Raw genomic sequence first — 55571 nt, 5'->3', positions numbered from 1 at the left:
GATGCCATTTCACTTGTCGCTTGTCTGTCACTTCCTTCCTAAAAGCCCTGGCTGATGTGTCATAATCCCTTACTACTATGCAAGTCCTCATTTCACTCTTTGGCTGATCAACAGAAAATGCTGTAGCTGTTTCTCACCACGTGTTGGGAGAAGACACTCCCCTCTCCCATCCCACCCCCATTTGTATGCATTTCACACCTGACTTTTTAAATAAGGAATTACTGTAACTGCATTTTCCTGTAGCAGGAAAATAATATTTTGATAATTTAAAATTTTTGTAGCTCTACCTCTTATTTTAGATGACAGGCATTCTGTACAAAAAAAAACAATGACAGAAATGTCAAAGTTTGGATTTTTTTTTTCAGCATGGGATTTTAATATTAATATTATCTTTAGTGTATCTCCTGTCTATTTAGGGTACCTCCTGAACAAAATATTGAGTCAGAAATGTATTATTAACACGGAGGACAATGCTTGAGATATGAAAATAATATATTGTTATATATAGCTGTTCTTAACATTTTAGTAATACTTAATCATATTGTTTATGCTTAGTTTTATAATATTAAATATAATACAATTATTACAGTATTATGATGTATATTGTATCCCTTTACAAGTGATTACATATGTTAAAAAATGCTAAAGGTTCTAAAATAGTCTAATAACTAAAGATACTCTCTAATGTAAAGATCCACTCTTTAATTGTTTGCATTTTGCACTATGGTTACATTAATTGCATGTTTTATTCATACTGTAGATATCTGCAGTAACACCTGGTTATATCACAGCCCTTAATATCTTCCTTTCTTCCTCTTGGAAGTGTTTATCCTACACAAATGACCTAAGTGACTTAACCAAGGCTTGCAATAATACATGAAACACTCTAAAGTTATTTAGCGGTGTTAACACAGTGCCGTTCAATACACTTTTCTATTCATGTGCATTATTTGAGTGTTTTCTAGTTATCTATTGGTCATCATACTTCTAAATTACTCACAAGCTTTAAACATTTTGGAACTCCACACTTTTTGAGCGGAACACTTTTCATGTGAGAATGTAATACATTTTCATCTGATTCAACACGTGAAACCAACACTGGAACCCAGGATGATTGTAGAATTGGAAGAGATTTCACAGTTGCACTGTCCAGACGTAGCTGCCATCTTCTGTGGCCTGTGTGTCCGAACCTTCATTCTTGTACCTGTTTTAACATTTATATATGAATGAATTTGTAACTTATATTTTGAGGAATTACATAGTGTAAACTGATGAAGAATTCTACAGAGGGCATGTTAGAAAAAATTCACATTGTTTAAATGAAGATTATATTAATAGTAGTGTGTTTTAAACTGATAACATTTTAAATCACAATTTTGTGACTTAAGAGCACACAGCTGAAGTGATTTTAGAATTTATATTTTTCAAAAGATATGAATATTAAAAAATAAACTGAATTTATTGCATTCTGTCTGCATTTCTTTAAAATTGTTCATCCAAAAATAGCCTCAGAATGAGCTAGTAATGAACCATAGGTTTTGTTTTCCGTAATAGGTTTACTATTGAAAAATCAACTCATCATGATTCGTTGTGATTCACTTTCACTGTTGCAGGATCAGTAAATGTATTTTTATGAAAAATAAAGATCAAAATATATACTAGAAGAGTCTTCTAATATGGTTAATAATGCTCTTAGATGAATATGAGCTTTGACAGTTTATAAGCACTATGCGAAAGGGCACCTGTTTCTTTACTATGTTTAATTACACATACATATGCATAAGAGTGTAAACAAAACCAGCTTGATAAATGGTGAGTCCATAATAAATCACAGTTCTTACAACTGAGTCAGTTCTTACAACTGAGATCAGGAGCTGATCGTGGATTGCAGCAAGAAGCAGGAGCGGCTCTACCAACCTGTGAGGATCAGTGGAACCACGGTGGAGAGAGTAGATCGTTTCAGGTACCTTGGTGTTCACATCTCGCAGGACCTGTCCTGGTCCCGCCATACCAACTCCCTGGCAAAGAAGGCTCGTCAGCGTCTTTACCACCTCAGACGCCTAAGAGACTTCAGACTGCCCTCCAAGGTATTGCGGAACTTCTGCACCTGCACTATCGAGAGCATCCTCACAGGGAACATCACAGTCTGGTTTGGGAATAGCACCAAGCAGGACAGACAAGCACTCCAAAGGGTAGTGCGTTCAGCAGAGCGCATCACTCACATGGAACTTCCTGACCTGCAGACCATCTACTACAAGCGGTGCCAGACCAAGGCCAGGAGGATTGTGAAGGACCCCACCCATCCCAGCAATAGACTCTTCTCTCTGTTGAGGTCAGAGAGCCGCTTTCGCTCCCTGAAGACCAAGACAGAGACTGAAGAAGAGCTTCTTCCCACAGGCCATTCGGGCCCTGAATCAGGGAAACTGATAAACTGTGGGGACCACCACCACCATGTAACATAACTGTATAACTGAGTATATATATATATATATATTCAATTACTTTGTAACAAAACTGTAAATATGTTGTTATTCTACAAAACGGATCTGTACATTCTGTACATTGTGTACATATATACACAACCATATACATTGTACATTGTGTATATAATCATAATATACATATATTGTACATACATTGTTAATATATTTTGTACATACATAGAATATATATATATATATATTTCACATATATAGAATATCTATATTTCTCTATGCACCCCTGTTTTCTTTCCTCAGTTTGGACAGAGCACTCTCAACCATTTCACTGCGAGTTATACTGTGTATGACTATGTATGTGACAAATAAACCAAACTTGAATCTTGAAACTGCCCCCCCCAAAAAAGTCCTGTTGATTATAGCTTGTACAACTCTGCCATCTAGTGTTCAAAAGTCAATCTTACACAATACCTTAAAACAAGTAGCTCATAAATGATCAACGAATACCTACATTGTTATGGCATATATGGAGTTAAAGCCACTGAGAGCTGAAGTGAATAACATTTATTATCTTTTTACAGAGGCACCTGTTAAGGGTGCAAGTGAACAGTCAGTTATTCCAACACATGCTGAAGCAGGAAAAATGGGCAAGTGTAAGGATCTGAGCAGCACTGACAAGGGTCAAACTGTGATGGCTAGACTGGGTCAGAGAATCTCCAAGCAGGAGGTCTTGAGGGGTGCTCAGTGGTTAGTAACTATTAAAAGTAGTCAGATGAAGGACAACTGAACTGGTAAAAGGGTCATAAGTACTGTAGGTTCATTGATGTGCGTGAGGAGCAAAATCTTAAAGTCTGTAGCCTGGTCCAATGCCACAGAAGAGCTACTGTAACATAAATTACAGAAAAGGTTAATGCTGGCTAGGATAGAAAGGTGTCAGAATACATAGTGCATTGCAGCTTTCTACATATGGGCCTACGTAGCTGCATATCGGTCAGAGTGCCAATGGTGACCCCTGTCCATTGCCAAAAGCACTTATAACGGGCATCAGAACTGGGCCATGGAGAAATGGAAGAAAGTGGCCTGGTCTGGTGAATCAGGTTTTCTTTTGCATTATGCAGACAGCTAGGTGCATGTGTCGCTTTCCTGGGGAAGACATGGCAACAGGAAGCACTATGGAAAGAAGGCAAGCTGGTATATTCAGTGTGATGCTCTGGGTGATATTCTAAAAACCTTGGGTCCTGGCATTCATAAGCATGTTACTTTGACATGTGCCACTTGGTTTAATGGTATGTCTGATTCTTCTGAAGAAGATTCTAGGTAGAAACTTCAGTGTACTATTGTTAAAGATGTAGAGGTTTCAAACAAACAGGTCGTTTTGAACAGAGGACCAAAACAAACCTTATACTACAATTTTTACTACCTCTCATATTCATATATATATATATATATATATATATATATATATATATATATATATATATATATATGAGAATATGAATGAATATATATATGAATCAGACATACCATTAAACCATCTGCCTAATATTGTGTAGGTGCCCCTCATACTGCTAAAACAGCTCTGAGCCATTGTAACTTGGACTCCACATGACCTCTGAAGGTGTTCTGTGGTATCTGGAACCAACATGTTAGCAGATCCTTTAAATCCCATAAGCAGTGAGGTGGGGAATCCATGGAACAGACTTGTTTTTCCAGCATAACCCACAGATGATTGAGTTCTGTGGAATTTGGAGTATTTGGAGTATATATAGACATATACATGAGAGAGAGGAAGTAAAAAATTATGTTTTAGTGTAGTACAGTGTAGGTGTAGGTTTGTGGAGGTATCCAGAGAAGCTTAAACTGGATTTACCTTCTAGAATTTTAAAAGCACATTGCTTGCACAACTGAAACATCCTATGGAAACTTTGCATACAATGCTTTGTTTTCTTTCTTTCTTTCTTTCTTTCTTTCTTTCTTTCTTTCTTTCTTTCTTTCTTTCTTTCTATCTATCTATCTATCTATCTATCTATCTATCTATCTATCTATCTATCTATCTATCTATCTATCTATCTATCTTAATCTTTTTCTGTATTTACATGATTGATAATCAAATTAACAAATTATATCAGAACATCAGCTGAGAGAAAACTCTGGTGCTTGAGCAAGCGAATTAAAATGCAATGTACAATTATGGAAAAACTGCAAGATATTTAACACAGTACACCTCATTCATATAGTGCACTTCATCATTCCAGTTGTTTCAGGAAATTATATATTCACGATTGAGAGTACTGAGCTCATGGTCTCTTTAGTAGAATAGCACTTTAATGACATTTGAAGAATGGAAACTCAAAATATGAATTTCCTTGCCACTCATTACCACGCAATTTATCATTACCATGTAGAACATATTAAATAGTGCCATTATGTCAGCACAATCACTTGCTTTCAGTGGCCTGAATCATCATAGTTCTTTCCACCTCAAGATGCTGATGTGCAGCAGATGCAGTGTCTGGAAGAATCAAGCTCTAATGCATACAGTACTTGCATTGTGAACTATGACGCTTTATAAAAAGCAAAGGCAGCTCTCTAGAAAAAATAACAATGCAGAAGCTTTGAAATATGTTTACCAGTGTAATTTTAAAAGGGTAATGGTAGTGGTTAATGATTAAGATTCAAAACCTTTCATTAACGATCATATTTAAGATGAAGATGGTTACATTTGATAGTCACAAGAAACGTTATAAAAATGATCCTGTGAACTATCAATTTTTCAGCTATACCCCCCCCCCCCCCCCCCCCCCCCCCAAAACAAGTTGTGTAAGCAATCACAGGCGAGCTATTAAGATGGTCAGAAGGAAGACGATTTCTACACATACAGCAAGTGTTCGTCGTCTGTTACAAAATTCAAAGGTTTAATCTGTAATCAATTGTTTCGTTAGCCTATACTAAAGTAGCGCGTAGATACATTTTACATTTAAAAATCTATTGCTGAGATAAAAGCATTTTGCTTCTTGAATCAATCGATTTTGTGGCAACACAAACAGCAAGCTGGTTTAGAAACTGGTTGTGCTTTTAGGGCCTCCGAATGGAAACTTCCGTGAGCGTTCAAGATGTAGCGTCATCCTCTGATTTAATGATCGCCTCAGTCTGTGAAAAGCAACAAAAGAGGCAAGTAATGAGCGAGGAGACTATCGCTACTGTTAGATGGTAATAATTAGATGGTACTGGTTTTAGAGTTACTGACATTTACCACTTTACATCTGAGTCATCTTTCTGGAATATAAAAATAGTACCTAGGGAGGCGGATCTCGCTCCATCATAGATTAGCCCTATTTGTAGAACACTCTCCGGTTTTATTTAAAATAAGTACACAACTGAAATTTTAATTACTATGTAGTGTAAACCCTGTAATCCAGGGTCTAAATCCTTGCACTAAAAGGATTTTGTTTCCCCCCCCCCCCCCCCCTCATATCAACACACACCAACACACTTCACTGGGCACTCATTAGTCAGCCAATTGATGTCACGGTCGCGTTTGCGGCTCACAGAAAGAGAGGGGCGGTTAGCGGAAGTGGCGCGCTCACCAGCTTTTGGCACGCTAGTGCTGGAGAGTGCTGGAGGCAGCATGACGTGGCCAGCTCAACCCAGGCCCGGGCACGCTTCTCGGCCCCCTCACCCTGGACCTCCCGCTCAACCCTGCAACACAGAACGCAAAAACGTGCCGAAGCGTTTCGGTTTTACACGCGAGCACAGGCTTCGAAAAACTAAAGGATAACTTTAAAGGCTCCCAGATCGCTAATATGGTCAGTGGTTAACGAATCTAGTGTGGTTTAGCTTTAAATGCTAACCGGTGGATTTTGGTGAAATTCATTAGGTTTTAGCAGCGTATCCTTTGGGTGAAACACTCCTTCAGTCCTTATAGGGGGCGCAATACTGGTCACGTAAAGCTGAGTTTATTTTCGATCACCTAAATGAGGATGCATGGTTAGAGCACCAATGCTGGATTCCGTCAGGTTTATATAGAAACAATTTTGGTACTTTTCGTTTGTCTAAAATGACCGAAGCAGCATGTGTTTTGGAACAGGAGCGGGCGTGTGCGTGGCTTGTACGAGACATTAATTTGTTTGAGGTGCAATTTTAAGAAAAAAATAAATTATAATTTACGCTTGGATGATGAATATTCATAAAAGATCTTACATTGTTTTGAATGCAGGCAGCTCGGTTTTAAAGTACTGCGAGCAGAAGCCATCTATCTTGGTCAACAGAGCTTCCGTCTTTTCTAGTTTGTTCTTCTGTAAGATAAGAAATCGAGAGGATAAAGTTCTTCACTGGCAGACAGGATGGCAATAGGAATCTCAAAAGGAAACCAGGCTTTCTTCTAATCGTTTTTTATCACGCGTCTTGACAAAAAGATTAAAGGCTGTAAAGTTTTCTTAACAGTTCATTTATACATCAGCGTACATAATACACAAAATTCATCAGTGAAAGGTCGTGGTTTCTCGAAATCAATTTAAGTAGAATTTAAGTTCAGCTCTGTACCGGGACTATGTTCGACATAAAAGTACTTATATATGTAATTGGAGTATTTCCAACGAAAAATGAACGTGTTATTACAGTCAAGGTGGTGACCTTGACCTCAGGTGGAGGTTTTGTCTTGTAGCCTTTCGCGCGATATTCAATTAAAGTATTACTCAGCAAGCTTCGTTACAATTATGAAATAAAATTGGGAGTCCTTTGTATTCGGCGGCAGTGCCCAGTAGTATACGACCCGCAATGCCGCACTTTCAACTCCTTATAAGTACGCATCTAGTGCTTCATTTCAGAATTGCAGTCACACTTTCCTGTCTTTACGAGAGAATATTAATGTAACATATTTGTTGTTGTTGTTTTAGTAATAAAGTGGATACTATACGTAATAATGTTGCTTTCAAATACAAGTGGGGCAGTGCAAGGTTTCAGAGATCTTAAATGAATGCACAGACCAGTGGGCATACAGATGCACGCCCGTCTGTCAAACCCTTTCGAATATTTGCAATGGTATAGGTGTCGCCTTTCTAGCTGGGCAGCATTTTAACTGGACATCCAACGCATTGTGTCACTGAACGGCTAAGAACCTAAGAAAAGCCAAAATTGGACCCGAAGTAGAATATATTTAAGCCGCCTATAGCATATATGACTTGCATGTAAGCCGTTCATCAAAGCACGGAATCCTGGTGGGAGAGTGCTTATATCATTCACTTGCAGTGTAGTCCCACCTTCTCCTCTAAACACGCTTTGGTGTCATTTGTATCTGAGCAGCAGGCCTCCACTGTGCTTCTCATCTGATCTTGGATAGTCGTCAGCACTGGCAGTGGCACCGATGCATGCTTAACTCCAATCTGGAACAAATGTCTGGACACAATCATGCTGAATTAATTCACTTCACATTATATTGTCACTACTAATGATACTATTGGAATAATTCACAGATTGCAGTCATAGTAGGAAGAAATAAGAGTTTGTTGGTAGTCTGGTTTAGTGGAAGGTGTCAGGGATAATTCCGATTAGTGCTGTCTTAAACAGGTGTCATGAGGTGCTAGATGGTGGACCTTTAGTTCCCTGCTCACGTTAACAGAGAAGGAAAGGATGACTTTATCATTACCTTTGACTCACTGCACTGTTTGCACCCTGAACAGTATTAAAAAACCTTTTAGGGTCATAGTGGGATATTAAGATATTAATAATATATTAATATATTAATATTAATATATAAAAAAAAAAAAAGAAGTTTATAGTCGAGTCTGCTTTTTGCCCTGCATACAGCTGCATAGTGAATAATGAGAATAACGAGGAGTCATTGCAAAAATAATGTGAGAGAAAAGAAATGTGATCACCATTGTTGATGTCAAACCTTGCTGGTCTTATAGAACATTAGGCTGCTTTGCGATAGCCTTTTTAGCTAGGGATGCTTATATAGTCTCTGAACTCAAAGAAAACACTATAGAAGGTAAGCCATACAGAGAAGCCCATCTAATTACTGTCTGGGGTGAATTAATCATGGCTTCTCTGTGAGCCTGTCAGCCACTCTGTATGCACGCCTCTTTTCCTGTCCACCCATGTCCACAAGAAGCTTTATTAGCTGCAGACAGTGCATCATAGCCCTAGTGTATTTGTTTGCACCAGATAGCGTGCACAAGGCCCAGTGCTATAGTAGCCAATCTCTGATACTGCTTACTGACCACTGTAGCATGTAGATGAAACAGATCTTCAATCACTGTTCAAAAATGACCACATAATGAATATATTAAGGGCCGAAACTGGGCTTCATTATGCAACAGGAAAGAAACAAGAAGGGTTCAGTATGGTTTATACATTTTTGCGCTGTGTATCCCAGCGTGCTGACTGTTTGTGTGAGCCCTGTGTGAAGATCTGTAAATGGTACTGCTTGTAGGGAGTGGTGCCTGTTGTTTGGGATTGGGGTTTGTGTCTGTTTTTCTGGTTAGGGAGTTAGAGTAGGATATATATATAAAAACAGTATCCATGATGCTACTGCTATTAGAGTGATATCAATGGTCGGCATGCAAAAGGTTTTAAGACAAACACCACACAGAAATTTCATAAAATCAGTAAAGGTCTGCCCTGCTTTTATTGCTTTATAGCTTTTTATTACTTAAAAAAAAATCTTTACTTTTGTTCTCCTTCAGGAGATGTAGCATGCAGTGTATGATGGATGGTGAATTGAGCACCTGTCTAGACTGTCTGGTTGGGTCTTCTCACAGAACTGGGTCCCAATGACCTGAGTCATGTTCCCAGATGCCTGCGGTCGTATTTTCAGGTTGTCCACACAGGTGAGAGTATCAAGAGGTGCTTTGCTGCAGCAAATCTTGAATTCCTCAGGCATGGAGGAGAGTATTGATTCCTTGCACAGGACCTTTTGAAAGCTGGTGAACTACCACAAATTAAAACAGCATAAGGGGAATGAGTCTGGATTTACCAGTGGGAGTAATTTAATAAGCCCTGTCTATCAGTGATCTGAACTGGGAAATGGCTTCAGTCAAGAACAAAGCAGCCAAGGCTTATCAACTGCTGATCTGATTATAGGACTTTTCTCTGTTTGAAAAATTCAATCCTCTTGATCTCTTTACCTTCTTTTACTTTTCTGTCTAACTGAGGTGATTAGTCAAATCTCCAGAGCTAAAGTTGCACTACAGCTCAGAAAGGAAAATGTAACAAATTTCATCCATGGTTTGAATTGAATCTCTCACACACAAACACACACACATGCACACATACATATACACACCCAAATTTAAGTCACACTATGGAAATTACGTCACATTCAGTCCTATTCATAAAGAAAAATATAGATCAGACCAATATCTGACCATGTCTGTGGTCCAGAAGAAAGAGTGAGGCCATGTATCAGGGACTGCAACTGTATGAATCTATAACTTTGATCCTTACCTCTTCAATTATATATTTAGGTCGTGTCTGAAAACAGAATTTAGTAAGTGCAGACTGAAAATGTTGAGCAATCTTGGATGCTTCTTCAAACTGTACTTGCAGGAGACTTCCATAATATGAAGCTAACCTGCAATTAACAGGTAGGTGACATTATCAAGCAGAGTTCTTATAAAGTGCATTTGGTTTGTATGATATACTGTAGTTGTACAAATTAAAATGGAGACAAATCATAGCATCAAAGTGAGTGTTGTCCTTCTGTAATAGATTAGCTAATTTATGAACTAACTAGTTCTATTAACTAAATCAGATCCATTAGCTAAATTTAATGTTAATTTCAGCTCACCTGATTAATTTGAGAATGATTAAACATAAACAGTGAAAGTCATTTAGCCAAACATTATAATGACCTGAGAGAGAATTATGTTAAATACTGCAATAGCTATTGAGTGAAAATGTGGATTAAGATTTTGATTAAGTCAGAATTGAACAGAACAGCTACCAGATAGGTGAATTAGTACTGATGATTTCTCGGTGGCGCATCAGAAGGAATTGCACCTTCAGCACTAGGAAAGTGCATCAGTTAATCAGTGGCTTACTCAACAGTACTTGACAACTGAAAGATATTTACCCAGTTTTATGGAATTTTAAATACACATTGTTGTAACAAACGTAGGTAAGAAATCTCAAGAAAGTGGTCAAACTCCTCTGCTGATACTTCTGCAAACAGAAACATTTAATTGAGAAATTAGACAGCAACACTACTGTTTCTTTCTGCTTGTCACTGTCAACACTGAATATGCCATCTTCTCTCTACTCTTTTTTCTCCTCCTCCTCCTCCTCCTCCTCCTCCTCATCATCACCACCACCACCACCACCACCATCTCTTCCATTATCACCATTATCATCATACTAATCACCACAACTGTTATACAGTATAGTTGTTTTTCATTTGTGTGAAAAATCTAAAAGTTAATCTATTCTTTTCTGTATAAGTAACAAACACCTGAACACTATACATCTAAACATTTGAACACTGTATACCTCTAAACATCTGAACACTGTATACTTGTAAACATTTGAACACTATAATTCTAAATGTCTCGACACTTAGTTGGTTTTGGGCAGCAGATGAAGAAAAGCAGTAGCAACCTCCCCAAACTTCAGAGAGCAGTGTCTTAGAATCAGCTGTGTCTGTGACTAAGCTTAAGCAGGTTGGATGTCGTGATGCCAGGACTGACTACGAAATTCCTTGCATTTATTTTACTCTGATCCACCATAGGACAGCCAGATAATTCTTTAAAATCTTAGATGTAATTTTGAGCCTACATGTATACTAATTTATGCACATAACTATATAGTCTTGCCTACTCACTGGTGACGTGAGTATTTTGGTCACTGTAAACAAATAATAGCATATGGTGATCAGTAAGTAATTACAGCATTTGCTGTTATGTGAATCCACAGATTCACCTTTTCCAAATATAAAATTTACAGCAAGCCGTCTCCAGAAATATCTACATACACAAAATACAGATATGCTTGTTGTGTATTGGTATTTTTCAATACCAATAGTAGAATCAAAGTATGACCAAAGCAACAAAAATGACACAATGACACAATGTTCTTTCCATTGTGTATCCACTGGACTTGGATATGAACTTGATTAACGAGCTGATCCAGTTCAGATCATTTATGTCTGAATCTGAAAAATGCTTGCACTAATGTGCAGGTTTCCAATGTTTATGAGAAACCAGATTTTTCTTACTTTGCCAGTAGCTATCAAACTGCCATTGGGAATGCACATGTTCACACTGGGCCAAAATTTAAAAAAATGAAGAAAGAAGCAGGTGCCAAATTTATTTCAGCTTGCTGTCATAGAATACGACATCGCTGGTCTGTCCCTTATGGCCAAGGATTCAGATCTTGTCAGTCAGCTGGACTTTGATCAAGCTGTGAGCAATTTTGTGAAGAGGAATGCCTTTATAAGGTGCCTTTATTAAAGTATAAAATATATGGTTTATTCTTGACTTATTGGTTCTGCTTTGATAGCGATAGTGATATTAGTGTATCATCTGAACATAGCAGATATGGTGTAAGTTGTGCATTTAACTGAGATGAATGATAGAGTTATTGCATCATTTCAGTTTTTCTATCATGAACTCTTGGAATACTGTTGAATACTGTCCAAATAAATATTTTAGTCTGTGTGATCATGGTATTAGGATTTACACTCTGTGGCTGTACTCTACATTTGCTGTGTGTGTGTGTGTCCTTTCTTTCTTCATTTTGTCTTTAGAATGATCTTATAACATTTTGAGGGTTTGTGTGCCTGTTAGAATAATTATTCGCATGGTTAACAAACAAGAATCACTTTGCAAATATTTCTTATTTTGTTCAATCATCTCTATTACTTTCCCTTTGATCATTTCCATCAAAAGAAAAGGCATACCTCTTGGAGGAAGCAGGAGGTGGAGATTTTTGGGCTGCAGCAATTCTTAGCCATCCTCACGAGATTTAGGGTTACGTTGAGCAGTAACCCTGCTGGGACACTCCGGTGTCTCCGGGCGAACTCATGGACATACCTATCAGGCAGACAGGGGAGGACAGACCTTGACTGTTTTAATGGCTTTTTTATTTTTTAAAGGCATGGAATTATAAAATGTCACAAGATTTTAGTTATATATAGATAAGGATCAGATCACATTTTAGGAACATTCATGCAGAAATTTAAATAACTTCCAAGCATTCCTAAAATGTTTCTCACAGCTGGATGAAACAATGGCCTTAAATAGTGTCCAGTGTTCACACACTTCACCCTCATCATCCAGGTGTCCTCCCAGTATTTCCTTCTCTACTGTTTGATGAATTGCATAGTTTCATATAAAGACATTTTTATGAAGTACTGTACAGTCATCTTGATATACTGATGCAGAATCTAATATGCTTTAGATTTTAGATGCTGCATGGGTTTCTAGCATAGACCTATGGAATGTTGTCATTAGTTTATTGTCTCTACATCCTTTATTTCTTGTTTATTGACAGATGTGCTTTGCTGGCTATAATTCTACCTGGACTATTTTGTATCTCTGTGCTGTTGTTTGCCATTTGCTTATTTGAATAGCCTCCTAGTTTTTGGACATATATTATACATACATTAGAGAAAACATTCTCATGTTCAAAGCAGCCTAATCTAATTGCTGACATATTAAGATCCTATAAACAAATGACTTTATTTATTTGTTGGTTGGCCCCACTAAAGGACCTCTGTTCTGGTCTGCTTCAGTGTCTGCTATAAGCACTGTAGCTAAATGTCACTGAGCCTCTGGTAGGGCCATTTGTGAAAAGGAAAGCAATTAAACACTCTCTGAAAGGTGCGACAATTTGTTATGTTCTGAGCCATAGAGCAATGTGCCCCATTGTACCACTGAAACTTGCTGGAAAAAAGCCTTGCTTACTAACCTTGTTATAAGAGCTTCCCAGATACAGTAATTACCTTTCTTATCCCCTGAAATAAAAATGCCAGTCCTTCCTCTGATTTTAACCTTTATTTAATCAGGTAAGCAACAGCTGTAAGACTGATATTTGACCTGAGTCATAGTTCCAGCAATACAAAAAATAAGGGGCATGGATTATGCTATTAAGTAAAGTTTTCCTAAGAAACAGAGATGGGTGAAGTGCATGAACAATGTGAACAGAAGAAATGAAAAATGAATTAGAAAAGAAGTGCTGTGCCACAGTTTGAGGCTGTGTGCATAACCATTTTGTGTAATTATATTCCCATGTAGTTTAGTGATCTCAAATTTTTATAGTTTTGTGTAGAAATCACTGATGGAACTGAAAGGTTATAAGAGTAAAACAGAGACAACAAAGATTATATGTGTTTTAGTCACAAGATCTGAAATTGGTGATAGTGATGGGTGGGTGAACAGAATGAAAACTTGTGGATAACATACCACTCCTGCTTCTCTAGTACCCTCTCCCTTCCATAAGTATATAAGTGCTTTTTAAATTTTTATTTGATCAGAAATGTAAATGAGTATATAATGAGTAAAAACAAACACTATAATGCAATCAGTGGCATCTGTGTTTGACATTGTCTGGAGATTTAAAGCTGAATGCCAGTGTTTCTTGACTGGTAGAGTCAAGCTCATTAATTTACATCTTGCACTCAGGTTATATCATTGCTGGCACAGCCATCAAATGAAAAAGAGTTGCCAAGCACAATGGTTGCTAGGTTTCATTAATCATGACATGACAAGGAATGAGCTTGAGGAAGTTCATAGGTTAATGTCTACTGGGAAATGAACTATGATGTCAGAAGGTACATCATATGTTTCTTCTCTGCTCCATGATTAGGTGACATTGATAGATTTGTCTGGAGCTACTTCGGTTTGTTGAAAAGGTCACCGGACCAATGATTAAGTGCTACACATCCAGTTGTATCTGCATATCTGCTTACCACAGACAAGTGGATATGCCACTTTTTCCCCATTTGCTTCTCATGTTTGATAAACTGGCACTGCATCTTAAAGGCACTGCACTGCTAAAGGCTTTAGCAACCCTCTAACTGGTCTTCTACAAAAGAGAAGAATGTCACACATTTACATTTCAGAGGGTCATTATGTCAAACCACTTGAAATAAGGCACTTTTGACACCCTAATTCAGAGATCTTTGACACTAAATAAGTTAAAAACAATGATGATATCTTTTCATTTGTGTGTGAGAATATATATCAGACCATCAGACCTTCACTCTTTGCAATACCCCACAGACAAATTCTCACCGAATAAGAAGAAATTGATGCCCTTGTGAATTGTGGACTAGGAAAGTAAATGTGAGAAAAAGGAAAATAAAAAGGCAATTAGAAACTGACAAGTAATTTACACACACATGAAGACTTTTACCAGTTGTAGTTTATGTTTTTGAATCAGAAAGAGATAATAATTGCTGTACTAGTTTAATCAAATGTGTATCATATTTAGAAGAAGTAAAAGGGGGCTGGGGAATTAATTACTGTTAATCTAAACATCATATAAAACAATTAAATGACTAACATAATTTATTTATGAAATGTTTGCCTGATGCAGTTTATTGCTTTCTTTTCAGTGCTAGCATTCTCAAATTCCAATCATCATTGGTTCACTTGGTCTTGTGATTTTTTGAACTGCTAAAAAGGTAAAACACCAAAACAAAAAAATACATGATTTTTGCTGGATTTTATTCAGTCCATCTTGTACTGAGAGGAACAGCCTTTACATTATGGGTGTGCTGTATCCAATTTATCCTGCACTGTCATACATAGCCTTTGCATCCTAGTTACATTGTACCTCTGATTTGGACAACAAATTTGCTCTACCCTTTTACTCAGCTGAATTAACTTTTGTAAACATGCCAAATATAGTTTTAATTAGTGCTGATATCAGCTCCCTGTTTGATGTCTGGTTATATTGTTCATGTATATTAGATTAAAGCCTTAGCTCCTTCTATTAATTGAATGCTAATTTGTTAGGGTATTTTTAATCGAACAGTAGACATCAGAAGCTTATTAGGTGGGTGGGAATCATACACAGAGTCATATTAATTCATTAGCCAATTAATGTATCACACAGATCACACTTTAGTGCCATTCTCTCCTGTTTTTAGTACAAGAAGGCAGAGCAGGGTAATTAAGAATCAAACCTAACAAAAACACACCACATTACTAAGCTTAGTTTATCTCAGTGACATTTTCCCTAGTATTGCTTATCTATTATTATAGTACCTTTTCACTGTATTTCTATGTAGCATATTCTTTAACATATTTTACATCTTTTATTTCCCAAATCACCTCTAGCTGTTTGTCATAACTGGTCTCACAGAGGTATTCCATTTTTTAAAGAAACAGCAAAAGGATTCACAAAAATAGCATTCACAAACTTTAAAGTAGTTACTGGGGGGATTAATACCAATAAACGTCTTGTAAACGTCAATAAACTTGACTTGTAATTGGAAGGGTGCTGGTTCAAGCCCCACCACTGCCAAGTTGGCACTGTTGGGCCCCTAAGCAAGACCCTTAACCCTCAATTGCTCAAGCTGTACTGTGTCATAATTGTAAGTCGCTTTGGATAAAAGTGTCAGCTAAATGCCATAAATGAGTGTATTAAAATACATTATGCTCAGGTGGCTCAAGGGCTGCATTTCTGGGTTGAAAATGAACAAACTGCATATGCTGACTAGCTTCTTCAGTGTCCTTTCAGAAGTTCCTAATTAAATAATTTATTTAACCAATGAATGTAGATGACTAAATATAGGCTGAATAGATTGGCCTCAAGAGGCTAATATTGCCAAATAAGTTTAAGCTCTGACTCAGATTGCCTCTCTTGAGTGATTCTTAGTTGATGTAGAGTGCATAATATGGTGGAAAAGATTGTAAAATGACTTATTTATTTTAAAAGCACTGGCCAAATGGGCCATTAGCAGGAGTTATTAGTGATACATTTAGCATTTAATTCCCTGGGAAATCATTTCAAAGTAACAAATTGAATGAGAATTATTTTATGTAGGCAGAAAACAAAGAACTAATACTATTTATGTATTAGTTCTTAGTTTTCTGCCTACATAAAATAATAGTTTAAAGAAAGATGAAACAACATTTATATATATATATATATATATATATATATATATATATATATATATATATATATATATATCTCAAAATGTATGGGTGGAGCATAGTGCAAAAAATAAATATGCATATAGGTCTAGGATACTGCTCTTTGTGGAAAGAGGAAAGAGCTGTGTGTATGTGTAAAGTACACTTTTATGCACAGACGAGCAGTAATATTATACTGTTATACTGTTGATTGTGATTTTAACTGGGTTGGCACATCAGGCTGGAAAAAGCAGTGTGGAAGATGTGAATAATGCAATAGGAAGTACATTCTCTGATCTTCTTTATGCTGGAATCAATGTGGGTCTCATGTTCGAGATCCTGAGAAACTACTCTTCTGTGGAACTTGAAACACTCTATGGCAATATCAGCAGAGGTACTGGAAATGAATGAAAGCAGATATTGCATATAAATCCACAGTAATTTGTGCAATTTTTAGACCATTTAGCTCAAGATTATTGAAACTGCACCAGGACTCCAGCTGTTCCACCAGCCACCATTATGTACACTCTTTATGAACATTTGATAGCCTAGCTGTTGGAGGATAGATGTGAATGGTGGGTTGAGGTGGATCCAGGGTTAGGCTATTCAAATATTTGAAGTTGTTGGTTAGTCATCACCAATGGAACAAGGGGTCTTCTTCTCTAGTTGATTTCTTCCATATCTTTCCAGACTGACAATAGGTGGTCATCCGATAGCCAACTTTTCATATTTTTAGAGAACCTCTGTGTTTTAGAGTGCCACTTGTATTTACATTTAAATAACATTTAGAAGATTATGTTCTCCAGAACAACTTACAGATGAGTATCACTTTAAGCATGCCATCAAGCTGAATCCCTGTCCAAGATAGGAAGTCAATGCAGGAGTAGTAGTAGTTGGAGCAGGTCCATTTTTGGTTTTATAGGCAAGCATCATGTAGCTGCCCACATCAGATATAATGACAACAGGTCAGCGATGTGAACACAACAGCTCAGTGATGTGGGGGGGATTTGGCAATATGCTTGGGTGCTGTATTTCCCTTCTCTGGTATGTTCTTGGCCATTTTTAGAGGTCATTTTTTTTCAGTTCATGATAGCTGATGTACACAAGGGTTTGAGATTATTGTACCTCTCTCAAGGTCTGGAGCTGTCTACACAAATGCTTCAGTATGATGTCACAGTGTTTGTGTCTGTTTCCCTATAATGAATTAGCTTTGAACTCTAAACTAAATTCTGCTGCTAGTGAGAAACTGTGCAATAATCAGGCAAAAGGAGGAAGGGCCATCTGATGTTTATTAATTGATTGGATTACTAATATAATATATCAGTACATTTACAGGTATTTTACATGTTACATAAAATATAGTGCTATTCATGAAATATGACAATTGATGTAAAATGTGCAAGTTGGATAGATAGATAAAAAATGTTTTCAAATTGCAACATTACAGTAACAGAATATATTGGTTTACAAAGCTGAATAATTAATATATCTTGAGGAATTAAAGATAATATACATGTGTTTATAAATAAGATAACAGGTTGCTTAATAATATAACATATATGAATATATTTACCTAAGAAAATTCTAAGGTAATTGACATAACCTAACCTGACATGACATAACCTAAAGAGGTAAGGTGCCAGTACACTGCAACAGTGTTGGTACCCATTTTAGTGCCAATAGCTGTGAGTAAGAATGACTTCACATATCGCTCCTCTGAGCAATACATTGTCTTAATCTGTTACTGTGGAAAGTGCTCCACTATTTATGCTCTGAAGGCCACCCTGGATAAGAGTCATTCTCCAAGTCACCGCATCCCATAGAATCCAGACAGCCAGCATTCTTAATCTATTTATTGAGTTTGCTGACATCACCTAATCTAATGCCCTTGCTCCAGGACTCTACCGGCCAGATGATGGCACTAGTAACTACAAAGACCAAAGCTGCTAGCTGTTATCCAACAAACAAGTTGTTGTGCCATTTTTCAGGTGAGCTGCTATGAGCATTTCCCTGTCAGCATGTGCTAATCAACAGTCTATTCATGTTTATGTAGCTGCAGCAGCTTGATTCAGGTGTCATTAGCCTCTAAACTCACTCCTTGTTGTGACACTCTTATTGGAATAAAAAGAGAAACTAATTGTTTGAGCCATTAATCATCTCATATGTTATTGTAACCACACCAGCCACGCGTGACACGTGACACCGCAGGTAATCATCACGGCAAGCTGAAAATACACTTTGGGTCGGGTTTTGCCACATGTCGCACATATCGATTCTGCCTAAAACACTAAAACAATGACTAGTCAATTATCGTTATTTCATGCAGTCCAGTGCCATAATCAAAACATAAAATAGCTAGCTTGGGCTATACGTTTACTTAGCAGCACTAACACAAAAGTCAAAACTAGGGTTGCTTTCTTAATTTGTTTACTACTCATCAGTATTTGAACTTATCAAATGGAAACTATGAAAAAAAAAACTCATCAGAAGCTGCTTTAGATTAATCCATGAGGGAAAAAGGCAGTTGCTGTTACCAAATTGTTAAGAGATATTATACTGTAGTTCCGATAGAGGCTACCATAAAGCTCATCTCCATTCCTGTTGTCACTGTGGGAATAGTCATCGTGTCCCTATCAAATGCAGGGGATCAAATGCCTTCTGCAGGTGAGGGTCTATTTTACACACACAAGAGGTGGGTACAGGAGTACAGCACAGAAATCTGATCATGTCAGAGTGATCTTGGGTCTGGGATTTTGTCCTAGTGTCTGATGGGCTCTGGTTCCAGGGCCCTGGTGCTGGCTCCCTCCTGTTCCTCTGCTTGCAGCACATGTGTCCTGCTGTTTGAAATGTTTGTTTAGTGTCAAGTTAAATGCTGATTCTTTTGATGAAAGAGTCAGGGGAGGGGAGTACAATTGCAGTGTTCTGTTAGCCTCAAGACTTCCTTTTTACAAAGATAACATATGAGTAGAGGGAGAGGGAGCTCTTGTAGATGTCAGACAGCATCCCCCACTCATACACATGCACACACACACAGTTTGTAAATGCAGCAAAGCTCTGCACATGTTCAGTCTCACACATGTAACCACCTTTCAAAGGCACACAGCACACAGACAAAATTGTCCCTCAGGTCTTAGTTTGTTGCTACCAACACTGCTTGAACAGTTTCTTTACCCTTTTACTAGCAACCCAAAAATATTCTTTATACTGTCTGGCCAGCACCCTCAGATTGTTTCTCAGCTCTGTTTATGTGGTAGCTAAACAAAGCACAGCGCCTGATTTCATGGCACCTGGTTTCTTCCACCCCCATGACACATGGCTATACTTGAACGAATGTGAATATTAAACACGTTGCATGTACTACTTAAAGCCTACTGCACCTGTTGTTCTCGGCATTTAAAAACCTGATCAGTGGATCCTACTGCACAAGGTGCATGCGTTGGTGCAGTATACGTGTCTCGAGGATAAGCAGAGACTTGCTCTACACAGGTTAAAGTCAGCTGATGGTTTGAGAAGAGTGTGAATTCATGCAAGGCGTACCAAGCAGTGCTTGCCATGTTTGGGCAGGGTGCTGCAGATTTGCCACTGCCTGCCTTCTGTGTTTGCGCACACAAATGGAGACTGCATTTTTGTGAGCGCGTGTGACTGTGGTGCCCATGTGGATGTAGTCACTATTGGTCAGGAAAAGAAAAGGTATAATATTGTTGTAACATTCCGAGCATGAACAGAGACGAAGTCGCATGCAGTATAGCAAATGCAGTTTAATAGAGAACACAGGTAGTCCACAGTCGTAATCCAAAGAACATAAGCAAAGGTCATAAATTCAGAGGAGCAGTCAACGAGGCAACCAAAACAGACAGGTAAAGAGGGTAATCCAACAACATATACAGAAATCCAATAACCAGGGGAAACGTACACAATACAAATGGCTCAGAAACTACCAAACAATGGCGAGACTTTGCAAAGACTATTGAGGACTAACAAGATACAGGTGAATGCAATAAAAGGCATAGATGTTAACAAGGGGGTGGAACAATGAAACTAAAACAAGGAAGCACAAGGAAACAAAACCAGGAAGTAAACAGACTGGTAGGTTTGATGTGGGAACTGTGAAGCCAGGGAGGGGAAAATGTGACAGAACCGCCGCCTCCTTAATGCGTGGCTCCCGATGCGTAAAACAAAAACTAAGAACCAAGAACAAAGGGAACCGAACCAAGACTAGATGGGTACAAACACTATAAACATAAACAAAACAGGAAACTGAACCATCGAATGAATAACGGATTGCACAAATGACACCAGGACTGGACCGTAGACAGACACAGGAACAGATACGGTCAAGGGCACAGGAATAGAAACAGAGGCAGAAAATGAGATTGACACAGGCATAACCACTGCAGACATTAACACAGTTTCAGGAACAGGTGACAGAAGGAACATTGGGGCAGTCTTAAGTGCTGACACAGCAGCTTCAGAGGGCAAAGGACACACTTGGCAAACACAGGGGAGTCACTGGTGCCTGGGAGGCCACAAAAGAGGCCTCAGGAGTCAATGGTCAGCTGTGGAATATGGCCTCGGAAGTCCTGAGCATCACAGGAGGTGCCGGGACAGGCAGAGCAGCTTCCTCCACACCGGAGACAGGAACTGACAGGGCAGCGTCCACTATGCCAGGGATAAGAACAGGCTGGGTGGCGTCCATTATACTGGGAACAAGAAAAGGAACAGGCTGGGTGGCTTCTTCCATGCCGGGAACAGAGATGTACTGGGTGGCTTCCTTCTTGCTGGGAACTGGAGGCGCAGCTGCGGAAAGTGAGGGGTCTAGGGGCGCAGCATCAATCAGGTGCTGGTCCAGGTTTGTGGCTGCTACTGCTGGCATGTCCTGTGTCACTGCAGATTTGGCCTGTGCATCCCCAAGTGTGCAGGATGTGGCCTATGTGTCTCAGAGTGTGCCGAATGCAGCCTTTGTGTCCCGGAGTGTGCTGAGATCCAGATGCTGGATCTTGCGTACCTTACCAGTGTCAGAAAGCTGGCTGTTGCGTTCCTTGCTGGTGTCCAGAGCTTGTATCACAGGGGAATACAAAGAAAGAGAAACTCCTAAGCAGTCCCTCAGGCCCAGAGTCCTCCTCACATGTTCCAAGGGGCAGGCGTGCTGGGACTTGAGGGCCTGATGCTGGTGCATAGAGCCACCCCCCCCAAAATATTGGATGCCTCCCACTCGGAGGCCAGGGTCTTGGGCTGCAGAGAAGGAACAGGCAGAGACTCCCTTAGGGAGATAGGATAAACCTACAACACAGCAGCAGACTCAGGCTCCCCTTTAGGCTTTTTCTATTTGTTCTTCTTATGACTGGACTAAGACTTAACATCTACGGTGCCTGGGGCTGGTAAGTCGAACGGAGGTTGGGTGGATATATTCCACTGTGGATCAGGGCCCTAACATCAGCTGTGATATAGTGAATCCTGCTCTCTCCTGACCCGGAAGTATCGCATTCATAGAGCCAGTCAAGTGTGTCTGCCAGTCGATGTGCTGCCAACGTCCAGAAACATTTCTCCTTCATTGACTGGTTGGAAAGCATGAAGTCGGACACTTTTTTGATAATGTACTCTAAATCTCTTCGCTGCATTCTAATGTCAGGTATACGGTAACTGCTGACTCCAAAAATGGCGAAATGATGATGAGACTTTGCGAAGACTACATACAAACATAAGGTTGAAATACAAAGACTAATGAGGACTAACAAGATACAGGTGAATGCAACAACAGGTATAGATGCTAACAAGGGGGTGGAAAAGAATGAAACCAAAACAAGGAAGCATGAGGAAACAAAACCAGGAAATAAAAAAATAGGTGGAGTTGCCATGTGAATTGTGACGCAAGGGATGGGGCAAACATGACGATTGTATTTCACAATATTGAAATAATGGCTATTGCTTTTTTTCTTAACTTGCATGGTGGTATGAGTGTAATCTCTCTTGTTTTATAATCTAAGTCAATTTGTAATGGGTATTGTTACATTGGCAGAGGAGAAGAATCACAAAACACCTTTTCTTCAGTTAACACACTGTTGTATTAAAGAAAGTCACCAACAATAGGTGGTCTAAAATGTGGGCCTCTTAAGGCACACATCATAAACACTGTATAGCATCTTCCTAATTGCTACTTAGACAAAAAAGAAAAGCACATGATTAAAGAGACCACATTACATATTTCAACTAATTAATAACATTACAAATTAAAATTTTAAAACTAAATAAGGCTGTGGAAAGATACACAGCATCTTCAGAGTCCTTGCTGTGCTCTTATCCACTCTCCCATTAGCCTAACTCCAAAAGTCCAGTAGTGGCTGCCGTTGCATATTTTCCAAATTTTCATGCTCTGATAGTAGTATTGTACAGGACTCTTACTACACTTATGATGGACTGAAGACTAATTTAGAAAGCTAGCAAATGTTTGCTGTGGTTCAATGTTATACATCTCTTATTTACTAACTTACTTCAGGGGGGCCTAAGGAAAGATTTCTCAAGGCCTCTGTACATTTTCACTGCTTGGGTTTTGTTTTGGACTCCTGACATACTGAGACACCAATATAAAAAAAGTGCCGGACAGAAGAAGTGTGGGGTGCCTGAGCCAGTGTCTATGTATAAGCAGCTCTATTTAGGCTTTTCAGCAGTGACTTGACTACATTTTCCCACCCCTTTAACAGGCACCTTTCATTAATTCTTCCCAAGGCAGGAGCCAACCCTGGAAAGGGTGCCAGTCCATCGCAGGGCACATGCACACACCCACTCAATCACAAAGAGATTCCTAACAACTGGAAACTGGAGGCTCCAGAAACTCACATAGGCAGCAGCCGGGCCAGAAGTTGAATGTAGGTCACCATAGCGGTCAAGCAGCAATGGTAACCACTGCACCCCAATACTGCCCTACAAACAGGCATCTCCCATTGTGAAGAAAAAATAGGCAGTTATTGCAGATGTAGCACTCAACAAAACAGCGTTTGGTGACACTTTTGCAAGCACCAACTTAGATATATAACCAAGGATGATGCTTCTGACATGAAGCAGGTCAGTAAGAGCCTGAGTAGGTCACCATTAACCATAATTGTACTTTGACATTTAGAGAGGAAGGAACTGAACAGTGAAGACAAGTGCACATATGCACATTACTGAAAGTGCAGTTGGTCTTTTTGGACCCCATGACATTTGGTCTTTTTTGACCCTGAAAAAAATATTATCCCCAAAGAAGGCAGATAATGCCCTCACCCATAACTTGCTCTGTCAGGCATGGCCCATGCTATGAACAACCAGCTCTGCACTGGGCAGCCATTTGCTAAAAAACATAAATCCCTGTTTAAATACCTTCCTTGTGTTTGTCCTCCTGACGTTATGATATTGAATTTGAAGCAATGCGATGGGGTCTCAGTAATCAGGCAAAAATCCCAAGGCACCGGGAATGAACAATAATTTAATTAACCAGGATTATTAGAGATCCCACCTAAGCAATTAATATTTGTAATTTTAAGATTATTCATTAAAAAAATTAGATATAGAAATAAATGTTTGCCATAATTTAATGCATAGCTAAAATGAGAGACAGAGTTACAGCAATGATAAGCCTGCATGTGTCATGGGACGCTGCTGATAAGGCCCAGAGGGCTTGAGAGGGAGCCTACATGTGACAGGTCTAAGATAAGCAAGGGAATGATGATGAAGCGCTTTAAATGTTAATAATATCTTAGCTTTAATCTATCGTGACACAGGGAGTCAAAGTACTTAGATCAACAAGAGTGTGACATGCTCAGTGGACGTGGAGCGTGTAATAATCCATACTGCAGAGTTCTGAATGTTAGGTAGTCACTGGAGGTCAGTAACCTTAACTAGGGTTGTTCCTGTGCTATGTTTAGTTAAAAAGTTAGATTGGAAATAGGATGATCGTTGATTAGTCACTAGAGTTTAAACCAGGTTTTTTGGTCTGATTATAACAACTTTCAGTGATTGATTACTGCTACAGTTCCCCCAAGTGGAGCTAACGTTATCAGGGAAATGATTGAAGGCAAGCATGCTTTAATTAGGGCTGTGGGGATCCAAATAGTATGTGGAAGTACTGAACTTAGCAATTAGTTCAGTCTGTATGATGTTATCAAAAACCAGCTGCTCATGAACTGGATTCATTTTGGAGTTGAAAAACTTCAAAAAAGCACAGCATTGCTCATTATAAATGTTAGTCTCCATATTTATTACTGGTGACTGTGGAGAAGAGAGATAGTGTTTCCTTTACCTGTACTGATGATATTTTTACATTTTTTTAACTAACTTAAAAAAAACTTTAAAAAGCTTTTTAAAAAAGTCTAAAGTAGGAGTATATTTAATAGTGTTAGATTCCATAATCAAGGTGCTCTACAAAAATAAGCTCTTTTACCCATGTATTTAACTTTGAGAGGAGGCCGCTTTAGAGAACAGAAGGTAAAGAGCAAGAAGGAGTATATGACTTTAAGAGCTCAAAGAGGTAAAACAACCTAAACCATGGGACTAAACTCTGAAATGCTTTATTTGTTCAAATCAGATAATTAAAAGAAATATGAGTATGTATATTGGAGCCAGTGTAGTGCAGCAAGTACAGGAGTAATATGAGCACAAGATGTTGCATGAATGAGAACTTTTTGCACATGTTTAAGGCTACTTACTTAAGGAGAGATTCATAATGTAGCCCAGAAAAACAGCATTACAGTTGTCCAACCAGCAACATTCAAATGCATGTACAAGTTTCTTAGCATCAGAATGTGAGAGAAAAGGCAGTAGAAAGAGGTTTTGGTAATGTTCTTGATGCAAGTTGATGTGGGTGTCAAATGTTAAGGATATAATAAATAATACTTGTGTAGAAGGTGGAGATAAAATATAAATATTGAACGCTAATGGACCAAGGATAGATCCTTGAGTGACACTTTGGCAAACCTTTACACTACAGGTTGTTACAACCTAACAAATAGAACAGTCAGAAAGGTTAAACCAAGCAAGCACAGCTCCAGTTATGTCAAGAAGGTTTTCCATACAGTTTAGCAGGAGAGGGTGATAAAGTGCATCAAAAGCCGCACTAAGGTCCAATAAAATAAGGATGTACTTTCAAGATGTATTGCGCCATGGCGCCAATAGAGGGTAATAAAAAGAGGCTAAAGGTAGTGCAAGAGGTTGCAAGCTCCACGACTCTTGGTATCAGCTCTCACCTTACTCAGGCATGGCTAATTACAAACACACTAGTAAAACACCTCCATCCCCAAACTGAACTACATGCCGGCAGCTGCTTCCTCAAAAAGTTACAGCTCTTCCACGCCCTACCTCAATGTGTAGTCGCTGGGGTCGTGCTCGTATTGAGCACAGATCTCCTCATGCGAGAGCTCCAGGAGTGAGGGCAGCTGGTCCTCTGAGTAGTGCACTTTGAGCAGGCAGGGAGTCCTCTCCTCGACTTCCCGGGCACAGCATTGTTCAATACCTTGGTTCGAGTGCAATGGAGAGTCCTTCTTGCAGGGCTTCTGTGCAATCACACTTTCCTTATGGAGGATAAAAATTCAGTGTAAGGGTCATGTAATATTGAATTATGGAAAATGTGCAAGCATTCCTAGATGGTTAAATTAAGCAAGTGTAGTGCAAAAAAACAGCCACATGTATATACTTTATGTACTAATACCTAGCAAACTTGTAGTACAAACCAGACAAGTAAAGGTATGTAAGTACCTGCAGAAAGTTAAAACCCAGCTAGTGTATTCACAAATTTCAGTGTGGAAAGCAAAGAGGCATAATTACTGTTATTGGTACAAATAGTGTAATAGCTTTTACTGATTTCTCAAGTTATTACTAAAAACCTGTTACATATTTGATGCATCAAAAATTAATGTTTACACCACAAAGGGGTTCAATCCCATATATTATCTGGCTTTATGATTACTTCTATTTGACCAGATTAATTTCTTTCATAATTAGGTTACTTTAAGGGAAAGGCCCTCTATAGTGACACCCTGGAACTGAAACAGCTTGAAGTGGAGACTGCTGAAGTTGGAGCTAATCACAAAGTGTGAAAGGCAGCAGCTAAGATAAAGAGAGGACAATCTGGAAGTGCTATTTTTACTGACATTTGATTAATTTTTATTAGTTAATGTTTCTCTGAAGTCCCCCCCCACCCCTAAGCATTCTGCTTGATAGAGGTTTGCAGTGGACAGAGGCCAAGTTAGAATCAAGTACTCCATTCTTCTGGCCCATACCCTTCCCTGTCCAACAGGTTCTGCAGCTGCTTTCCTGTCCTCCACGAGACCAGCAGGGCACTCACATAATACACAGGACCCTCTTCAAGTTCCAATGGCGGCAGAGGAGTTTGGGGCGGTGGCACTGCTGTCCACAAGGGTTCCCTTGATTACAGGCTTCATGGCAGACATGTAGAAGGCCAACAATGTGCAGCTGCTCCCTGGCAAGCCAACCCATTAGGTCACCTTGTTGATCCTGTGGCAAAACAAAGAGAGGTAAAGGAGAAATACTCCAGATTTTTGTGGTCTGTAATCACTATGAAGGGATGCCGTGCCTCCTCAAGCCAGTACCTGCACTCCATGAATGCTAGATTCATAGCCAGCAGCTACCCTGTAATTCCGTTCAGCTGGCATTAGCTTGCAGGAAAAAAAGGCGACTGGCTTTAGCCTGGTCCTTTCCTCTGCCTGCTGAGACAAGACAGCCCCCACTCCCACATCTGAAGCATGAATCTCCATGATAATGTACTTGGTGGGATCTGGCTGCTGCAGCGTGGGGACATTGGTGAATCCAGTCTCGAGGTTTTTAAAAGCCTCAGATGCTGCTTGCATCCACTTCAAAAGGGTAGTCTGTCCTCGGAACACGGCCTGGCCAGGCTGCTAAAGGACTGGATGAACTGTGGATAGAAATTGGCTTGCAGTATGTCCGGGGTGTGTCATTCCTGATGAGGTAACCCAGGAAATTTATCTCACAGAGGTGAAACTCACACTTCTCCAACTTGCAATATAAATTATTCTGCAGGAGAGTGCTGAGGGCTTGCCACATGTCATGCACATGTTGGTCATAGGAGGATTAGACCAGGATGTTGTCAATGTAAGTGATGATGGATCTACCCAGGAACTCCCTTAGGACCTTGCTAATGTATCCCTGGAAGACGGAGGGTGCTGTGGCTAGGCCATATGGAAGAACCAGGTAGTCGCAGTTTACTAAGGGCATCCTAAAGGCCATCTTCCATTTGTCACTCTCCTTAATCCTTATTAGATTATAAGAACTGCATAGGTCTATTTTAGTGAAGTACCACGTTCCCCTCAGCAGCTCCCCTCGGCACTAGCAGCAGTGGGTTAGGGTACTTCATTAGCAGTGTGCTTATACCTCAATAATGTACGCATGGCTTCAGCTGACCATATTTCTTCTTAACAAAGAAGATGCTGGCCAAAGTAGGTGAGGAGGAGGGGTGGATGTAGCCCTGGGCCAGGGCCTTCTGGATGCACTGCTCCATGACCTGCTCCTCCTCCTGGGACAGTGGATACAATCTGCATCATGGGGGGCAGCTCCTTGATGTTGATGGCTATAGTTATAGTCCTGATGAGGAGGGAGCTGGCCAGTCTTGGTAGGACTGATAACTTCCACCAGGTCATGGCACAGTGCATTGATGGGGCTGTCCTTATGGGCATCTGGGCTTTCCAATGAGGTGGGCAGGAGAGGCACAGCCATGTTCTTGAGGCAGTCTCTGGAGCAGGAAGGGGCCCACTTAGTGATGATCATGTTCCTCCACCTTGCACTGCATCCCAGCATCACCCAACTAGATGGGCTCCTTAGGGGCTGTGGTTGTACCCACTGGTGACGTGGACTTCTTCAGAGAAGAGCTTGCCCAGGGAGCGATGCTTTTCTTCCAGGAGGTGGTTGTACGTGATGGCTAGGTGTACAATGTCGTCGAGAGACATTGACTATTGCTTGCATGAGAGCTCTGCTTGCAGGTCTCCTCACAGGTTGCTCACAAAGGCATCCACCAGCGATGCTTCATTCCAGCGGGTCTCGGTGGCTAATATCCAAACTTCATGGCATGCTATGCCACCGAGTGTAGATCCCGTCTTAGGCATAACAGTGCCTGACCACAAGCCCTACACTAGCGGGGATGGTCGATTACCACAATTAGCTCCTTCACAAACTCAGGGTAGTCAGCCAGCAGCAGAGAGAAGCAGGACACCAGCACAGCTCTCCATGACATAGCCCTCCCTGTGAGCCTAGAGATGCGAAAAGTCACCTTGGCATGATCTGGCAGGTGTGGCTGAGGAAGCCAAAAGTGACTTTTTAAACGTATTTTTGTGTATTTTCTTGACTCATTAGCAAGCAAGAGAGAGGCTATGAATAAGCTCCCAGAATCCAGTATCTTCACAGCAGTAAGGTCAAGCAGGTTCTAATAAAGGCAACATATGAATGTTTACATAAAAGCAGACATAGAGTCTAGACAGAGTTCGAACAGGAGACAGAAGAGATTCCTGGCAAGGTTGGCTGGCAAAGTACCTAATTTGCTAACTATATGAGAATTGTTCTGGAGCAATTTTGCTTCATGTTTATTGGAAGAGATGTAGAATTTTATATATTTGGATCTATGGAGTAGCATTGTAGTAAATGGACTGGAGTAAGTTACGTACAGTCGAACGAATAAATGAATTGAATAAATGAACAAATATACTGTAAGGAAATCACATGTTGTAAACTGAGGAAGTAATAAACTGTTATGTATTCTGAGAAATCTAGGAAAAAGTGGAGTTTTCAAAACTCTGCTTTCACACAAATGTTGAGGCCCACTGAATGCACTGTAGAAGTTAAGGAAAGTAGCAGCTGCATCTTCATAGCAAAATCTTCATAGCAATAAGGTCAAGCAGGTTCTAGTGAAGGCAGCAGATGAATGTTTAATTAAAAGAAACATAGAGTCTAGCCACAGTCTGAACAGCCTGTAACATTATGCTTGGGCTGACACTGCAGACACAGGATTCCTGGCAAGGTTGGCACGCAAAGTATCTCTGTGACATCATTGAATTGTTGAATTGTACTGGAGCATCATGTTTATTGGCAGAGATGTCAAATTTTACTATTTTAAATTTATGCAGTAGGCATTATAGTAAACAAACTATAAGCTATGTTACCTACAGTTGAACAAATTAATGAATTAAATCAATGAACAAATATACTATTAGGAAATCACCTTTTGTAAAACTAGGGAAGTAATAAACTGATCTGTGTTCTGAGAAATGTAGCTACTGCTTTCAAAACTCTGCTTTCACACAAATGTTGCACTGTAAAGATTAAGGAAGGTAGCAGGTGACAAAATAGTTTTACCTGGTTTATATTATATTTCATGTGTGTAAACCAAATTGTTTTGTGTTTGCCATTCATATCAACAATCATTTATCATCACTACACCAGACTTGTCAAAATAATATTTAAATGTTCTGCATACGTCTTGAAAAATAAAAAGGTTACATGAAAATATCATGGATACCTTTTTAATAAATCATTTTAAATTATTTTTTATTTGTTTTGCATTTCAGAAAATGTTTAATTGAAAACCCAGAATATAAAATGGCACTTAAATACACTAAATTAGATTTAGTTTTGACATATACTGTTGTAACGGCCCGAGTGCCGCTTAGCAAGGAGCAAGACTCCCTCGACGTAGACAGACATTTATCAACAGACATAAAGACAATTGCACTCCTGTGTAACGTAAACAGTGAAAGTTAGACACGAATACGATTAACACTAACAAGGTGAACATCGACAAGAACAAAGGCAATGACCGACAAAGGCTGCACACTCCCACAGTGGTTTAAATACACAAAGACATTACACGATAAACCAGGTGCAGGTGTGTGCAAACATGGACGTGGTTACAAACGAGACAACTCCCACAACACAAGGCAGGCCATACCACATGATCAGTGGTAAGGGGAGCATACTGTGACAACTGTATGCAATTTATCTTATTTTCTGTTTTGTATATTTACTATTGCTCTTTAATTAAAAGTATTTCTTATCCAATTACATGATTCATTGATGGAGTAATCTAGAGAATCCTTGATTACTAAAATAAACTATTACTGTAGCCCTAGTTTCCTTTCATTTGCGCTCTTTGTTTCTTGCCCTTTTTTCATTTGTCATCTAGTGTCAACTTTGTCACGAAAAATGTGTTAGGTCGCATGTACAAAAACTATTTTTAATTGCCAGCCTTTCCCCTTAGGGAGAGACAGAGTAAGAATACACTCTATGTACACACCACACATACGTTACACACTGCACACTTAGACACACACACCCCCCACCCCCCTTTGCAATACCTCACATCTCTTTCCTCTTTTCTTTCTTTCTGTTTTGCTCTTTCACACAGACAAAACTCACACAACATAATTATATGTTGCTTGGGGTCTTGAGGGAACGTGGGAAATACCCCCTATGATATGTCCACACTGGGAGACATATTTGTAATTTAGGGGTGGCGCAACAATACAAAAAGGGGAGGACAGAGCTTTGTGAAACATTTCTCTTTCTCTTGTACTGCTTATATTCTCTCTGCTGTAAAAAATACAAGCAAAAATAAATTTGCTTCTGCTGAAGGTCTGGAAATATGTCTTTGTAACAGTGAGAGAAATGAGGATGTATCTGAGACTGGTGACAATGTGGATGACCCTGAAAATGAAGGCTCCTCCTCTAAAGGGAGTGACTGTATTTTTCTTAGTGTGGAAAACACAATCAAAATGAATCCAGGCCCCACCAGACAGGCTGGCAGCTATGGTACAGACATCAAAGCAGATTTTGAGTTATACATCCCGATCGATTGATTTCTACACAAGAAACTGAGGCTAGCCTTTATCATTACACAGATACTATACAGACATTTTTCAATGACTTGCAGTGACTTACCTCTTTATCAAAACAGTCAGGATCTGCTTCATTTTGGCAGCAATCTTCTGCTAACTTAGCGAACTCATTGACCACGCTGCTCACCTCCTCAAATGTCCCATTTGGGAATTTCTGGCTGTATATAGCCAAAACTCTGAAGGGACACATATAGTTTGGTCACATTTTACATTAAGGTTCCCTTATATAACATAATTTATGATACTAGTTAACATTAACAATGAATTTCAGTATTAAAAAACTCTAGGAAATATTCATAGATCTTGGGTATGTTCCAGACTCATGGAACACCGTGTTTTTGCTCTTGTTTTGGAACTATTTTTTCCATTGAATTCACATAATACACAGTACACAAACATACAATTAAGATACAGGTAAGAAGAGATGCCTATCCAATAAACCACCTTTTAACTTTTTTCTTAACGATCCTGAACATTTTAAATAGTTTTCTTCAATACTAGTACTTTTCATTGTACATCAACTTAGAAAACATTTTCTCGAACACAAAAAATGTATCACATTTAAAAAAAAAACAAAGGTGACAAGAGCTCTGGTATTGCCTTCAATAATAATAATAACAACCAACAAACCTATCTATTCTTACCTGTAACCTTGCTGTAATTTTCTCCATAATAAAAACCCTTTTTGTTTACATTTATCTGACACTTTTATCCAAAGCGATTTACAATTATGATTGCATATAACCTGAGCAATTGAGGCTTAAGGGCCTTGCTTAGGGGCCCAACAGTAGCAGCTTGGCAACGGTGGGGCTTTGACCCGCAAACTTCCGATTATGAGTCAAGTACCTTAACCACTGAGCTACCACTACCCAGTATTGTGAAAAGCTATGAATTTTACAATACTTGGAGGTTGCCACTTAAACCAAGAAACTGTTATCCTTTTCATTGATATTAAAAGCAAAGTTCTAAATACATAAGTCCAATTTCCATCTATCATATTAGGTGGTATAGTAGGTAGTAGGTCAGGTAGTATACCCAGTATGAATAGTGATAGATCTAAGGTAAAACTAATCCCCATAATATGTTTAATCTCTTTTTGAACACTTTCTCAAAATTCCAACAGTTTTGGTCAATCCCAGAATATATGTGTCACAATCGCCCACCCCTAACTAGTTCATTACATACCTGTTATTGTAACCACCTTAATCGTATTAGTCTCCATAAGTCTCTGTATTTAAAACCTGTGTTTGTGTTTAGTCTTGTCTACTTTGTTTGGTGTGTTTCTGACCTGTTGTATCTTTGTCTGGTTACCTGGTGTGTTTGATCTCTGCCTGTTTTTTAGATTATCCTTTTTACCTGCTCCCTGTCTGTTTTGGTAACTTTATGGACTGCTTTTCTGGACATATGACCTTGGCTTATGTACTTTGGATTCTGTTTGTGGACTAAGCATGTTCTTTAATAAAGCTGCATCTTTAATCCATTACTCCATCTTGACACATGCTCAGAACAGGACAGTATGTTTGGTTTGGTTCGTTTGCTATGTTTGGTTCATTCTATTCTGTGGCCTAGCCTTCATTATCTTTTTTTAGCCTTGTTAATTACCTTGTATGTGTCACAGTAGGCTGGTCTCCTACCAGGAGGTACACACCCACTCCAGACAGGGGCTGTACCACTAACCTGCCCCGTTCACAATCACCGGCCTTTTGACCTGCTCCTCATTACCTGTCACTATATATTCCTGCAGGTTCCGAGAGACAGCACTGTGCATTAGCGGTCGAAACCTCAAGTGCCCATCGGTGCAATGCTAATATTACGAAGACGCTTCGTCTTAGAGTGGTTTCGTATTATTGCATTCCTAATGAAAAATAAAGAACAAGTCTGTTCTACCTCACCTCTCACTTCATCTGTGCCGCCTACATCACAGAATGCGCAGCTGCCAGGAAGCGACGCTAGCAGCCCTGACTGGGCTCACCTGGTGGCTGCCCAGATGGCGGCGCTGGAGCAGCAACGGCAGGAAATCGTGGAAGTTCGATCAATGGTACAGACTCTCGGCCAGTACGTCAACCACCTGGCCGTGAGCCCCGAGGTACGAATGACCTCCCCTGCTAGCCCACCGGTGCATGGACCCGCCAAGCAGACCGACAACCCTGAGGAGCAGCTGGAAGCAGCTGGATGCAGCAGGGGTACAGCCCAGGAGGGGAGACCAACGAAGAGGCAACAATGTGGTGAGTTGTCCCCAATCTCGCTCTATGTTTAAGGTCCCACTGAAGGTGTCATACAAGTGTCGGGCAGCGGGGACTGGGGTTTCACAAAGAGGCTAGGAATCAAAGCCATCGCCCTACCCTCTTCGCTAAGCATGCAAGCCCTGGACAGGGGCCTTGTAGGCCCTGGCTATATCACTCATGTCTCTCCCCGTGTTCTCCTCGTCACCCAAGACGGACACTCGGAGCGCATCGCCTTTTTCCTCCTTACCTCCCTCTCTCACTCTGTCACACTAGGTCTTCCATGGCTGAGGACTCATAACTCACAGGATAAGTGGATGGAGAACCGAATCCTGCAGTGGGCTCCCTCATGCAGCCGGAGATGCTTCCCGAACAAGGTGGTGACACTAACGGTGACCTGGATAGAGAGTCCCGGAGCCGAGAAGCAGGTCCCTATTCCACACGAGTGGACTTGGTGCAGGTTTTTAGCCCAATGAAGGCCCATCGGGACTGGGACTGTGCTATAAACCTCAAGGAGGGGGCAGTACCCGACAAGTGGAAAATCTATCCCCTCTCCCAAGAGGAGAAATGGGCAATGTAACAGTACATAAAGGAGGCACTGGAACAAGGGTACATCCGCCCCTCTAGCTCTCCAGCCTCAGCTGGAATCTTCATTGTAAAGAAGAAGGACAGGGGCCTGAGACCTTGTGTGGACTACTGGGGACTCAACAAACTGCTAGTGAAGTACCTGTATCCTCTCCCCCTGGTTCCAGCAGCAGTGGAACAGCTGAGAGGAGCCTGGTTTTTCACAAAATTAGACCTGCGTAGTGCCTACAATTTAATTCGGGTCAAGGAGTGGACGAGTGGAAGACTGCATTCAGCACATCCACAGGACATTATGAATATCTGGTCTCACCATACGGTCTGGCCACATCTCCATTGATATTCCAGGCCTACATTAACGAGGTTCTCAGGGAGTTCTTGGGAAGATCCGTCGTCGCTTACATCCACGACATTTTGATCTATTCCTCCTTCCTGGAACCAACATGTGCAAGATGTGTGGGCCTTACTACAAACCCTGTTACAGAACCAGTTATACTGCAAATTAGAGAACTGTGAGTTCCACTGCAAGGTGTTGGACTTTCTGGGGTACATCATCCAGGAAGGGAGTGTACGCATGCAACCAGGCAAGGTGGAAGCTGTGATGGCTTGGCCCAGACCACTCACACATAAGACACTACAGTGTTTTCTTGGCTTTGCCTACTTCTATCGGAGGTTCATCCGATCCTTCAGCTCGTTAGCAAGACCCCTTACAGACCAGCTCCGGGGCCCTGCCCGAAGGCTCAAATGGACCTCCGAGGTAGAGAAGGCATTTGACGATCTCAAGACTGCTTTCTAAACAGCACCGGTGTTACGACAGCCTGACCCAGACAGACCATTTGTGGTGGAGGTGGATGCCTCCAACATAGGAGTGGGCACTGTACTATCTCAGCATACAGGAAAAAGAGGCAGCCTATGGCCTATCGCATAACTTCTCCCAAAAACTGAGTCTGGCAGAGAGGAACTATGGCATTGGGGAATAGGGAGCTGATGTCCAAGAAGCTCGCCCTCGAGGAGTGGAGGCACTAGCTAGAAGGAGCACGACATTCCTTTACCATGTATATGGACCACAAGAACCTGGAATACCTCCAGACCACCAAGATACTAAATGCCAGACAGGCTAGGTGGTCAGTCTTTTTTTCCAGGTTCCAGTTCCGGGTCACCTATAGGCCTGGGGAGAACACCACTCGAGCGGATGCACTCTCCCGGCAACACAATGCGGAGGCCCTGTCGATGAGCTCGGAGCCTGTTCTCTCTCCCTCATGCTTTTTGGCATCTCTAGAGTGGGAGTTGGACTAATGAATAAAGGCAGCCAACCCGCATCCACAATGCCCTCCTAATCACCTCTACATGCCACCGAAACATCAGGGAACTCTCATCACATGGGTGCATACATCTTTGGGGACAGGACACCCCGTCGCCACTTGCACCGCACAGCTGATTGGGGCGTGCTATTGATGGGCGGCGATGAACAGGGAGGTGGTGAGACTGTGCCCGCAGTAAAATGCCATGAGTTCCTTCTGCAGGTAAGTTTCTGCCCATGCCTACGCCTCTACGACTATGGTCCCACCTGACGATGGACTTTGTCATGGACCTACCTCTTTCAGAGGGCAATACCGCCATCCTGATGATCGTTGACTTGTTCTATAAAATGGTTCGCTTTGTCCCTTTAGCAGCCCTGCTCACTGCGCTAGAAACAGCAGACATATTATTCCACCAGGTATTCAGACAGTTTGGCTTACCTGAGGACATCATGTCAGATCGTGGCCCCCAATTCACATCGCGGGTATGGAAAGATCTGTTAGGTAAGCTGAACATCACGGTCAGCCTAACATCCGGCTATCACCCTCAGGCTAATGGGCAAGTAGAGAGGGTGAACCAAGAACTTGGTAACTTCCTACACCTCTACTGTTAGCGCCACCCAGAGACATGGATCGCGTACTTCCCATGGGCGGAGTACGCGCAGAACTCTCTGCGCCACACGGGAACTGGTCTCACCCCATTTGAGTGTGTTTTAGGTTCCTAACCGCCTCTATACCCCAGAGCACCCCCGTGTCAGACCAGCTGGCAGTGGAGAGATGGTGCAAGGAGAGCGAACGGACCTGGCAGGAGATGCACAAGACCCTCGGGTGACCCGCCTCCACCTTTGGAAACAGAAGAGGGCCTGGCATATAGGGTGCGGACCCTGCTGGACTTCCGAAGGAGAGGGAGGGGACTACAATATTTGGTGGACTGGGAGGGGTACGGCCTGGAGGAGCGCAGTTAGGTTCCGGCCTCCCAGATTTTGGACCCTGATCTTGTTACCTCCTTCCATAGGCTGCACCTGCTGAAGCTTGCCCCGAGTAGGTGGGGCCGGCCATGTTCAAGGAGCCTGCCGAGGTCTTGGGGGGGGGGGGGGGGGGGGTGGTGGGGGGGTTGGGCGTTCAGTCACGGTAGGCCGGTCTCCTACTGCGAGGGACACACCCACTCCAGACAGGGGCCGTACCACTAACGTGCCCCGTTTACGCTCACCTGCCTTTTGACAGGAGACACTTGCTCCTCATTACCTGTCACTATATAGAGAGACAGTGCTGCGCATTAGCGGTCGAAACCTCAAGTGCCCGTTGGTGCAATGCTAATACTACAAAGACGCTTCGTCTTAGAGTGGTTTCGTATTATTGCATTCCTAATGGAAAATAAAGAACAAGTCTGTTCTACCTCGCCTCTTGCTTCATCTGTGCCACCTATGTCTCAGTATGTCTCTTCCTGATTTAATGTTTAATAAAATCTCACTGCACTTGCGTTCAACCCCTCACCTCGCTTTGTGATTACCCCCAAACGCTTACAGTGTGAAGTCCACCTCCAGCCCACATTCTCTCCAGCATAGTTCATATGTATTACTATATCTTGGAGTGTTAAAATACTGCATTTTATTTTTCAGTCACGTTTATCTTTGTTACGAACCCAGGTGGATCGTTTCTGTTTGTGTGTCCTTTTTGACTAAGGAAGGTACACACTGACTATTATTACTATTAACTATTATTGACCCTGACTTTGACACACCATATGTGATCATCGATTTTGCCCCATATTGAACTTGGCTGCTGTTCTAAATAATTGTGTACAAGTATGTAATACTTGTTTAACTATTGTCATTATATGTTTGTTGTAGTTTGGGAAATAGGGAGGTGATGCCAATTATTTTGTGCTTTCTGGGATTTTGTCTTCTGTTGTGGTTCAGAGAGTTAGGGCAGATAATTGTTGTTTATTTATATATTATATATTTATTCTGTTAGATAAGACATCTGCACTATTTTCGTTCCAGGATTTGTTTGTTATTTTGGCACTGTCATCTCCTGAAATACACTCCCTCTATGAAATAAACATCTCCTTTTTCTTAACTACTTCCTTTTCCCCATCTCTGCTTTCTGTATTACGGTCCAGAGCCTAGATCTGTGTGTGACATGATGGTTATAGTTTGATAATTTTACATAATGCTGTAAATTCTGTAATGCTCAAACTCACAGATCCTTCATTGTAGATTCATCCTTAATACATTTTTCTAATAATTTTTTTTTTCATAGAGACACACATACAGGCTGATTAATAAAAAAGAAATAACAAATACTGGTTGCATAAAGATTCTGGCCTGCAGACTCTGATATCTCTATTAATACAGGAGGTGAAGAAGACATATGAGGCCAGCTTCTAGTAGGGAAGTCACTTTACTGCATGGAGAAACAACATTTAGTATCTGGTGTTTGTAAAGCAGCAGGGCTTTGGCTTTCTGTGCACAAGAGGCTTGGGGAAACTTTGGACCCACCACAAGGTTATGTGAACAATATGAATTAAGCAAATGTATTATGGACATAGCTTTTAATGTTACCCAGTGACTGTAAACACAATTTAAAATTTACATTTACGTGCTCTTATTCAGAGTGACTATATATTTTATCAGTATGACAATTCTCTCTGGGAATAGAACACATGCTGTTTGTCAGTATGCTGTAATTCCTGTATGATATCTACATGTTATCCACTGAGTACAATTATTATACCCATATAACACAAACAGTTATACAGTAAACATGTGTGTGTGTGTACAGTGATAGAAGAGCTGGGAATGGGGCTCCAAAGACATAATCTGTTCCTGAGGTTGTGGTAGAACTGCAAGGGTCAATAGCCGACTGGATGATCACACATTAGCAATTCAGTAATTGCATGTGTGGATATGATATATTGTATACATTGTATACATACATTGTGTACTCTTTATGTCATTGTGGTGATCAATGTATCATGTAAATGGAATAAATATTTTTTACTCAACATTAAAGAGCTGTGAAGAGGTTAAATATGCAACCAGTATATCTTACTCTTTCTGCATAGACAATAAATATGCAATGTGAAGAATCTGGATGGGTGAGTATTTTTGCAAGGTATTGTATTTAACCAATATGTAAATGGTCAGATTTAAAGTTTATAGTGCAAGTACATGAACATATGAGTAATATGTATATATGGCTTGATAGATATGTAGCGAGAGAGAGAAAGAGAGGTAAAAATTGCACTGTAGTACACATGGTTTCCAGAGAAATAGGATGTTTAAGATGGAGGCCTTTTGTTGGCTGTTCACAAATTACTGTTCTTCAACTGGTCTATCATTCCATGACATATTATATTAGGAGACGGGCAGAAGTGCTTCCTTTCCTGCACTGAGGAGAAAATGACCAGTTTGCTTCAATCAGACAAAGCTAAGAGATCAATTTAACTGGTTTGCTGGGTGTTTTTTGGACATCAAATCTAATCTAACCCTCCTTCAGAATATTAAACAAAGTTTGGAAATATTATTTAGAAATATTTAGAGTGTACCAACTGATTAGGCTCACCCAGTTTTATGCAAACGTTTTAAGTAAAGACTATACAAATGCAAAGAATATTAACCTTTAATTTAGAAATTAAAAAAAATGCATTTAAATATTCACAACAGACACAGTGAACTTTTTTCTCTCTTTTGTTCTATTTAACAGGATTTATGTTTGTAAAAGGAAGCATACATTATTAAATACGAATATGCATACATACATTATTCTGAAGTTATTTTTTCCAATGACATTCCACTCCTCACATATATATCCCTGTGCATAGTTCTTGCCTGTAAAGATAAAGCATCAGTGGTAGTTTGTTCTGAGAAACCCATTCCTAAGTGGTTTTGTTCTTTAAAGTGTGATTTGGTGGGGGGAACAAGAGATACTGGAAAACCACCTCAGCATTAAAACTTCCTACCTGCAGCATTTTTTTTTTTTGGGTAATACCTCAGTTAGTAAAAACTGTTATATTAATGTAAAAGTTGTAGTCATAAAAGGAAAATGTGCAGAGATGTTGTGAAAACATTTGTGAAAATGATCCAAATGTTAAAAGCAAAAGTAATGTTCTCCAAAAATAACCATTTGCCATGCCTTGCAAAGGTAAAAGCACTACTGTTTTAGTCCCGTGACTATGTACATTTGTGAATAAAGCGTAATCATATTTATGAAATTTCCATACCTTTGTTCGCTGTCATACTTAGAACAATGATGGCAGAAATAAAACTGAGAGCTAGAGTCCTCATTTTTGGTTTCTCAGGAACTGTTTGATGTAGAAGGCACCGTTCAGTGTTTGATGGAGTAGGCACATATGAAACAAAAAAATAACAGCCTACAGTTGAGCAAATATTTCTGTACAAACAGAATTTTGGCACAGACACACATGAGTTACAAAACCATTTGAATTGCCCTTTAATATTTTGTCAGAGTTCCTTCCTTGAGGTGCTGTTAAAAATAAGACCTGACTGTTTTGGCTCCAGTGACCTTACCCAGAGTCTGAGGGGGGCAATTCTAAATAACTTCTGTCTGCTCTGATTATTTGCAGTGCAACTGCAGTAAATGGAAGTGGACCTGTCAGCATGCTTTTAATAGTAACCCACACATGTACCAAGTACCCAAGCAAAGGGTGTTGCTAAAAAATATGCCCAGTAATGGTGTCACTATATGTACTCTGCTCAGCAACCCACAGTATGAGCACCCCTTGCCTAAGTAGCTTTTTATTTTAAGTTATGGCCTTGGTGTCCAGGCAGCTCCACCACACCTGAACTTCAGCAGATGTTTCTGGTCCATTAAAATGCAAGGTAATCTGCTCCTCTCCAACATAGGACATCATGGCCCAGAGTGTCACATAAATATTTTTTGCCTGCTGCTTTGCCTTACCATGGCCCATCAGATTCCACTCTAGTCTCTTTTAAAGTGCAGTTGTTTTCCTTTGAACCAGCGTTTACAAGATTACAAAGAAAGTTACGAGGTCGATGTGAGGTGGAGCACGTAATGATGATAAGGCAAGACCTGTGGAAAATATAAAAGCACATTTCTCCTCTCCTGAAAACTTTCTAGCATCGCTTGCAGCCACAAAACCACACTTTCAGTTTTAACACATCAGAAATGGTATGAAAAGGACCTCTGACATCTTTTCATATGGTGAAAGACATCATATACAACTGCACATGTAAATTCTATTGATGGTTTTGGAAGATAATTAGACTGCTTTAGCACACTGCTAATGCAGCAAAAGAAGATGAAAAAGGAGAGAAGGAGCACTTCTTCTTAGAAGCTTGGCACGATGAAATATACATTAATCACACAAAATGACCACAGGACTTGCTGAGAGATCAAAGCTCTTAGAGATCTAATAGCTGTCCACTATAAGAATTCAAATATTACAACAACAAAACAATTCAGGAATCGCAACCATCTGTACCTGGCTGTCCCATGGACAGCAAGGTTTTGTAGAATAGTTTTAAGATTCTTTTTAGTGTCTGAATGTTGATTGCATGGCAAAAAAAAAAAGAAAACTGAATGATTTGTTAAAACGTTGATTCATTCTGAGGTTTGATACTTCATCAGTCAGAATTTCCTCAATCTCAGTCAGATTTTTAAAAATATTTTTTATTGTTTTTAGTATGTCTGCAGAAAAACACAAGCATATACATTTGATGTATAAATAAATCTTCAAAAAGAGTCTCTCATTGAGTTTTTATAAAAATAAACAATGCTCAAAACATTTCTCAGTTTGAGGTCTTAATGTCAAACAGAACACATCTCACATGCTTCTGAAGTAGTTCCTGAGAGCTTTTTGGACACCCAGCTGATAAATACTTATGCTTTCCTTCACTAAATTGAATGATTTGCTTTTCAGAGCTTTTCAATTTCACCCAAATTACTCTTAAATTCCTCCATGCTGCCTGGATATGGAGGTTCATTTTTTGCAGTGATGGGTGATCAAGTCCAAGGGCTCACCATGGTGGAACCTAAAGCTACAATAATTATCATCATATTTCAGTTCATTCCCATGTGGCTTTGAAAACAAAATACTCAAGGAACATTTTCTTTTCTTTGTTTCTTTTTCATTTTGCCACAAAAACATCAAACCGTTTACTCCTCCCACACACCAGTCATTTGTACCTTGACAAAAATGTAGTTTCCTCTGAGCGAATCAATCAAATACGTAGTTGGGGTTCTGCATTGTAATTACAATTTTCAGTGTTATGCCCCAGTTTTTAGCAAATCTATTCTGTGACCCAAATTATTGCTAAATGGCCCTGTGCCAGATTGCATAACTGTGTTTCAAGGGGAAAAATTACCTTATTTTTAGATTCACCCAGGGTTAGTGCTGAATCACACTTGCAGCCTTCTGTAAATGAGTGCAGTGTTTGTTGAAGAGCTGACTTTGTACAGCAGACATGATTGAATGTGGGTCCCAAAATACACACATATCCCTGAAACTCAGAGAATAAAGCTCTTTTCAATCTTTCTCACAAAAACTCATGCTATTTTGGGGCTGACATATGATGGAAGATCAAATGTAAACATAGCACATACATTAGTTTACTTCTTGGTCACCTACACTGACCATCATTATAAATATACAAGGGCAGGATGAAACAGGTAGGTTGAATTGATACTAAAGGTGAAGAACTCATCAAACATGAAGCAACATGTTTGTCTTACTGAGGACTTTCACCCCTGTTGTCCAAATATATTTTCAGCTTGTAATGAATAAGAGAATGGAGAGTGGATAGGGAGAAGTGTAGTCTAAGTCACTAGAGCAATGGTTTGCTTTTGGCCTGTGCTCATATGAAGACAGCAAGAACAAAGTGTTTCTTGAATTTTTGCTGAGAGTCTGAGTGCTGATTATCCTGTTCGACTTTCTCCCAAACTTCAGATATTGCGTGTCTGCGTAATGGTGAAATTCAGCCAGGATTGGTTTCATTGTAAGAAGAGTAGAAGGGACAATCTCAGCTCTTGTATATTTGTTAGTGAATTTAAAGGTAGGATTGCAATTACATAAGATTGCAATGGTTTGTGTACTCATATGAACCACCAACATCCACCCTATCAGAACAAGGAGGTGTCTGTACTTGCTTGTCTTTCATGTTGAACCTTCATGGCTTAACCAGAATACTGAATGGGAGATCTGTGCATCTTTGACTACAGAGTTTTAAAATAGCTAACTTCAGCTACTTTCTACCAAACTCTGAGGATTTCCCTAAGTGTGATGTGAGTGTAACAGCAAAGAGGTGGTCATTCTGTTAAAATAGCTTCAAGAGTACCCAACTCCGGTCTTGGAAATCTAATGCCCTGTAGACTTAACTTCTAACATCCCTGGCTCTAATATCCAGATGGTACCAAAGGCCAGTCTTAACAGGATCACATGTGTAAGGATTAGAACTAAACTCTGAGAGCGTCACTGATCAGGAGGCACATGGGCTAATATTGTCTATACTTCAGTGTATCTTCGATAAAGTAGCTTGTGTTTATGGTAATTTACACCAAAAAATTAACCACCAGCTACTGGACAGAATATTAATGGAGTTGTCTGCCTCCACAAGGATGAAAGTTAAGCATTATTTGCATACATTGTGAAATACACTGCCATGACCCAAATGTCAGGATGAAAGTTAAGCATTATTTGCATACATTGTGAAATACACTGCCATGACCCAAATGTCAGCTGTGAACCATTTTGAAATCAGCGAAGCATGGGTGCTAAAGGTAAAGTGGACTAGCTAGAACAGTCTTTTTCAGCACACTGTGCAGTAATTTAGTTTGTGACTTTTTCACTCTAAATCCTGATGGATAGATGAACAGATTAATACATACATAAATAACGATAGAAGTATTGCTGAATAATGGCCTTGGATAGAAAATAATTCTTAAATTAAATATATGAAAACAATAAGTGGTTACATATATGTTACTTTAACCCCCATTAAAAAGTGAGGATTACTTTTTTTCATGTTCTGCTACTGCAGCGTTCTTGGCTAATATAGAGATCTTACCCAAGTATGATCCAAGCAATTTTTTTTTATCTGTTAAAAATTAAAATGTCAGTCCAAGCATTTTGCACTGAATCATGTTGAGCACTTAGAGGCTCCAAAGATGGATAATCTACCTAAATTCTAAATCAGGACTAATCTCTAATGGAGTGCTATGTGAAATGTTAAATTAAATATGTGGTATGGGGCAACGTGTCATACGAAATTAGTTTGCAAATTATAATATCCGATTTGCTGATTCAGTGGACAGAAACTCATACTGGACTATTCTTCCTAAAACACATTTTGGGGGGTTTTACCCACTTAAATAAACATGATTACTATGCCTCATAATCAGTCTCATTAATAAATCAGTCACAGTTTTGTAATCAAATTCAAATCATCACAATTCTTAATTTTTAGCCAAAGAAAGTAATGTTAATGATTTAATCTCTGAAGGATTTAAATAACTGATTTCCTTGTTTCTTCTTGTTGATATTAGCAACAATTAGCATTCGAATGATATTGTAACTTGGTGAAAAGACAAACAAAAGCACCAATATTCAATATATTTACATTAATAGGAAGCAAGATGGTGATTTATTTTGCCTTTGTGTATGTGTGTGTGTGTAAAAAGGGAGAAAAATGAAAGTGAATGTTGATGTGTGCACACTCATATGTGATAGAGCCTCTCTTTGAGGTCTAACCTTAGTGGAAGGGAAAAACCAGAGACAATGATGTTCTGTTGGTCAAGGGTATTTAAACCATGGTGTTCTGTGTGCTATTGGACACACCCATATTCTTCCATTGATGCAAGGTCTGCGTGCTGCTGGTGGTACTGCCACCTGCTGTTAGGCATGTTACCTACAACATAAGGCTTATTCAATGATTAATAATTGAATAAGCCTTAATAAATTTTATCAGGCATGTTAGCATAGGGAAATTATTAACCTACACAGAAGAAAAATATTAAACTGCTCATTAAACCACTGGAGCTGTCTTCTAAGTGTAGAGTTTGGCAGTTCAGATAGAGGAATGTCATGTTTTCCTTTCTCTAAATTTGGAGTGCTCTTGACTCCACTGTGGTGGAGACTAAAGGTGCAGCCCACAAGTCCAAGAAGTGCTACCCCAGTCACAGTAGGTGTGCTCCAGGGTAGGTGGAAATAGCACTCTAGTGGCTCCTAGGAACCTATTATGTATCCCAAGACACTTGAGGTTTTTTTCCATTGCCAGGGACAGATGCTTACCACACATTGTGCCATTCTGTGCCAGTGTGGAATGGATTTTCTCTTTTGTGCATATATTTTTTTGACAGCTGCTCACATGTAAGGTATATTTTTAGGAATATTAGAATTTATTTATTTATCTAATTATTTTACTTAAAATTGCTGGTCTTATCTTTATTAAGGGTGAATGTACAGTTATCCAGTCCTCACTGGTAGATGAAAACAAATGGATTAAACTCTGTGAGGTTATTCTGCAATAATGTACATTTACACTTCCTATTACATGGGAACATAAAACATAAATATTAATTTAGCACAGAACAATGATTAAAATTATTTGAAACAGATTTCAAGCCTCTACTACAAAAAACAGCATTAGTATTCCAATGTAGAGAACTGCACAGAACGATTAATAAGAGTAGAATAGCCTAATTTGTGTGATAGATAGTGTTTCTTTTCTGTTGTAGGATAGGTCAGCAGTAATAAGAGTTTTAAGATACAAAATGTTTAGTTAGCTAATTTCAGCACTAGTAGCCAGTTGACATTGCAGTGTAAAACTGTATTGGCTCAACCAAGAGCTAGGCCACCTTTGGTCACCAGAGGGAGGCACAGTGTGGCTCTGAGGTAATTGTGGCAATTAGCCACACCTGTCCTCCTGCTTACTTAATAATAGCAGCTCACTAGCACCTTGGTGCTCAGTTTTTGTTCAGTGTACTGGTAAATGACAAAACTGGCATTTTGTGTAGAAACCTCAAGGGCTATCCTGTGAGTCTTTTTCTTTCCAGCTTCTCAAAAGCCTCTCAGAAAAGTTGTGCCTTTCGCTTCTTAAGTTTTTGTTTTCTCCTTGGTGGCTCTCCAATAGTTATTCAAGTTATTCTAGTGCTACTTCTAGTGCTACATTATTGCCAAAGGTTATTTAACCAAGTATTAAGTGGAGGGTCTGAATACTTAAATACATATTCAAGCCTTGATTATAAGTGCGGGGTTGACATTTCTGAGCCTGGAGTAAATTCTCTTGTGTTAAGTGTCCTAGTGAAAGGCGTTTTGCTCTTAGGCCGAGAACATACTAAATATTGTTTTTACTATTGGAAGGTCTCTGTTCACAATTTTCAAAAATGATATCTAGGACACCTCAAGGCTTTTCCCTGTACAATAATTCAAAGGGAAGAACCCCATGGATGCACTGCAAACCTAGCCATTTATCCCATGACCTAGCATTCTAGTGTTCCAACGTATGAATCATATGCTTCAGTTTTGTTAGTGTTTGACTAGCCCATCTGTTTGTTTGGTGGTGGAAGACACTAGTCTGAATCAACTTAATTCCCATATATATTACATAATTTGCATAAAGTGCGTGACAGATTTGCTGTGCCATGATCAGTCAGGATCTCTTTCATGATCCAGATTCGAGACCAAGTATCCCACTACAACCTTGTAAAGTGTCACTACTTCAGGATACTTGTTTACATAGTCCATTAGAACTAGCACAAAGCAATGTCACTGTGTATTCCACTCTAACAGCCTGTCGAAATCCATACCCATACAGTCCAATGGGACCACAGTTAACAGTAGTGGCTACAATAGCGTTCTCAGGACTGCAGGAGGATTAACAAACTGGCATTTGGAGCACATATTGCACACCAGCCCTGCAATGGAATTGCTGTAGGCCATATGGAATAACATTTCCCTATATATATATATATATATATATATATATATATATATATATATATATATATATGGGATTATGAGCTGACCACTTCATCAGTCTGAGTGTCCCATGTCACTTGGTAAAGGTGATCTATAATAATTGAGAAATAAGGTTATGACAGCAACGCTCCTGGATCAAACTTTTTTATACTCATTTTTTTTTTAAATCTTGAGATTATTCCAACAGGAAACCCTCCACAGGAGATCCCTCTGGGGACAATGGTGCAGAATGCTAAGGGTCAGTCTTCCTTTTGCAATTGATCTAAAGGGATTCAGCCTGCATCTCCACCTCTTCTGGCTCATCCTGAGATAGACTGAGAGTGGTGTCCAACTCAAGTGTGGTACAAGTCACACATGCATATCTCAAGCAAGAACCAACTCTTATGCCTTTGTTTCTGGAATCTTACAGTGACCAGCACTAATGGGTGCTCATGATTGTCCCTGTGCAGACACCCAGCGCACACCTTCCAATTTGTGCTCTGGTGGATTGTGATTTGATTACAACCCAAAACCACCAACACCTCATATATACCCCTTTAAATATCACAGGTATCCAGTATGGCCTAGCTTGTTTGGGGCAGGGTCATCAGAGTTTCACTTTCCATGTGTGGGGACTATTCTTGGCTCCTGCCACCTGGAACAGCATGAGATGAGCCTCTGCAAATTGAATGGTGATGTCTAGCATCTTGAGGTGGTGGTACTAGACCCACACTACAGTTCTTTCCAAGAGGCACACAATGAATTTTTTCAGGAACACCAGGTCAACCAATGCTGCCGCATACAACAGCCAGTGCCTGCACCTGTCCCGGAGTTACTGTGCAAACACGGATGGCTAGTGGAACTTCTGCAGAGAACTTATGTTCCTCAGGGTCTAGGTGACACTTTGTAAGATTGCCTGCTGCAGCCCAGTTCAGCTGGAAGTCCACTGGAAGCTGATGTGCCATTGAGCTATACTTTTCTCCGATGAGCAGCAGCATCAAGCTAAGTGCTCAACTGTTTGAAGGCCATCTGCCTGCAGTGGCAACACAAACAAAACAGCTCAATATATGTCTCAGGGTTGTCCTGAGACATCGCCTTTGCTTACGTTGACAGATGTGGATGCAGGGCCGCTGGGCCACTGCAGCAAACCCTTCAGGACTTGCCACATACTTCAAAAAGCAGGAGCTGTTTCCTGTGCCTGGTGTTGCCTTGACTAGGGTTTTAATGACTTCATTCAGTGGAGAGGCCTCCATGGAGGCATACCCTTCCTCCCAGATTTCAGCACTATCGTGACACTAGTACATGTAGGAAGAATGCTTGGAGGCAGGAATGTTGAGGCAAACTAGTTTTATTTAACATAAACTGTGTAAAAGGCTAATTTTAATTTCTTGTTGTGCCAGAACTTGGCACTTGAACCTAATTATTGCCTGTGTGTGTGTGTCTCTCTCTCTCAGATCTGGTAGCCTACTGCAACAGAAACACATTGTAAGGTGCAGGTGTGCCCAATTTCAATCACCTGCTGGTTTGTTTCTGACTTCACTGCCTTAGATAACACTTCACAATAACCCTACATGTTTTTCAGTTCAAGGCCATAGGCCATGTTAAAACTGCTGTCAAACCCTTGACAGTGAATATTTCATGTTGGCCCTGGACCACCTGGAAGAATCATGCAGATGCACATATAATTGCATGCTATTTTGAAGAGGAGATATCAAAACACATTCTGCCCTGGGAATGCTTTGATGACTAATTTGTGGGATATGAAACGATTCTTGACTGAACTAAACTATGAGAATGGAATCTTGAGTGGCATAATTCAGACTTGTAGTGAGATACAGGCAGAACAATCAATAATACAGGGACAGGGTTATGGCAGGCCCATCCGCAATAAGCAGCAGGCAAAGACAAACATATGGACAAAACAGAGCTGGGAACACAGAAAAACAATTCTACAGCTTAATACAGCTCAATGATGGAGGCATTGTGTGTGAGAAGCTCCGCAATCAACAGAGGACAATAGAGGAGGACGCTGAGTCCATGGGGCAGGAGGGATGGAAGCAGGAAGTGGCAGAGTCTCTAGGATGTGGTGATTTAGGTTACAGTCCATAAATTTTCCTTAAACATGTTTTAAGAGAAATAATAAAATTAGCAAAATTCCGAGAAAATTACCGGTTTTATTTTTTATCTCGAGTAGCTCTCTGTAGTCACTGATCACACCAGCATGAACAAACCACATTACCAGTTGAAGACGTCACAGTATAAAAGCATTGCCGTCCACTTGCATCAAAAGGGCTGGCTTGAAATGGCAAGTTTTATTTGGAGTCAACAGACTAAGTTGAAACTATATACAATTAAATAGTTGTATTTATTTATGTCAATTTTACATTTACATTCATATTTGCAACCTGTGTTATCATTTTCAGACTTTAAAATGTTTCACTGAGTATGTTTGCGCTTTTTATACTAAAAAAAAAAGATTTTTCAAATCTGATTTTGCGTGACCTGATGTGTTTTGTGTGGGGGATTTTTTGTTCAGTATGTTAAATAATCCATCTACATCAGGTTATATATATGATGTTACACAAAGGAAACAACACATTTTCCATTGTAGTTAAGTGTGAAAGCATAAATTGTAGTAAAGGAACATACAAAAATAGTATATACTGTAGACAATCATTAAATGTTCTGTTGTGGATGTCATGATATCATGTCATGTGAATTAAATCACTTATGCACTTCAGATCACATGTGCAGTGAGGACACCAAATGGCAAACTAGGCCATGGTGGGTATACTAGGCCATATTAAATACTTGCAGATGAAGGGAGGCCTTATCATGGAGGCAGACTTGCTTAGGAAATGTGAGACAGACAGCTAGATAGATTGAGAGGGAGGAACCAATTTAGGAGCTATTAAGAAGGCCAAGTGTGCAGCTCTACTTAATGTAATGTACTGTTCTGTGCTGATATCAGGGGTATTAGCGTATTCTGGAGCTTGACCTGCTTAAATTGTCTTTTTTACCTCCTGCTGTCTAATGTTCCTGTGCAGCTTCTATTAACAGCTCCACTGAATTTCCATGTGTTTTTTTTTTAAACATCAAACATGAGCTCATGTAGAGATTCGTGGCAGATCTTTGAGCTGAACTTGATATGAACTCATTGGTCATGTCTCATTTACTCTGGCAAACCATAATTGACCACTTCACCATTTTACTTACTGATAAATATACACATGCAAAGCAAAAAGAGTATGCATTAAATGCATCTTCTTTGTTATAAGTATGTCTCCCTCAGTTAAGAAATATGAGGTGATAGCTTTGTATAGGCCTACCAGTTATGGGATACTAATATGTATAAACTTGTTTTTTGTTTTCTGACTAGAATTTTATTCAGCAACTGAACACAATTTCATTTGTTTCCAGCAAATCAAAGGAAAATAATAAATGTCTCATTCTATAACCATTACCCAATACACTTTACAGGCTTTTTCTAGGAAACCTAATTGTATGTTCTTTTTCACTCATAATTATTAAAGTCATTTTTGTAACTGCTATAATGAATCATGCAAAGTAACTACTGAAATGGATAAAAGCCAATAGTGACTTGATTGCTCACTCTGCAAGGGGCCTTTAAACTAATCAATCCACTATGCATACAAGCTCATTCAAGCCATTTCTAGTTAAAGACCAGTAGCACTTTGATTTAACGCAAAGGTGAGGTATATCCCTTTATCTAATTGCTAGGCAGTAAATAAGAGCATGAGTCCATGTCACAAAAAAGCCCGTAATTCAAAGGTCTAATTTTCCTCAGTTGGACAGACTTTTATTTTTATTTTACCATTACAAACTGCATGCACTGAACTTTTCTGGGTTCCTCCATTTAAGTATAAAAGATGGAAAAAAGCACAAAATGACAATACAGTATGTGTTAACTAGAGGACAATTTAATTAACTCTGTTACAATTTTACATCATGCTTTCTTTGGCAGTGTAAGGAGAATCTCCCCCAGTAAAATGAATGACAAAGATATCCATTACAGCACAAAGTTAACAGATCTCTGAAAGAGATTCATTATGGTCTCTTGGTAGACATTCAACATTTCAGTAGATGATGCTCTAGTCATACAATTACAATATTAAAAGATGTATGAAAAGTATATGAGGGTGGTTATATACTAACCTCAAGCTAGGCAAAGGCCTAGACATTGGAACAGATTCATAACCTGATAGTAACTGTGCTATGCCACCCTAAATATGCAACTTGATATTTTATTTCTATTCAGTCACTGTGCCGTTAATTAGTGCTGAAGGTGAAAACCAATCAAAATCAACATATAATGAGACTGACTAACCCCAGTTGTGAGACTAGTAATGTGATAAAAACTGCCAGCTACATAAAAACATAATGCAAGACATGATCTACATCGTTGCAGTGAGGTAAAAGACTTCAACAGCAAAATTATATCTATCTAAGCCCCTCCTGGAGCATAACTCTTCAACAACTGTCCTCTTCCTGTCAGGTGCCAGTGCCACTAAATGCTGCCATCCAGGTCTGGCAAACTTGGCATCAGCATTGAGGTCTTGTCTCCAGGTGTTCCTCAGCCCCTACCGATTTCTCTTGCTCTGAGGGTTCCATTTTAGCGACTGCCTCATGATGTTGGATACTGATTTCCATAAGGTGTGACACAGCCGTCCCCATTGTCTCCATAGGATTTCTTCCTCCATTGTGTCGTTGTATACTGAAATTGTATCTCTTCTCAGTATATATCTGTGTATGGTTTCTTCCTAGGTGCAGTTAGGTGGACAGCATGAAATGGGGCCTCAGATAAGACACATAGGGAATAGATGTATTATTTGACATAAAATGGTAAAAGTGAACTTGGATAATTGAGCTGAAATGTCACTGGGCACTTTCACTTTGAATTTCTTTAAAAAATAAATGTGGCCATTAGCTACCATTTAATTATTACTTGGACAGGCTTGTGTGCTTAATTAATTGCTTCCAACATCAAATTTTCTAATGCTGGCTGACTAAGATTTGTTCTGGTTCCTGCTATTCTCCAGAAGTGCATCGGAATTAATGGTTGCAATTCAAGTTGCTGATGGTAATCTTAGTGGGAATTTTTGATGGCGCCAGTGATCACTGAAGCATCTCCTAATGTGCTCATCTCAAGACAATGTCTGAGAAAGTTAGCAAATTTTTTTTTGCTCCACACTCAGTATGGATCTTAAAAAAGCACCTTTTCCTGGTGCAAAAATAAAACCTTTATCAAAGAAGGCTTCATTTTAATCTTTGTGCATCAGACGACAGTATGGAATAATTTTTTTGCCTGAATGCTTTGAAAGGTATACATTTTATGTCCAGGGGAAGCTGCTATAGCTAGGGGTTGCCATCTTTCCAGGGTAGTACAGCAGTGAGCAATGCTGGGTGCTTTCACCCTGACCTGACAACCACAATACATCAGACAGTTGTTTTGCATGTCTGTGCGTCTTCACCTGGAGCCACAAAGTTAAATAGCTTTTAGGCCTGGTTCAGGATTCAGTTCTTATTTCACAGTATTCTCACTGCTGAGCTGAGTATAGAATTCATTGTGTGAAAATAAATGTTTTCCCTCACACAGGCAGCCAGTACAACACACACACACACACACACACACACACACACACACACACACACACACACACACACACACACACACACACATATGCATACTTTAAAAAACTGTACTGTGAACAGTGTATAATTGGTTGAATCATGCTGACACTGAATAGGGAGGCATATCTAGAGTTGTGGGGCACAGCAGAACCAGTTCAGACTGGCAGTGTTTGAGTGCTGTCATATGGCAGAATAGGTCTAGTGGAGCTCATTTGATGGTGCAGATAAGAAATTTTGGTAACATTACTGAATGTAATTCAGTAATTCTGACTTTTATACATGTATGCTAATGACACAATGTGTGAGACACAGGGAGGGCATGGCCAATTTGACGAACACACACACACACACACACACACACACACACACACACACACACTCACACACACAGACGGAGGCGTTCGGGGGGAGGGGCCGTACCGTGACACTAAGGACAAAAGCTTAGCCACTTAAGTAAACTTAGCTAATTAGCTAGCTAGCTAACAAACAGGAATCGTGGTTGGTTTAATTAAACAGTGAGCTAGGAATCACCCGATTCCTATCTAGTCACAGAATCTATATTGTTGTTGGTAAACAATTTTATATGAAATGACTGCTATGTGAGAAGCCTCTTGTGACTTTACAAAGGGCTTATATAGGTGTCATGTAGCCTTCGAAACTGTCCATCAGTAAAATGTTACTGAAATTTGTTCATGTATTCTAAATCTCTTAAAACCACAGGCAAAGTAATAAACTGGCACTCCATGGATAGCTAAACTCTTCAAAATTCTTATGAAGGCATTGACATTTCCATATTGACCAAGCTTTTGTTCCCATTTGCTGATTGGATGGTGCATATTGTCTGGAGGGAATGTGATTATTCTCAGCAGTATACTAATAAAAGCAATATTAATGTAATTATTGGTTAATTATTGATATTGTTCCCAGAAAGGATTATTCAGATGAACTTGCCTGGTACAGAAGATTACAGTGTTACTGGAGCCAGGCAACCTCAGTCTGGAATCCAATTAATCAAATGATCTAGGGATCTCAAAGAACATGACAGGCTAAAATGAAAGTAACGGTCCACTTAGATTCCTGTTGAACCTTGCCTCAGAGAGTAAAGGGAAGCAGTTCCCCAATCTGTGGTAGATTGCTTCAATCTAATTTAGAGAAACCCTTCTTAATTAGACCTGTAGATAATGGTGCTAGAGAGCAGGCAACATTTCGATCACTGAAACTTATTGGACTTAAAAGTGGAATGATTGAGGCAGATGCCACATATCTCACTTGAGAACTAAATCCACTGTAGAACACTGAGAATGGGAAGAGCAAGAAATAAGGCTGAATCAATGTGAGAAGTGTGGCCAAATGATTAAATAAACACATTATTGACAAGGGTGTCCTGACCCAAAGCATCCCAAATCAAATCACCGTGCAGCACAAAAATCTGCATGACTGGATACTTTCAGCTTTTACTGACAACTTCTCCTAAGCCTAAAATAGTTGTGGTGTGTTTGAAAACTCTGACCAAGTGAATGACTGAGTGCTCACTTAAATGTCAGTTAGCCCTACATGGTTATAATTCTTCATCCATTACGTTAACTATGCAGTGTGTGTAAGATCATCAATGCAGTAAATATGATCAATTATGCAGTTTGGTAAAGATGATCAAAGTCCTATGAAGATGGCCTTTTTTACTATAAACTATAATGCTAATAAACTGTTGACACACCTCTTCATGATATTATTTGCAGTATTTTACCATCTGATTGCCTAGATGTTAATGTCTGAGTTTGACAGGGAGAACTTAGTCAGAGAGATTGGATTTGTTTATGTGCTTACACAAGGAGTTTATAATTAATTAAAGTTTGTGTTTTAATGCACCCTTCAAAGAACATTATTCTTATGTTTTGTAATGCAGAAAAATGATTACCTACATAGTTTGCATGAAGCTTCATGAAAACCAGCTTTCAAAGGAATCATGTGACAGATGTTTCTAATATAACATGACACAGCATAAGCATGACACACAGAAAATGTGAAAATTGTACATGGAAAGAACTGTAGAAGATTACTTTGAGCAGTAAAGATAATATTTGTCAAGAATTTGATTTGGAACACTTAAAATTGCATTACAAGAATGAAGAAGCAGTGAACATTTTACTTTCCTTCTCGTGGCCAAATCTACCCTTATAGATGGACAGCAGCAGTATAATTCATGTAAACACACATGTGAATTTAGGTAATGCATGTTTTGGCTCTAATGTACAGTGATTTATTGACTGTAACAGGATGTAAGAGACTATTATAATTGTAATAATTGTAAAAGGATATGTGAAAGGAATTATACTATGAGGGTACTTACAATGCAAATGGCCTGGAAATGTCAAGTTGCTCTTTAGCTAAACCCAGCTAAAGATTGGGTTTTAAACCAATCTGCAATTTAGCCATACGTCCACAGTAACAGAACATGACCTGCCTATGAATTTGTGTTACAAATTACCCCCCCCCCCGTTGCTCAACTTGTAAGTCTCTTTGGATAAAGGTGTCAACTAAATGCTGTAAATGTAAAACGTGTGTATGTATACATAAGACACACTATAATTAATCTGCAATGTAAGGGTTGTTAGCCTTTATTTGTCATTATTCTATACATTAACAGGTACATTTACAACATAATTTATAGTTGATGTGTAATTACATGAGTTGTACAAACATATAAAATGGGACTCAGGTTTGGAGGACTCAATTTAAAGTCCTCTACTTGGTCACTAGATCAAGTGAATTCTGAAGTCATGAAGATAATATGCTCATGATGAAGGTTTTAGAAGTTGCATGTGAAATAATATACAAACGAACTAGCAACAGCTAATAATGATTTTTTAAAAGAAGTACAAAGGTCATAATCATTAGCATCTTTCAGTGCAGTGCAAAACTCAACTCAGCCAAGCTGTGTTTAAGATATAAAGTAAATCCTGAAGAACTGCAGCATGTCGTGATGGGAAGCGTCCTTTGATATAATTCAATCACAATTACATGGGCTATGTGTTTGTCACGATTGCTCCTCCTAGCGTCTCTGTTGTCATGGTTACTCAATTCCTTGTATCTTACCGCTACTTGCATTTTTGTTGTTCTTGTCCCCTCGTTTTCTGTCTTCGTGAGTATATTCCTGTCGTTATGTATTCTCGGACTTTTCACACTGGCTCTATGACCCTAGACTGTTCTAATGATAAAGATTCTGGATTTGCCCATAGTAAATCTCGCTCTTCTCGGCGTATACGTCCGCCTCACAACCGCTCAACGTTAACGCTACAGTTTCTATAAAATATGTGATTCATTATTACAGTTAGTGTGTGCCCAGCAATTTAACACTACTAGAGTGTTTTACTTTTGGTGGGCATTAAAAAAATCTGTTTCAGTCATTGTCTGTGATATTACTGTCAGGTGTTAGCCTCTAAAGATGTGATGTTCCACCTGCTGTGGAATCTGATT

General features: G+C 39.7%; 1 protein-coding gene across 1 annotated transcript; it reads right to left on the bottom strand.

Annotated features, from left to right (window-relative positions):
* Positions 1-5268: 5268 nt before the first annotated feature.
* gc (GC vitamin D binding protein) lies at positions 5269-39795 on the bottom strand. The gene is made up of 12 exons (XM_027028705.2): positions 39732-39795; positions 39270-39339; positions 31448-31580; positions 25847-26058; positions 12334-12466; positions 10513-10601; positions 9885-10011; positions 9167-9369; positions 7697-7832; positions 6639-6733; positions 6026-6137; positions 5269-5588 (listed from the first exon to the last, which is right to left on the bottom strand). The coding sequence occupies exons 1-12, from the start codon at positions 39793-39795 to the stop codon at positions 5547-5549; spliced, it is 1416 nt and encodes a 471-aa protein (XP_026884506.2). The 3' UTR covers positions 5269-5546.
* Between the last annotated feature and the right edge of the window lie 15776 nt (positions 39796-55571).

The sequence above is a fragment of the Electrophorus electricus genome, chromosome 9 (assembly GCF_013358815.1).
Source record: "Electrophorus electricus isolate fEleEle1 chromosome 9, fEleEle1.pri, whole genome shotgun sequence".
Lineage (NCBI taxonomy): Eukaryota > Metazoa > Chordata > Actinopteri > Gymnotiformes > Gymnotidae > Electrophorus > Electrophorus electricus.
The sequence above is the reverse complement of the archived record's forward strand: the minus strand, read 5'-3'. Positions and strand labels throughout refer to the sequence as shown.

Bases quoted from the DNA above. Each gene is read 5' to 3' on its own strand.
- gc (XM_027028705.2), bottom strand. From the start codon at position 39,795: ATGAGGACTCTAGCTCTCAGTTTTATTTCTGCCATCATTGTTCTAAGT. The intron at 10,012-10,512 runs GTAAATATCTTT...TGTTAATTGCAG, and splicing joins TTAAAATTCCATAAAACTGG to GTTAGCTTCATATTATGGAA. The intron at 6,734-7,696 runs GTGGGACTACAC...CTTATCTTACAG, and splicing joins AAGCGTGTTTAGAGGAGAAG to AAGAACAAACTAGAAAAGAC.